The sequence below is a fragment of the Podarcis liolepis genome (assembly GCF_965112155.1).
Source record: "Podarcis liolepis genome assembly, chromosome: 12".
NCBI classification, from domain to species: domain Eukaryota; kingdom Metazoa; phylum Chordata; class Lepidosauria; order Squamata; family Lacertidae; genus Podarcis; species Podarcis liolepis.
The window spans coordinates 34,102,283-34,174,371 of NC_139563.1; the positions used below are offsets into that span (position 1 = coordinate 34,102,283).

At 43.0% G+C, this 72,089-nt stretch overlaps 1 protein-coding gene across 1 annotated transcript; it reads right to left on the reverse strand.

Annotated features, from left to right (window-relative positions):
- Positions 1-30,626: 30,626 nt before the first annotated feature.
- Positions 30,627-60,094, reverse strand: MACC1 (MET transcriptional regulator MACC1). Its single transcript, XM_083467996.1, has 5 exons — positions 59,927-60,094; positions 49,606-49,713; positions 47,228-49,278; positions 40,823-41,011; positions 30,627-34,108 (listed from the first exon to the last, which is right to left on the reverse strand). The coding sequence occupies exons 2-5, from the start codon at positions 49,703-49,705 to the stop codon at positions 33,896-33,898; spliced, it is 2,553 nt and encodes an 850-aa protein (XP_083324122.1). The 5' UTR covers positions 49,706-49,713; positions 59,927-60,094; the 3' UTR covers positions 30,627-33,895.
- Between the last annotated feature and the right edge of the window lie 11,995 nt (positions 60,095-72,089).

Genomic DNA, 72,089 nt, shown 5'->3' on the forward strand with positions numbered 1-72,089 from the left:
ATGCTTAGAAGGCATAGGACAAATGAAAAAGCAGAAGTATAAACAAGCCCTAGATCCACAAGGGCCAACACTGATGCTGAAATCCAGCATCGCCTGAGCTCTGCGAGTGCAGCTTTCTCCCAATTGAAGTGCAGAGAACCGGGACATTTGCAGGGAAACCAAAAAGCTTGTTTACAAAGCTATGGTACTACCAACCTTACTGTATGCTTGTGAAACAAGGACTACTTATAAACGCCATCTCCAACTCCTCAAAAGATTCCATCAACGGTGTCTCTGAAAAAAATTACACATCACTTGGGAAGACAGGCAAATTAATGCCAGTGTACTGGAAGAAGCAAAGTTCACCAGTGTCAAAGTGATGATTCTTCAACATCAACTTCATTGGACTGGTCATGTTGTGCGGATGCCTGATTACCGTCTTCCAAAGCAATTACTCTATTCCGAACTTAAAAATAGAAAGCGTAATGCTGGTAGTCAACAAAAGAGGTTTAAAGACTCTCTCAAGGCAAATGTAAAAACATGTAGTATAAACACCGACAACTGGGAAACACTGGCCTGCGAGCACTCCAGTTGGAGAACAGCCTTTACCAAAGGTGTTGTGGGCTTTGAAGAAGCATGAACTCAGGATGAAAGGGAGAAACGTGCTAAGAGGAAGGCATGCTTGGCAAACCCTCACCATGATCAACTCCCCCCCGGAAACCTATCTCCCCACTGTGGAAGGATGTGTGGATCCAGAATTGGCCTCCACAGTCACTTACATACCCACTGTTAAAACTGTGTTTATGGAAGACAATCCAGCTACGAGTAATCGCCAAAGAGAAAGAGATATCTCATCAGCAGAAGGAAGGAAAGGAAGGAAACCTTCTGTTTGCAGAGGCCTCTACTGGTTCCAAGCCAATAATATATAATAATAATAACAATACCTAAGATTAAGTTTTGCACAAAAGCATACAGCCAAAGCCTCCTCAGCCAAAAGCATCTATTCCAAAACATTCTGTTCCAATTGTCTCAGCTGTCCTGACAGAGCAAGGTTGAGGTGTACTCAACACAGAGATGGTGGATAAATTCCTGTTTAAAGCAACCCACTTGTTTTGCACTTCCCAAAACAATAGGGCAAACCAAAACCCAGGAATCCTTTGAAATTCAGCTCTCTGACCAAATATTTAAGATGTTAGGGGGAACTGTACATTAAAAAATGCATATATTGGTGAGATTAACATGCTAAATACCTAAAATGGGAAGAAAATGCTTGCAAAATGCGTACATTGGGCAGAATTGCACACAAAAACGCTGCTGACAAAATATTGCGAGGACTTTTAAAAGAAATTGCTCACTAATCTGGCAGATTTTTTTAAAAAATGAGAAGCCAAAATGGACAGATTCATCTACCCTTAAGCATCCCAAACCTGTTGGATTGGAAACTGAGCATGCAAAAGGAACAGTTCCCAGCATTAGGTATCTGTATTCAGCACTCTGGATCAAACTTGTAGAACCCAGCACTGGATTAGGAACCAGACAGGCAGGAATGGTCAGATGAGACAGCATCAGTTGCCTGCTAGACTGGAAATTAATTCAGCAACTTCTCCTTCTCCCCCATTAGGAAAAAAACAGGAAGCTGGGCTTTGATTCAGGCTTTCCATCAGGTGCTTGGCGTGGTCAAAATTGAAAGTGCCAAGTGCATTTAGGCAGACTAGTGCTGACCACTGACTCATACAGCTGTAGCTTCTGTTATCTTTTTTTTTTTTCCTGGCTCCATACAAATCCCAGGTCTTTTCATGAGCTGCTCAATGCTACTGTTTATCTCCTCTGGATTCCCCCCCCCCCCCTTAAACAAAGGATTACATGTTCGCACTTCAAAATAACACTATTACTTCTATGGACTGCAGGGCTTTAGTCCAGCTTGCAGAAAGTTTTTGGCGATCCGGCAGTAACAAGGACACTGCTTCCACTCAAGCCTAACTGCTTTGGAGTTGTACGGCTTGCATGTCAGAGTTGGAAAACCCTGACAAATACCTTGCTGCAGAGAGTGGCTCTGCAGGTAAGTTGTTCCGGCTTCCTGCACATTAATTTTACAAGCTCCAGCTCATTCCATAAACAGTCCAGCTGTCTCCCTTTCATTGTCCTGACAATCTCAAGGGCGAAATAAGCATATGGAAATGAGAAAGAGGGTCTGTGACCTTTAGGTTGTGGCAAATGAGCCATAAAATGTAGGCACTGGAAAATGCCCATTTCCTAAGCACAATTTGGCACCGCATTCCTATCCCAGACAATTCTAAACCCATTAATCTTAATTCAGAGGAGAGTTAGGGATGTTGAACCCTTCTTGATTTCTTCAGGACAGAAGTATGCATGTGGCTGAGGTAATCCAGAACAAGAACATAGAAACCTGTCTGTGCATCCTTTCTGATGCATGTCACTTCTCCCACCACCCAAACTGCACGACTCATTCATGCAAATGGTTTAGATTATATTTTCGGCAGGAATCTTATAGTTCTGTGTACATGGAGATTCCCTTACTGTTGCTTTCATCGTTAATTTTATTGCATGGATGCTTTTCTGCATAGTTTATTCTTACTGGTTTTAAATGGATTTAATTGGATTTTGAAAGCATATTCTATCAATTACCTTGTGAATATGCTGAAATGTATTTTTAAAAACTAATAATAATAATAATAAAATAATAATGGGCACCCATTCACATAATCTAAGATCCTCATGGGAGGCCTTGATCCAAAATGCATCTCCCATAGAGATTTGAGGTTAAACTAGACATTATGCATAATGTGTAGTGTGGAATTAGATACCATGCTTTCTTTGCATTAATTGCAGAAATAGGGGAGATTTATTCATGGCCTCCCCAACTACAAACCATAGATTTCCCCCTGTACAGCTATGGGACTTGGCTTAAAAGTTCCTACTGGGACATAGCTTCACTCCCTCCATCAAGTATAACATGTAGTTTGAAGCTCGATCTAAAGGTGTTTGGAGCAGAACTTTCTCAGTTATGACACAACCACTGTACCTTTGGAACTCTCTCACTCCCTCAAGGGAGACCTTCTGGACTCTGTTCTTTTTTCTGTGTTCGGAGAAAGCAGATCTTCTTTTGACAAGCATCACAATGTCCCTCTTGTTATTTCTTTTATAAGCACCCAAGATAGTGCCCAGATATACACTGAGATTTTTGCCCAGCACTCGTCCTCCTTGTGTAAGTCCCACCCCTTCAGCTTTCTCCTACTTCCTCTCTGTTCCTTTGCCATCTCTGTGCAAAGTTCTCTGCTCCTTCCCCTGTACCTGTGGTCTTTCTGCCTATCCTTAGATTCTCAATCCTGCAGCCCTCTGAACCAACTACTTTCTCTGGTGTTCCCAACAGCTACCTTGTATGTAGCCACAGTACAAGCCACAGCATTGCCTTGGTTCACCATCCTTCTGCCATTTCACTTTTGGCCAGTCCATGTTGGCATGCAGTCCATGTTGACATACAAAGGAGCTGCAAGCGGAACACTGAAGTGGCTCAGGAGAGCCAGTGTGGTGTAGTGGTTCAGAGCGGTGGACTCGTAATCTGGTGAACCGGGTTCGCATCTCCGCTCCTCCACATGCAGCTGCTGGGTGACCTTGGGCTAGTCACACTTCTCTGAAGTCTCTCAGTCTCACTCACCTCACAGAGTGTTTGTTGTGGGGGAGGAAGGGAAAGGAGAATGTTAGCTGCTTTGAAACTCCTTCGGGTGGTGATAAAGCGGGATATCAAATCCAAACTCCTCTTCTTCTTCTTCTTCTTCTTCTTCTTCTTCTTCTTCTTCTTCTTCTTCTTCAGGACCACAATGCCTCAAGGACTGCCTCTCCCCACATGAACCTATCTGGGCCTTTTCTGCAGTGGCTCCACATTTGTGGAATGCTCTCCCCAGGGAGGTGTAGCTGGTGCCTTCATAATACACCTTTAGGCACCAGGCAAAACATTCCTCTTCACCCAGGCCTTTGGGTGACTGGCATCCAAAATGCCCTTTTAATTATTATTGGGGGGGGGGGCTATTGCTTTGTTGTTATTATCATTTCTATTTCTATTTTATTTTATTCTTCTTTTTGCTATGTATTTTGTGGTTTTTATATTGTAATTTTATGTTGTGAAAGACAGTATACAATTTTTAAATGATGATGATGATGATGTGATGTGATCAGTTGACAACTGATTTCACTTCCATCTTGTACTCACAATAGTCATTCAAAGAAGAAAGTGGAACATAATTTGCTCAAGTAAATTTAGAATTATTAATCAAAATTTTGTAGTGGTGGGAATAAAATTCCAGGTGTGTTCCAGGCTACATACACACCTGGAATTTTATTTAAAGCATATTCTGTCCCTCAAATAATTCTGGACGCTGTAGTTTACCCTTTGTTTAACAAACTACAGTGCCCAGAATTCTGTGAGGGAAAGAATGTGCTTCAAATGTGCTTTAAAGCTATACTGTGTACGTTGCCATAGCATGGCCTGAGCCCCAGCATACTGACTCAGGCATGTTAATCTGTTGATGGCTTAAAGTTTGTGGTCAGCTTCCTCAGTAAAATCTGGCAATTGATCATATGGCTTTGGCACACTAGATTCCACGTGCATAGGGCTGTTCCTAGATCAGGGGTTCTCAACCTGTGGGTCCCCAGATGTTGTTGGACTACAACTCCCATCATCCCTTGCTAGCTAGGGGTGATGGGAGTTGTAGTTCAACAACACATCTGGGGACCCACAGGTTGAGAAAGGCTGCCTTAGATGTTTTGTTCTCCATATGGACATCAAAGCCAAGGAAGACTGGTGCACTCTCAACACCCACAATGTTATGGCCCTCATCAGGGAAGATGTATCATCTGATTCATCCATCAGCACTTGGAAGTTTTCTTCAGAAAAATCCTCATGAACATGTACGTTTTAGATCAGAAGAAATCAACCCACAAGCGTTCAAAGTCCACATGCACATCTGAGAATTGCGCTGACACTCTGTGCACAGGTAAAGGTGGTTCCTTTGCTTTCCACCAACCCCTTTCCCCTCTAGTCTTTGCTGCAGAACTGCGTACGGAGACAACGTGATCAGGAAGGAGGACAGCAATTCTATTTCGGCTCTCTCAAGTGACAGAAAAAGCAACATTCCTATACAGTACAGAGAGATCGTTATATATTTTCTGGGGAAAGCTCAAGGCAAAATAGGGCACAGGTTTCGTTAAAATTAATATGGCATCCATTTTCAGCATATCAGTAGGAGGGTGTTTCTGAAGCAAGGCAAAAATTCCATCGGACCGTTTTCTTTGTAACAGCACGACCTGAAGTTTGGATGGAACCTTGAAATCGAAATGATATTCCACAACTGGGCAACTGTTTCCATTTTAATTTGTATTCCACACAACACACAAGGCTGCTGCTGCTCAGTGATTGTCTCAGTGAAGCTTCTCTCTCTCTTTTTTTAAAAGTCTCATTTCTTTATCAATATATTTGAGATGCCTCATAGATCAGAGAAGGAAATAGGTGACGTGCACCTGATTACACCTTTCTTCTCTAATGCTATCACATTTAAGAAACACGTTAAAAAATAATAATTTTAAATGCCTCTGATGAATCGGGTAGCAGAATGGGGAGTGCAATGGATGAGGAGAGAGAGTTTAACATCCCTCCAACCCATCATGGTCCTGATGGAAATCCCCTCAAGAGCTGCTATTTGTATTGAAAGGAGAGCTCCCATTGGACAGAATCATCACCTGCCTTACAATGCAGCCTGCGCACCAGATTTCAAGAATGTGAATCAAGGCAACCCCATCTGAAGCTGTCAACATGGGAAGGATGCAGGTGTTTGCTTCACCAGTAAGTTCCCTGCAGGGAATGATTTGGGACAGTAGAACCCAGCTGCTGAGCATAGGATTCACAACCAGCTGCCATTTGCACATTTATTGTGAGTGTGACTCAAAGGCAATTTCAATATCATATCTAGGGTGGGGAGAAACCCACTTAAGGCTTGCTGAAAGAATTAATTTTCTCAGGTTGATTTGCTCCCTTGTGCATCAGCATTTCTAATCCCTTTGCAAGATTCTCAGAGACAACCAGCAAGTCTCCTAACCTCTGTGGGGGGAGAGCAATGCTCTTGTTTTCCTCTTCCCTTCGAATGAATGCAAATAAACTCAATCTGCATGTCATTAGCCTCCCCAGACTGCCAGAATTCTCTCCGCCAGCCTTCTGCCATTAGCATGGCTCTTGACAGAACCCAGAACTACTTTATGGCAACTGCGACTGAATTAAACCTTGTTCCTTTCCAGCTGAAGCAACAGAATACATTGAACACCTGGCTGCATTCATCCTGTTCTGTTCTCCCAAGTTACTTTGAGGGTTGAAGCTCCAAAATGGTCTATGTTTGCCCTGGAATTGATTGATTAGAGCCTATGGTTGGACAGGCAAATTGAGATATGCAGTGTCAAACACAGAGATTGTACACTCCAGCTTTCCCTGTCTGCAATGGACAGTCCCAGGTACCTGGCAAGTCATAGCCCCCATTTTCCCTTTTGTATGTGCCATTTTCATATCTTGTTGGCATGAGTAGCTAGAATTGCTCCCCCAGCTTGATTTCAGCTCCCTTCACTGGTATCTATCATCAGCCATTGGTGGGGAAACTGTGGAGTTGTCGTTGGCTCATGGTTAGGGATGATGGGAGTTGTAGTCCAACAACATCAGGAAAACCACAGGTTTCCCCACCCTCTAAGAGATACGTCTCTGTGCTGGGGATCACATGCATCCTTATTTTAGCGCAGTTGCCTGAGAATGCATCAAAGGCCAGTGCATCGGATCCTTATCCTTCTTTAACTATCAGCCAAATAGCAAATGTTGCTGAATGGGTCACCTGGGGTCTATATCCCTAAAGAATGATGGTCGAGAAATATGCCACATAAATAGAAATGAAGAAAAATCAGTAGGGATGTGTTGGGGTTTATTGGTGTAGCTAAAGTGGCATAAGAGTGTTTTAAATGTATGACTCCGATGTGGCCATCGTCTTGCCGGACCTGCAAAGGCAGGGCTTGAAAATGCAAAATCAATTTGAGTTGGGAGTTTTAGGACATTGGGGTGCTGGCAGGGGTGCCATCTCACCCTCCAGATTGTGGGCACCTGCCGCCATAACGTGGGTGTGCAATGTCACATGCACACACCTGAATGTAGTGTGTGTGACGTCAAACACACTGTGTGCAGGCGTGTGTATGTGATGCCGCATGCACGTGTTGTGGCGACTGAGAGCAGCTCCTCTTCCTCTCTGCAGCCAGCAAGGCATCATTTCCCACAGGGAAGGGCTCAGACTCAGTATCCAAGCCACACCCCCCCCCCCCCCAGAAAAGAGTGACTTGCTAGCTGGCTGCAGCGGACGGAGCTGAACTGCTTCTCTCTTGGAGGCAGCACCACAAGGCTAGCTGGCTGCCTCTCTCCAGCTTTGCTCACTGACTTTGTGGGTATCCGGCCCCCACAATTATATTACTATAGGTGCCCAAGCACTCATGGCCCCCTGGAGTTGTAGGTGCTGCTGCTGTTTTGAGACTAGCCTACTGTGGGGTTCCTTTTGCACCCTGCTACAGTTGTACTTATTTGTAAATAAAGTGTATTGTACTATCTACTCAGATGCTTACTGTTTTCTATTAGATTCAGTGCTTTTTTTTCCTGGGGGGATGCAGGGGTACACATACCCCTAAACATTTTGTGAATCTAAGTACTTTTGTCCATTTACTGTATTTATTTTCTCTGATTTGAACTATAAAATGGTGGTTTTCTGGAGTCAAAATGAGAGTATCCCTAAACATTTTTAAGAAAAAAAGCACTGATTAGATTCTAATGGATTATTGAATGTTGCTTTATTTGATAATTGGTTGTTTATTTTAAAGGTATTGTGACTTTTTATATTGGATCAGATTGTTGCTATCAATGTTTGATGTTTTATTATGTTCTTATATGTGTTGCAAGCTGCCCAGAGTGTCTGGGGCTCAGCTAGATGGGTGGGGTATAAATAAAGAAATAAATAAAAATTATTTATTACACCTGTAAATAAGCAAACTCTATAACTGTGTAGTGGGTCAACAATGCTCCCTCTCACCCATAAAGACGTTGACCCTGAAAGTTTGCCCTAAACGTACCACTGCTCAGGGGAAAGCATAAAATGTTGTCTTGTTCAATGCCCCAGAACAATTATCATCAGGAGCTGGAATGGTGGTGGGAGGGGGACCGTTCTATGGCTTTACCCAAATGATATTTTTATGGTCTTTCTTCCTGCTTCATTTCAGAATCTATTTTTGACCTGGTGCGGTAGCAATGTTTATTTATAGCTGCAATTTACTTACTGTGCTTCTCTTTCTGACTTCCTGGGGCTTTGTGAGCCATCAAAAATGCATTGTCTGTCTGCTCTGTTCAACGATACCTCTCTTAAACGAGCAGTTACACAGCACAAAGGGTACGGGAGACAGGCAGGGCACATATGCTGCATTGTTGTTAGCATGTATTCTGAAAGTAGCATCATGTAAAGCCAAGAGCAAGGTTAACCTTTGTTTATAAAAGCATCAGAAAATTGAAAGGGAAAGAAAAGAGAGAAATGTTATGTGTCAGGGTGCTGTCAGCTGCTCCCGGCTAGTTGCCCAGGAAATTATAAAGATGAGGAAAATTTTCTTCCCATCCTTTTTTATTTCAAACTTTACAGAGAGAAGCTATAGAACCCAGTCTCTTGGATAATGGTGTGGTCCTGAGTGAATCTTCAACCCCCTTCTCTCCCACTTCCTCATTCATCACTTCTACGGGTGCTGCTACATGCCCTCTGTCTTCAAGCTCTTTGCTCTCCCACTTTTAAGGCTCGCCGGGTTCTGGGAGATGGAGAGTCTGGAACACTTTCTAGTAACAATGTGTCAGCCAGCTGCTGCTCTGGCTCTGCCTGCTCTTCCTCTCCCATCATTTCCCAACTTTCCCTCTCATCTGCCTCTGAGCCGTGACCTCCCGCAAACCCCTGTCATAAATCTATACTGTCTTCCTCTTCCTCCTCCCTGGAAGGGTCAGGATGGGAAGGTGGTCTCCACCCCTCCTCAGCCCCTGATATGATGAGGCAGTGGGAAGAATCAGATCGTTCTGAATTCTAAAGAAGGTTTGAAGGTTGCATTCCCTCCCTCCCCGCCCCAGTTCCTAGCTGTTGCATTTTTTATCTTATTAACATCCTCCATTCAGTCAACGTCAGGGTCATATTGTGCAAAGCAGAAATGGTAACTCTCAGAGGCAATGGAATTCAAAGGTTATTCTATGGGTGAGTTACTTCTACATTAATAATACAAAACCTTAGAAGGACTGATTTGCAAGTGTAGGCTACCCAGGAATTTATATATATATTCTCTCTTGCTCTCACTCTCTCTGCCAGATATAAATGTCTGGTTTTAACCAAACTATACCACAGATCTGAGAACTACAGAGATGGATTCTGGATGGAAGGCTGCTCCTGCCTATAAAAGGGTCTTAAGAGTTAGGGAGAAATATGACCTATGACATGTACATATATACCTAGGTTAGGTTAGGCTGGATACTGGGTTGCCTCTTTATATAGCCTTCCTGATTTTGGCCTGAGGATCCCACTGTGTCAACCCTTACCCCTTAGTCCTGCTTCTAGTTCAATATGTTAGTCTCCCCTCTGAGGGCTGCCCAAGCAGGCCCATATCCTCAGAACTTATAAGAAACCTCTGTGTGATAGGTGTGCCCAGGGCCATCTTGGAAGATCATTCCCAAGGTAGCAGACATTTGGATGCAATTTGTCACCCTTCAATTAAGCGGGCTATCTTTAGCCTGCCTTGTGATTGGGACGGTCTTGGCTCACATACCCATCCTTTTATTTTTTGTGAACTTCAAACATAGCCCTGACTCTGCAGATCTGTATTAAGTAATAACGTTTGGCTAGACCTGATGGCTGCAGTCCAGCATACAACTCCATGCACATAGGTTGCTTAAATCAACAGGATGGAGTACTGTGTTCAAGTTTGCTCTTTGTACCTTCAAAGCGTGGATCATTTTGTTGCCAGGAGCTTGTCTTGACCTGTTCCTTCCCCACCTCTCAGTCAGGTTACAATGGAAGAATTTCCTATATAAGTGCACAGCCAAATCTGCACTCATACATCCTAGGAGCCTCACCCATGGGTCTTCTGTCTACTACCCAAAATACACAAATTAGGCAGTCCTAGGCACCAAGAGTGGTTGGTGAGCAGGAAACGCACTGTGCACCTGGCCTCCCATCAGCAGCAGCAGCAGCAGCATTTTATTTGTGTGCAGCTGGAACACTTCCAATTTCCTTGCCTGTATATAGGATAAGAACATAAGAAAGACCTGCAGGATCCAGCCAAAGGCCCACTAAGTCCAGAATCCTGTTCTCACAGTGGGCAACCAGATGCCTGCAGGAAGCCCATGAGCAGAACATGAGTGCAACTGAGTGCAATCACAAGCTCCAACTTTTGGATTGGGAGTGGGACGGAGCCCTGTGGAAAAAACAACCTTGAACCACACACTCTTCAGAAACTCTTGTTATTATTTAAGGCAACTGGAGTAGTGTGGGAAGTGTGGAACTAGATAACCATTGACTGGGCCACAGCTATGCACTTCTGGAGGCGAAGCTGAAGCCTGGCATTGCCTCAGGCAATCTTCTATCTGAAAGAAAGGCAGGCAGATACGGCAAGGTGCCCTCGGAGATTCAGAAGACAAAATACTACTCTGTGAGCTGAAATCTTTTCTATTTTCTTCAAAAAAGAAAAGAAAATGCTTGATACTCTTCAGAGCTGTAACTCGCCTCCTTCCTGGGGTTTGGTTTGATTTACTGAGAAAATAACAGTGCACAAACAAAAATGCTATCAGATCTTCTCCCAGGCTTGGCTCATTATAACTCAAGCGGAGCATACTCAGACCACACTATTTTTCTCAAAAGATCCAATATCACTTTCTCTGTGGCTGTATAAAGGAACTGTATAAGGGACAACTCTTATTATGTTCTGATCAGTGTTCTGGGGGGACGCCGGGGTACACATATCCCTAAACATTTTGTGAATCTAAGCTTGGCTTCATTGAGGGGCAGTATTTCAATATGAGTAGGAAAATGAGAGTACCCCTAAACATATATTTTTTTAATAGAAAAAAAGCACTGGTTCCGATCCTTTACATTCTTTTCCTTTGCATGCCAGAGAACACTCTGCAAAATAGCCCTCCAACACCCCCATACTGTGGATCAGAGCACGCCAGGCACTCCTGTCTTTCACTGCCTCCCACAGTTTGGTCAAACTCATGCTGGTAGCTTCAAGAACACTATCCAACCATCTCATCCGCTGTCGTCCCCTTCTCCTTGTGCCCTCCATCTTTCCCAGCATCAGGGTCTTTTCCAGGGAGTCTTCTCTTCTCATGAGGTGGCCAAAGTATTGGAGCCTCAGCTTCAGGATCTGTCCTTCCAGTGAGCACTCAGGGCTGATTTCCTTCAGAATGGAGAGGTTTGATCTTCTTGCAGTCCATGGGACTCTCAACAGTCTCCTCCAGCACCATAATTCAAAAGCATCAATACTTCGGCAATCAGCCTTCTTTATGGTCCAGCTCTCACTTCCATGCATCACTACTGGGAAAACCATAGCTTTAACTATATGGACCTTTGTTGGCAAGGTGATGTCTCTGCTTTTTAAGATGTTGTCTAGGTTTGTCATTGCTTTTCTCCCAAGAAGCAGGCGTCTTTTACTTTCGTATCTGCTGTCACCATCTGCAGTGATCATGGAGGTCAAGAAATTAAAATCTCTCGCTGCCTCCATTTCTTCCCCTTCTATTTGCCAGGAGGTAAATATTTTAATATGAAATTAGGGTGCATGCTTTGTTTCCCCCCCTAACCCAGTTTAGTAGTAGATACTGGCTTCAGTTCCATAAAGCAATGAAATGAACAACCCTGCTTTTTGGATAAAGTTACTAGCCCGATAGATAAAAGGAATGCTCTGGATGAAGTATAACTTCATTTCTGCAAGGCTGATATGATATTCTCATTGATAAAAATGTTAGAAAATGTTACTGTTATCAGACAATGCCACTGTTGATAGATTTGTAGCTGATTGCAAAATTCAGAGAAGAGTGAATTTCGAAGAATTGTGGTGCTCCAGTTTCAGGAACTGTGAATGAACTAAGCTCTTCTTTACAGGTGAACTGAACCAGATTCCTCCCCCACCTCAAATTCCCTCTAGGGCTCTGAACCTCTTTCTTGCGGCTGATGCTGTGCCTTTAAATGCCTCGCATGTAGAAATTATGAAACAAATTAAACTCTTCCTGACCTGGCAGTGCAGTAGTGGGAAAGAAGCTTTAACCTATTCTGTTTCTGTGCATTGGGGCCTGCAAAACTGTCAGCATCTAAAATTCCTCAGCAGAACGTTGCAGGGAGAGGGGAGTCTAAAATCAATATTGTTATCCTATAGGTGAATTGTGCTTGAAAATCTCGTCAACTGGCTTAAACCAAAGTGAGAAATGATTACTTGAGCTGTCGCATTCCTCTGTTCTGTACCTGCAAAGATAAGCAATGTGAATAACAAAATAAAAAAAACTAATGGAAGGTGGGGGGGAGTTCAAATGTAAAGCTTTCTGCTGAGTCAGCTCGGATGGCCACAGCAAATTTTATATTTAGATATGTTCAGCACTTTTTCTGCAACTCATTCTATTTTCCTGGCTCATCTAAATCATCACTGGGTCAGTCTTGTTGCTGCCAACTGCCAGCTAGCGATGAATGTCCCTTGAAAATAATTTGGTAGGCTTGGCATAGAAGGCCTGATAGATGCTTAATTTCTCTGCGTGCATCAGGTTTGTGTTTGTGAACAAATTGATTTCTTTATTACAACAACACACGTTTATATCTTTCATAAGCCCTCCACCCTCAGTGGTGAACTGCACAGAGCTTTCTAAAATGAGAAAGATGATTGGAATCAAGAAAAAAATAAAAATAAAAAATCGCCAGACTTGGCAGAACCTAAAATTGTGGTATAGATTGCTGAGCCTTTCTGAATAAGGCATAATCTGAAATAAATGATGAGCAAGGATGTGCCTTGTTCTCTAGAAGGGGAGAACTGAGAAGCCAGGCTTGTTACATTTTTGCATTTTCATTAGAATAATGTAAATTGGGGCATAATGCTTTGATTTCCAAAAGCACACTGGGCAGAGATAGGATGTGGTGGAAGTGCTACTCTGCTAGTGGAGAAGGAGACCTTCTAGCAAGGTGGCACATTCACCACTGGAGCCCCAGACCCACCCCATGCAACATGAGAGAGTAGCACAACTGTGGTAGAAATCTCCAGTGCTATTGCTGTCTGGCCAGTGGTGGACTGCCAGCAGGGTGGGCTGAAATAGTCTGTTCCAGAGATGTGTTGTGTGTGCGTGTTGAGAAGGAGTGTTTTGGGGGAGGTGGGAATCCATGGGCTCCTAAGTCCCTTCCACTCCCTGACATGTCCCCAAACAGGTCCCAAAATTATACAGTGGTGCCTCGCAAGACGAAATTAATTCGTTCCACGAGTTTTTTCGTCTAGTGAATTTTTCGTCTTGCGAAGCACGGTGTCGGAAAAGTTTTGGAAAAGCTTCAAAAATCACCAAAAACCTCAAAAAAGGCTACCACACCACGTTCTATGAGTTGCTCCTCGAAGTCAAGTCGCAACTGTATTAACGGTGTTAAGAAAAAGGAAACAAACTTGCAAAAAACGCAAGACGTTTTCGTCTTGTGAAGCAAGCCCATAGGGAAATTCGTCTTGCGAAGCAGCTCAAAAACCGCAAAACCCTTTCGTCTAGCGAGTTTTTCGTCTTGCGAGGCATTCATCTTGCGGGGCACCACTGTACCAGTCTTGGCATTGCAGTAACCTATTCTCTCCAACTGTGGTCCATTGGAAGCAGAAGCAGGATGGGGAAGAGAAGGAAAAGGCTGGAGGAAAAAAATTCCATCTGGCTGACTAGATGCTGTGCTTGTTCTGCCATGGAATGCCCCTCAACCCCACTTCCTACTGGATTGCTCGGCCCACTTTCATAGCACATATCTAGCTAGCGGTCATTAATATTTGTCACTTTAATTTGGTACTTCTTCATTATCATGTATAATCCTGTGATCTAATGAAGGAACGGTCAACTCAGTCGTCCCATTTGCTTAGTACAAAACGTACATTTAACCTTAAGCGCAATCAACAAGAAATTTGATGGCATGGGATTGTTGCTGCTACAGAAAATGCTGGTGGGGCATCTGGGTGTTGCATTTCTGATTCCTTTTTTGGATACCTCCTGGTGCCCCCCCCCCATGCTCAGTGCCTATCAGGACAGTACTTCAGAGTAGCTATTCAGGGCCTGTTGAGCAACCAGAGCCCCCTCCCTAGTGGCGGAGCTAGCTGCTTGGGCACCCGAACCGGCACCCATGCTGTGCATCCAGGGGCGGGGCGATCTGCCCATGGGGGCGATTGACGTGGTGGCATGATCCACCTGGGGGGGGGGCCGATCGCAGCACGGCGGCAATCCACCCAGAGGAGATTTTGTCACACACACACCCTGGGATGACACCCGGGGTGGGCTGCCCCCACCGCACCTGCTTCCTATGCCCCTGCCCCTTCCTTCAAAAGAAAAATCCAGCAGGGCTGCCTTGTCGCATTTCAAAGTAAGTGTGGTGATACACATTACAATCTAAAAAGTCCACTGTATGACTGTTAAGGCAGGAGTCGAAAATTACTCAACTGCCCTGTTACAATTTATGCTTGTATATAATATTATTCGGGTATCTGTAAATTTTATTTAGTTTCCCTTTTGTTTGCATAACGTTAGGGATAACATTTTTAAAGGACAGCGCTATGTCTTGCCAGACTTTTGTTTATGTTTTTAATATAATTTTATTGGGATTTGTGGACCTTTTGTGGATTGCTTTTAGCAACATAAAAAGAGCCCTGCTGGATCAGGCCAATGTGCCCATCTATCTGGTCCAGCCTCCTGTTCTTACAGTGGACACAGGTGGCACTGTGGTCTAAACCACTGAGCTTGTTGGGCTTGCTGATCAGAAGGTCACCAGTTCGAATGCCCACAATGGGGTGAGCTCTCGTTGCTCTGTCCCAGCTCCTACCAACCTAGCAGTTTGAAAGCATGCCAGTGCAAGTAGATAAATAGGTACTGCTGCGGCGGGAAGGTAAATGGCATTTCCATGTGCTCTGGTTTCTGTCACAGTGTTCCGTTGCACCAGAAGTGGTTTAGTCATGCTGGCCACATGACCCGGAAAGCTGTCTATGGACAAACACCAGTTCCTCGGCCTGAAAGCGAGATGCGTGCCGAAACCCCATAGTCGCCTTTGACTGGACTTAACCGTCCAGGGGTGCTTTACCTTTTTTAAAAAAAAAACCCTCTTACCAGGTGGCTAGGGAAAGTTTTCAAGCAGGACCTGAAAGAACAACCCTCCCCATTTGTGATTCCCATCCTGAAACATACTACTTCTGACAATGGAGATAGTTTTATTCCCAGAAAGCGCACTTGTGCACTAACATAAAAATAACTTAAATAACTAACAAGTTGCTGCCCTTTCATGACTGCCAAAATCAGCTGCCTGGGGGGCAGCCACCTCACTCTACCTAATGATAGGGCCGGCACTGTCCTTATCAGTCTCTGGTGCAGGCCAGCTCTCAAAACTGTGTGAAGGGTGTATGGAAATAAGTGCTGCATTCTTTGTTTATTCCACACACAAACACACACATAGTTTTCCTCACACGTCTCCTCTGTGGGACAAAGCTGCTACTTTAATGACTTGGTACAAATACATATAAAACCAAAAGGGGGAAACTTAACAAAGACCGTAATGAGTACAATTTAACAGCTTCATAATAAAAGCAGAAAATGTTAGCTTCAACAAAGAACTGTAGGAGCAAATTAGTTCATTAGTTGGGAAATGCTTCCAAGTACTGTGTGACTCATCGTCTCAATCTGTTTCAGATACGTGAGCGTGTGTGTGTGGTCACATACAAGCAGCTAATCTATGCAGTGTGATTCGTGCTATCTGACTGTATCAAAATGATACCATGAGGAACATACAAATGGCGGGGGCTCTTTCCTCGTTTCCTTGCTTCCAGAGAAAACACAGACTCTTTGAGCTGTGCATGACCTCAAAATTAGACTCTTGTTGTAATAGGCACTACATGGACTGCTGCAGGTAGACAGTTTGGAAATGACAACAGACTCAGGATAGCATGTTGACATGTCTTCAGGCCCATTTTTATAGTTCTCCGAAGTCCTAAGAAGTGTGGGGTTTGGCTATCTCAAGGGCAAGAGGAATTTACCTTCCCTTCTTTCTTGCACATTCACAAAGGTAGCTATTGAGTTGCCAGTGAACAAAGGGCATGTCAGGGCAAGATCTGACCAAACTGGTTCCTAGAGGTCCTATATGCTCCTTAATTGTGGATCTCTTTTAGACAGAAGCAGCATAGTGGGGGGATTCTTGAAAGATCATGGAGACTCATAACATTTCAGCTTGTTTGTTTATTTATTTCACCCCCTCCTTTCATTCACAGGTTAGCTTGAGAGATAATAACTGGCCGAGGATCACACAGGAAGCTTCCTAGTTGCAGGAGGATTTAAACACAGCTCTCCCCACACCTAGTCCAAAACTCTAACCATCCTGCCACACTTACTTTCTACAGTCCATGGAGTCAAGGGAGGTTACATGGTCCAATTCCTTTGGGCTTACTAGAGTTGAATCACATTTTCTGAATAATGTGGTGTAGTTGAGCAAGCAAAGCACACTTCCACTACCAGAGGAATCCTACCCATGCTTATTCAGAAATAAGGCCTACTGGATAGGTAAGTATAGAACTGCAGCCTAAATTGCACAGGAACCTAGGAAGCTGCCTTAGATCAAGTCAGACCATTGCTCCATCTAGCTCACCATTTTCTGTATTGACTGGAAGCAACTTCACAGGGTTTCTTCTCCTACCTGGAGATGTCAGGGATTGAACCTGAGACCCTCTGCATGCAAAGCAGACCCTCTACCACCGAGCTGCTGCTCTAGAGCCACTAGTCCTGAGCTCCGCCCAACACTGGGGGAGCTTGTCGTGTACGTGTGACATCACACATGCAGTGCACACATGTGTGATGTCACACGCATCGGGAGGAGGCTGTGTGGCCCAGTGAGGCCTGCCACCACTGCAGGGAGGCTTGACAAGGCCCAGTCCCTCAAGATTGGGGGGCTCAGCCCTGTCTCCACATACTTTGGGGTGGAGGACTGACGTGTCCTCAGCCCCATCGAGTGGGCCCCTATGCCTATAGCAGTGTCTCCATACAGCACACAACAAAAATAGGCATATTTTATAATCTAGTACATAGCGCAAATAAAGAATACTGACCCAAGAGCCTAAAGATGTAGCCTCAGTACTAAATGACTGCTCATAGTCTGTGCCAAGCAGCTTTAGGGTGGTAGTAAACTTAATTATACACAATATGGTGATAAAAATTGTCTCACACAACCAACGTAAATATTCTAGTGAGTAAATATTTATCAGCCACGCTACATGTGCAACTGCTAAACCTATTAAAAAGTGCCATTTATTTTACAAACTAAACTCTTGACGGCCCTAACTCCATCTGGTAGCATTTTTTGAATATTATAGAGGGGGATGTTTGGAGCCTATCTGCTTTCCCATTTGCCCATGTCCCTAGGTGCTTAATTCCAGGGGCTGAGGGCCACAGAGTTGGGGGGCAAGATCTGGAAGAGTACAAGCAGAGTACTGTTGTTCACACCGCAAAGCAGGGATGGGGAACCGCAAAGCCCAGGGGCCAAATCTGGCCCTGCAAAGCTCTCCATATAGCTTCCAGGACCCTCTTCATACCACGCCCCTTCACAGAGCCACAACCTCTCTCACAAGCTCTGCTTCACATGTTCCTTGAGTGTTTGAGCCTGGCTGGAATGTGTTTCTCAATTCTGACATTGCCTTTTGCTTCCCTGAATGGAGGATAGAGAAGGGTATGCAAGTGTGTGAAGAAACCAGTCCACTGCAGAAATGGAAACATAAAATTTGCATGTATTGTCCTACCCACCTTTGTCTCTTGCTCTGCCCATCACCACCATGTGGCCCCCAAAAGGGAATGTGGCATTTAGACTAAAAATATATATATCAAAAAGTAGATACAGCCATCGCTTTTCTCTTACTCTTTCTGACACCCACTTAGTGGGCTGCTGGGAAAGAGACAGTTCTCTCTTCCCAAAGGTCTGCACTTATCATGTGTAGAAGGCTTTTGAAATGAGGCTAAGGGACATGTGAGAGTAGGCTAGGAACCTCAAGCTGCCCACTCCTGGAAAAGATGGATATTGGGCTGGTCCTCAAACACTTCTTACACTCAGATACTGCAAAGGATAGGGAACAAATGAAAACTAATTTAATTGACTATGATACTTGGCAGTGTTGGATTACCAAATAGGCAGAGGAGGCACCAACCTATGGGCCCTATGCCTTTTCTTCTTCTTCTTCTTTGGTGATCACTCATAGCCGAGAAAGATTGTCTTCCATGAACATGGTCTTAACAGTGAGTCCATGACTGTGGAGGCCAATTCTGGATCCATACGTCCTTTCACAGTGGGGAAAGAGGTTTCTGGGTGGGAGTTGATCATCATGAGGGTTTGCCAAATGTGCCTTCCTCTTAGCTCGTTTCTCCTTTTTGCCCTGGGTTCATTCTTCTTCAAAGTCCATTACACCTTTGGTAAAGGCTATTCTCCAATTGGAGCGCTCCCAGGCCAGTGGTTCCCAGTTACCAGTAGTTATGTTATGCCTTTTAGGGGCCCTGTGACAACGGATCAAAATAATATTGATTTGGTCTTGAAAGAAAAGTACAGTCAAGCTTTCTTAGTTCACATGAGCACACACACAAGCCCCACTCCCCCAAGAGTTCAACTGTCTACAAGCCTCCACAGGGTTTAATCTGGCCCTGATACTTTGTCAAGATGAGAAGGCAAGTAGTATATTCTGAAACCAGGGCTGGATTTAGGTTTGATGAGGCCCTAAGCTACTGAAGGTAATGGGGCCCTTTATATGTCCAGCTGTCCTTTGTCAACAACAAATTGTCGTAGTTTTTCATGTTGCATATATGCTATATGGTAATTTATGGACCTAATAGGTATCTAAAGCCATTTCTACATGTTGCCATGCAACCAGTCCATGCAGAATGTAGGCACCCTATATATAGAAAAGAGAAAATCAGTGATATTTTAGGGAGCAGGCTAGCAGGCAGAGCCCATTACTTACATCATAGGAGCCTACACAACACAAAAACTGTTGCTGTATGTAGGTTTTATTTTATTTGCTTTTTATCTTATATTTTGGAAATGTACATCCAGGTTTTCTTTTCTTTAATTTTTTTTGGGCCCCCCCCCCAAGAGAGTGGGGCCCTAAGCTATAGCTTGATTATCTTATACGTAAATCCGGCACTGTCTGAAACAGACACCTGTTGTGGAAAAAATACTATTCCGTATAGTAAGCACTATGGATTTTGCACAGCTGTGCAACAAAGCCTTCAGTATACAACACTTTATTATCAGTTTGGATCCTGAATCTGCTCTAGAGTTTAGTATATTCATACACTCCTTATTGCTGGGATTTCATGGGAGTCTCACTATCAAATCACTGCCTTTTCAGATCCTCTGTTTGTTCATTTTATACTCGCTGCCATAACCTATGCTTTGATCTTCCAGTGAAATTATACTGCTGGGTATTATTAGATACCTTGATGAAGCTAAGCATTGCACTGATGAGAAAGATGCTTACTCGCTATTCAGGAAAAGGAATCAAGCGGGAATCAGAAGGGGCCACCTGGGACTAGAGAATAATTAAATTGCTAATTGATGTGATGAGCAGTAATAACGTTTGCTCAAACGGCACCCAGACACGTTTTTAAAAAAACAGCACAATGCATTACAAACCATGTCTCAGTTCTCTCTCTCCCAAACACAAAAGATTTTTTTTCTTTTTTAAAGGAAGCAGACAAAATGAAATTAACATGCAGTGTATCAAGTATTTTAAAATTAGAAACGTCATTTGATGCAATATTTAATTCCTGTACAGCTCTATGTTCAGATTAATTTGTGTCTCGTTCGCATATCAGTGACAGGCTGAATGAAGAAGTTATTCTCCTTTAAAGATATCTGCTTCCACCTTACCTTTCAGAGATAGCAGCGTCACCACAGGAACTGGGATGGCATTTCCCACAACTGCTTGTTCTACAGGTGTGAATCTGAGACAAGACAGGGAACTATCCAGCAACCATCTAGCAAGTCTATGGCTGAGGTGACATGATTTCAGCCATAACCCCTGAGTTAAAATCCAGAATACACCTACCTTTTGAGTAGGGAGAGGTTCAAAGTGTACAGGGTTTACATTGGTTTTGTTTCCTTTCAAGGGGGGGGGGCACTGGAGGCTTCTTGAAGTTTCATAATATTTCTATTTAGCTTCAAATATACAGGTTCTTTTATTACTTTTATGGGCTTTTGCGATCAAAATTATTCAACCCCCATTGCAAATCGGGCTTACTATCAAAATTCACAGACTTTCAGCCATTTGCAATGAGCAAATCAAACAAAAGCAATTGAAATACCTCAACGCAACGGATGCTTCAAGCAGTTTCCTCACATTCAGCTGAAATTGGTTCTGCGTGTGCTCTCCAAATACTTGAAACAACCCACCAACTCTTACAGAGCACTGCTGGTGACTTACCACTCTACCATTTTAGTTTATTCTCCTCTCCTTGCTGTTTTTTCCCTTTGGCATTTCTTCTTTCAGTCGATTTCGAAGTTGGCTTTGTGCCTTCTGTTCTCTCCTCAGGACTCACTCAACACCTCATAAACTACATTTACAAAGTGATGGAGACACCATCTGGTGAGCTGCCAACTTAGCAGAGACGAGAAACAAAATGGATGAAGCATTGGAGTAGCACTCGGAGCAGTTTCCCACACGACTGTTTTAAACAAGAAGAAGAAGTGAAAGAAGTGTACTCCTTAACTAGTTAAAAAAATATGCTTGAGGGTTTTGTATCTGCAATATCTGTCAGTATTACATTATGATGGGAGGTGTTGCGATAACCTGTTGAGGGAACCAGGTTGTGGAAGGCTGATATATAGTATAGTTTTAATTGCATTTTGCTTTTAGATGCGATTGTATCTCTAACTTTAATAGTGAAATGTTTTAGGAATCTCATATCTAAGTTAAGCAGTTGTATGCATGTCTCCCCAGAAGTAAATTCCATTATGTTCAATGGGATTCACTCCCAAATAAGTGGTATTGTGGTAACAATTGTCACAAAAACAGAAAAACAGCAACAAGCCCAGGAAATGGCCTTGGGCAAAATTTGTTTCTGCCAGTAGAGTTGTTTTTAGACTTCATCAACAGAGACTGCTTTGGCACTCTAAACCCTAATACTAGACCAACAAAGGAAAAGAAATAAAAATGAGCTTTTTTGGAAGAATGGGTCTCTGGCATCTCAACGTGTCTTGATCTGTTTCAGGGGAAAATGTCACAGCCCCTCCCTTTTACAAACCAGGTTTATGGGTATAACAGTCCCACAAGACTGGGGAAGTTAGTATTTTTGTATTAGGGTCAAGTTATAAAAAGTATTGCAGAAGGCTTCCCTTTTAAAGTTGAAGCAGATTTAGGCATTGCAGTCTAGATGCCAATTTCACAGGTGAAACAACCAGTTATAGCAGGAGTCGGCAACCTTTTGGGGCCAGTGCGCACTTAGCATGAACAAGAAAATGTTCGGTTTCCCAGAGCAAAGACTGCAGTCACTACACTCCAGTCCTGTTGCTCCTGAGCTACCCAGGGCTAAGCCATGGTTTAGCTTAGAGCCATTTCAAAACCCAGGTTCATGGTTTGTCTCGCTCTATACAAACCCTAAACTGTAACCAAGGCATGCGCTTGGTTTATCATTCATAGTTTGCCTGATGCAAGACAAACCATGATGCCAGGATTCGGGCATAATGCTAAGCCATACCACAACCTAACGTCTGGTAGGGTGGTGACAGAAGAACCTGTGGAGGCGTACAGCAGCCATAATCTTTTTTATGGGAACCCACCACATTTGCTCGTTTAAATTCACCCATAGTTTGGCTTAGCATTACAAGCAAACTGGGCTACTATGAGATATACTGCTTGCTTCGTGCAGAGACTACATGCCGTCATTCAACATGGCCAGCTGGGTTTAAACATGCAGAAGCTTGCCATGTGTCGCGAACCCAGTTATTTTCTCCATGCTGATGACAACAGTTTGCACACACACACCATATCTCAAAGACAGGTGTCAGAAAAGATACAAGTAGCCAGTATATCCTAAATTTCTAGTAGCTAAGGCCTATTATTTAGGATCCCTTCCTCCTACTGTATATAAACCTTTCTGAAAACTTATTTCATGACGGAGATCTTCTTCTGTGTCCCTTGCCATATCTGGTGTGGTGGATGGGCCTTCTCAGTGATGCTCAGACTATGAAACAGCTACATAGGGAGGGGCATCAGGCCCCTTCACTACCTCCTTTTATTCCAGCATGCTTTCATTCATCTAGCTGCTCTCTGCTTATTGTTGCATTTGCTTACAAAATGGTTTAAGGTAGCTTCCAGTTGGTTGGTTGTATGGGGCTCCTTCTGCATAGGGGAGTGAAGCCATAAATTTGCTGAAGAAGGTATGGAAGTGGACATCCCATAGTTAGACTGGAGTCAACTTATTAGTAGCCCCGAAGTTGAAATTCAGAAAATTTGTCGGTGAATCAGGTGGTCAAGATGTCAAAGTGCACCACATTCCTTTGGGCAAGGACAGCCTAGATTGCTCAGGCTACCCAGGCTACTCCAGAAAACATCACTCTACTCCACAGATAGTATCCAGAATCATATAGCTCAAGATGTCATGGTGCCAAGATACGTTTCAGGTCGAAGTGTGCACTCACTGGAATTGGCCGCAACTCTGACATTGTATGCTGAGATCTTTCCACTGCGGTGTGGAACAGTTTGAAAGGACAAGGCTTTCCATTATCAACTTTGGTCGATATTGGAAGCGACAGAAAGAGCATGTGCTTGCCCAAGGAAATGGCACAGATGACTCCCGTCCTACATGCTCATCACAAAACAGCAAGAGTTGAGATATATGATCTTTGCTGTGTCAGATGTGCCTGTTGAGCAGTCAATAACTTAACAGTAATTTCCACCACATGCCATCAATGAGTCAGTAAGACAGATGACAAATCAGGAAACGGGAGCATCCATGGAACAGAAATGCATATGCCAAGTGCCATCTTCATAGTCCTATGATTTATAATGTTCTCTGTGTCACCAAGTAACATAATACAAATAAAGGGAAAGCCGAAGAACACTAGAAAAACTACCATGAGATAATTGTGGCTTCAAGGTTGCTGTTATTATGTCATAACAACAATAGCAACGGGCAATATAATATCCGCAATTGCTTATCGTTAAAACTCACCGAGGCCACTGAATATTCAGATATCTCCAGATCCATGAGCCAAATGTCTGGGAGCCACTGCGGGGCTAGAGCTCCCAACTGGGGGGAAATCAGCAGAGCCCCATCCATCAACCAGAGAAGGAATAGCTATGGGGAACCTGCTTTGCTGCTGCTCCTCCCTTCATCCCACACCAGAAAATTTTGTGGAAATCTGCCAGTTGTCCTAGAGCTGTAGAACTGAAGGAAAGCACACTTGACATATCTGTTAGCAAGTGGCCTAAGGAACCCTGTGTTCTGTGTGTGTATGGGTGCGTGCAACTTAGGGGTGGGTGAATCTATCATTTTTGGTTTCTCTCTGAATATAAGATTGGAAAAATGAGAAACAAACAAGCAGGAGAAAAATCATGAACATAAAACTCCTTACTCTCCCCAAATACAATTAAGTTCAGTGCCACCTAATGACTAAACTATAAAATGACACACATAATGATGCCGCTACTGCCAACTTTACCTGGTTCCTTGTTTCAATGGTTAAGGTGGGCTTCTAACTGCTTCACATGTATTGAACAGTGTCTCAAAGTCTGAGCATATGATTTAGTTCACGAACACTGAGAAACAATTGAAAAACCTTCTCTCTCTCTCTCTCTCTCTCTCTCTCTCTCTCTCTCTCCAGATATGTCCATTGTTTTAACAGAAGATTGTTCAGGGAATATTCCTTAGGGCCCTTTATTCTGGCTGGCTGGTGCTATGAAGCACAACCTATTCTCTGTTTTATGACTGAGGCAAGTCTAGTGAGAAGCTTCTGGCACTTTGCGGAAAATGTCAGCAGTCATTCTGAAAAGCTGCCATGTGCAGTAATCCTGACAGTATATTATTTACATAATGCTTCACTGTCATCAATATTAAATCAATTACTTGAAAGCTGAGAAACAACACTCTATCATACTGGTAATCTCACTTTCCTCCTTTGTGTAGACATTAAGCACACTTGGATTCCAGAAGTACTGAACATTCAGGAAAGGTGGTAAATCAAAATACTCACAAATGTATATCCAGTCACTGTGAAAAGTTCCTAATGCCATTAAAACATTGTTTTGAGAACTGTCCTGACCTTCCCTCACACGTACTAGCTTTAATATCTGCAGAGAGGGGCGATTCAAGCCATCATTCACTTGCATTCTGAAATGGACTGTAACACGTTCCCTCAAAATGTGTAGACTGAATATTAGCTGTGAATCAGAGAGATGGAAGCATCAGCCTTTTTCTGCTCTATGTCACATTTTCCGTTGTAAGCTGCATTATCTGTGGATTTGGTCTGGGGATTTTTACATGAAAAAAACCTTACCGTTATATTGTATGCATATTGTCCCTAATATATGTGTTTTGGGGAACTTTCTCCTAAAATATGCATTTTGCAATGCTTCCTCTCTAAATTATGCATGCCTGTGTGCCCTTCTAGACATTCCCTCCTAAATTATGCATTTTTATGTGTGTTTTCCTTATAAAATATTGTTTTTTGCATGCATTTGTACCAAAATAGCATCACTAAATGTGGCAAAGTGAGCAATCAGATTGATAACTGCATTCTTACACATGCATAAGTCTGGGAAGCACATATTAGGCCGTCTGGCTAGAAAATGCAGTTAAACTGTCTCATTTTAGATCTGGCTTCTGAACCCTCCTGTATATTTTGGCAGCTGTATGTGTTGTTGCTTCTTATTATCAAGAGCAGTGGGATGGAGCTCCAGCAATAGCCTCCTGGCTGAGGAGGTGCTGGTATTTACCAGAGGGGAGCACTGGATGCTGATTCTGCCTCCGGCCAGTAGCGCTGTGTTGGATCTGCCATTGTGTCAGCACAGCCACATCTTTCTTACTGCCTTGCCATTGCCACCTCCTGGCCAACAACAATAACTCTGCCAGCAAGGGACTGTTCTTGCAACTCCACACCACCAGGCACAGGCGCCAAGTTGCCTCCAACATTGGGGGGCCCATCGAGCATGTGTGATATCACACACATACACACACACACACACACACGTAGTACCCGTGCACTCGGCTCCTCAAAGGGTCGTGCAGGAGTGCTGGACCTTCGGCAATTCTGCCATGACCCTGCTGACAAGCCCAGCGCACCTTCCTTAATTGTATCTGCAGGGAGCACTGAATCATGTGACACCCCCACATGAGTCAATTCCAGAAGTGCAGGGTCCTTTCATGATGGTCACAGCCACAGTCCCTCCAAGGTCATGCAACCTTCTAAGATTATTGAGCAATCTTATGATACAATAATGATAAGATCAGTGCAGATCTCGGTGTTGCCTCTCAGCTAGATCTCCTATTTTCCAAGCATTTGGGAAAGTGATTTGGCATGTCCTAAAATATTCTTGGGGTGACTTAAGTTGTGTTTTCCGCGAAGTTCCATTGCACATAAGATAACTTGCATGCCGTTCTCATGAAACTGAAGCTCCGTATGTTCTCAGTGTTCCTAAATGCTTAGATTTGGAGTACACATTGGCTAAAATGCTTCCCTCTCATGCTGATTGGGCGACTCTAGGATGCTGGAGACAAAGACCCTCCTGCAGAAATAGTAATGGGTCTTTGACCCCCACCACCTACAACTGTGGACCATTCTACCAAGGCACTCCCACTCCCCACATTCTAAATTAGCCTGCCACTGCTAACTAGACCTGGAAGAAAACCTGCAAATTACCACCATGAAGTCCGTTCCACTACAGGATCTCTCATTTTCTCCTTAGTATTAAAACTTACTCATCATCTTCCTTGAATATTAAATAACATCCAGGGAAGAGATACAGAGTGTAGCGATGGAAACTGGAGTAATGAACGAACTCCACTGTGAACACCACTCCCTCAGCAGTGAGCGAGACACTGGTTAATGGCTCTTCTCGTTATTGAAAACAGTCTTATAATAATAACGCTGGCACCTTGAGAGGAAGAGTGCCTGGCACAGAGGGAAATGGGGAATGATTTGCAAAGGCAAATCATCTTGGCGATGCATGAAAGCTGAACAGCAATGCCTCAGAGAATAGTATTTGAACACAAGGTTGGTGAAGTTTTTTCTGCTCTTCGCGCCCACTGGTGTATTGTGCCAAATTGCAGAGTTGGCACTCGGCTGCTGACTTGAAACAATATATATTTTGCAGCCTAGCCTGTGTCAAAGCTGTCTGCGTTCCAAAGCTGTCTAACCACGCAAAAATTGAGTTAGCAAAACCAACAAGCCATATATAATGGGGCAATGAATACCTGCTGGCTTCTGTAATCAAGTCCCCTGTCCCAGGCTGCAAGGCGTCAGATTGGGCTGATATTTATGAAAGACAGAATAATTATGCTTCTTTCAATGGAAGCATGAAAACAAAAAAGATGTGGTATTTTAAATTACATAGAAACATCTATCTGGTAAAGCATATGCCCTAACTCCTTTTTTAACTGTAACCCAGGCACTCTCATTTCCAGATGTTGAGACACTTAAGGCCATTAACAACTGCTCCAGATTTCACCTGATATAGCATAGTGATAAAAAAAATTCCAGCTTAGTTCTGGCCTCTCACTTATTTGGCAAGTACAGAGTTCTCCTAGGCAAAATAGCTTGCTCGCATAGCACTGAATGAGGAATTCCTGTACAAGTCACCATCAGTGAGTTATGGTTCTCTATTTCTGGAAATGTTGACTGTGATGGTCCCACGTTTGTGATCGGTGCTCTCCTTATAGAAGAAACAGGCAGCAGTTTCACACAAAAAAACCTGGCATTGCAACATCATGCTCACTTTTCTCCCCCAACTCAATTCAGTCCACTCTTTATTACGATCAAAGACCAGACGACAGGAATAATGATAATAAGACGTGTCACTACTTCAGCACCAAAGGGGTAGAAGCAATGCAGAAGATCTTTCTCACTGGATTCTGGAGATCATGATGGAATAGAGGTCAATAACTATATGGGCAAGTTGTGGGAATGTTGAGGAAAGTAGGAGAGGATACATTGATTAAATATTACCTCTCCTCGCTCACGCTAGTGAGCTTGTAGCAGAGCACATTCCCATGTACATTGCTGGAAGCAAGTTGATGGATTTGTTAGAATCATTTAAACTGAGCAATCCAGTCTGGCTTATCTAGATTGGATAGTTCCTGTAAATTTCCCTTTATTTTCCTCTTAAAAATAATAACAACATGACAGTCTTCTTTAAAAGTAATGGTAAAGTTTACTTACATTCAGTTCACAGTAGTATCCTGATGGCAGGCTTTATCTTGTGGTTACAGTTACATTTGTAGAGAAAAGAAGTCTGAGCTAGGCATCAGACTTTTTACCTTGTGGCCTCCATCCTCAGTAAGGATGAGCCATGGACCCCTGGCTAAGAGCCAGAAGAGAGGAAAAGAGGCAAAGAGAGGCAAAGAGAAAGATGGCTGCATGACTAGCCCTTTTATAGGGTCTGCTAGGGTCACGCCCATCTACCTGGTCACATACAGGAGAGGATGCTCTAGAGCAGGTATGACAGGAAGTCCTCCCTGTCTGGAGCAACATTCCCTTGTCTGTCCACTCTAGGAAACAGGAAATGTTGTATTTGACTGCTTCGGTGGTGATACATCCCACACAAGTTGTATTGTCAATGATTTAAATAAGACAAAAACAACAGGGGTAGGAAGCCAACGTGGACCTCCAAAGCTCTGTCTGGTCCTCAAGACTCTCCCTAGGCCACACCCCAGTGTAGTAAAGCTAACATTGTTATTCATTTCTCCACCCACGTTTGCCTCTGACCCCACCCATGACTAGCATGTGGCCCCTAGAGTGTCCAAAAGGCAATGTGCCCTTCGGGTTGAATTTTGTCCCCCACTCCTGAGATACAAAGTGCCATTTCAGAGTCACGGGCCTTTTACATCTGCAATGTAAAGGCAAGTGGCAAGTTCTAAGACCAGGGGTCAGCAAACTTTATCAGCAGGGGCCAGTCCACTGTCCCTCAGACCTTGTAGGGGGCCGGACTATATTGGGGGGGGTGAACGAATTCCTATGCCCCACAAATAACCCAGAGATGTATTTTAAATAAAAGCACACATTCTACTCATGTAAAAACACCAGGCAGGACCCACAAATAACCCAGAGACACATTTTAAATAAAAGGGCACATTCTACTCATGTAAAAACACGTTGATTCCCAGACCGTCCATGGGCCGGATGGAGAAGGCGATTGGGCAGCGTCCGGCCCCCGAGCCTTAGGTTGCCTACCCCTGATCTAAGACTAAACCCATAATAGAATGGCTTTGGTCAGTTTTGGTTGCAATTCTGCCAAAATCTAATTTTTTAGAAGACAGCTAGAATTACTCTAACAAATGAAAATAAATATGCCTTTTGTAGATGGACTAAGGTTAGAATGGCAGAAATGCAGTGAACTCACTTTCCAACTGTTTCTTTTTTAGCAAAAGTAAATCAAGCCACACTGATACTTAAAAATTGTGCTTTAGTCAGCCCAGAGCATTTATATTGATTGCTTCATGCTGCCCCTACAGTCACATATTATTTGGAGGCTCACGTGGACTGGCAAAAATGTTCAAAATGAGGACCAAGGTTCTGTAGCAAAGCATGAATTCTCCGTATATGGAGCTCTGAACAAACCTTCCCTCCTGTGTCAAGAAGAGATTAGCAAATTCAGGGGGAGATAATCCTTTGGTGGTGAGAGCAGCCTGGTTCTGTGACACTGGAGTTTTCCAGAGGGAGAGAAATTCACCAAACTGTCAGTCAACTGGAGCAGCATGAGGCTTTGTTCCAGAAACCACAATTCCGCAGACTCGGGGATCAGGTAGCTGTTTCACGGTGCAGACGCCAACTGACAGGTCTCGTAGACATGACCAAATATTCGTGGGTTATTGTGAAGACAACGGCTGGCCTACATTTCTTTTTTTCTTTTTGTATTCCACTGAAAAGTAAGCCCATGTCAGCCATGGAACAGCGTCTCAGTACAAAAAGAGTGAATTTCTCAACAAGGGAGGGAGGGGGAAACATATCAAGAAGCCAGCTAAAGTGAGCCCCCATATTAGCTGGCCCAGTACAGAAATGCTGTCTATGTCATCACACACAAGATGCATATTTCTGCTTGCTGGGAGAGTTATTACAAGCTCAGGGTGGGGGGAGGCAGAGAAAGAACATGTATGCCACTTATCTCAGCGCTTGTTCACATTAAAAATGCATCCTTTTAAAGGAGAAGCTAAACTACAAGTTATTTCAAGAGTTATTTGCTTGTTACGAACCCAGGAGCTTCAAGGAAGCCTTAATTAGATCTTGAGACTAAACACATCGATTTCAGTGGTACTTGCTTCCATTTGATGTTCAGGATGAAAAATGGCGTATTTATAGCTTCGCTGCCTCATTTAGATTCACATAAGTGAGCCAAAGCACAGGCTGTCAGGGAACACACACGCTGAAAATTCTGAAATATCTAAAGCCTTGTTGCATATTTGTAGTCAGTGGTATTCAAAACCTCCCAATGCCATCAACCACAGCTATTTCTTAAAATGCCCTGACCTATATTCCTCGCTTGCTAGCTTTAAGATCTTGCAGCATTCTAATCCCTCACCTGCATTCTCAAATAGATAGCAGTTACCTCTAATTAGACCTAGAGGGAAATCTGATTTACCAGTCACAGGCACCCTTTCCCTTCATTTTTGGCACCATCCTAATTTAGGTTGTCACGAGACACTGGGAGGTTGAGAAAGAAACTCAACGCTATTTCTAAATCCATGGGGAGCTCATTTCACTACCCAGGCCTCTGCAGATACAATCCCTCTTCCCTTTTTACAAGGAAGCATGGAATTGGAAGAGACCTCAAAGATCCAACCCACTAGTATAGAATTGGTTAAGTGGCCCGCCAGCCACTATTTAAAATACACATACACAACTTTGAAAATCTAAATCCTCTCTGCTTAGAATAATGCTATTTATCTAATACAGGTTGGATGTTTTCCCTCTTGCTATTACATTTTCTTGCTATTGGTTTTTGTTTTGTTTTGTGTTTTGTATTCTCCTTTTGTACTTTTCCGCTGTGAATCACCCTGGTTCATCTTCGGATGAAGGTCGGTATACAAATTTAATAAATAAAAACAATAATACAATGGCAGGTCCAGTGGTGGAGATTTTGCACTTGTGACAGATGTGGCATGTCCCAAATCAGAATTAAAACAGTCAGTTTAATCAAAATACACAAAACTTATATATATTTTTTAATAAAGTATTAAACCAATATATCAGAAAATAACATTACAACATCAGTTCCAAAAACTGCACTTTGAAAATAAACAGAATACGAGCTGCCTTCGTAGAGGATTGGCTCAGCCCCTCGTTTCCTTGCTTAAGGTGCCCTTGTAGTCAAAAACCTGAAGCTATATCTGGAATCCCTTCCATAAAATCAAAATGTTGGCAATTTTCCTCATCTGTTATACAAAGACCATTAGAATTCTTCACATCAGGCCTTTGTATTTTTGGCCAAGCAAAATAAAATTTAGCAATGCTCATATAAAAAAGCAGGAAGACCAAATGAAACCCAGTCCCTTTAAGAATGATGGTAACTCCCCAACCCCTATCCAAAGGAAGGCGACAGTCTTGTGCAATCCTACCTCTGGGAACAGCAGGACTCAATTCTGAGTACACATACATGGAAATGCATAGTAAATGCAGACAGGAGGTGAGAATACCCTTCATCCTATTTTACTTCATTAGGTACCAAACTCCTCCTCCTGTTCTTCAACATGTTTGCTGAAGTAGGTTCTGGAACAGTAACCTCTGTTAAGATTTTGTCAAGCCATAGTCTTTTCTTCGGGCATTGACAGGACTATTTCCAATATCATATAAGAAAGTATCACTTGCGGCCACTTCACAGAGTACCATGTTCCTATGTCGGCTGCTTATGCCTGCATCCTAAATGGAGGTGGAACCCTCCACAAAGGAATCTGTTAATGTGTGAGGGAGTCCAATCACAATGCCCCAATACAAAGCTACATCTGTTTAACTGTCAAGGAATCCAGCTCCCTAGATTCAGGGAACTTCACGAACACAAGACACTGGATTTCAGTAACTGAGCATATAATCATGTCCTATAACCTTACCATAGAGTAACAGTCTTAGTGATTGAATTGTTGACTTTTATGGGCAAGCTTCAACCAGCAATCTTGGTCCCACAAACCATGGCTCACCAGTATGAGAATGAGCCATTAACCTGTACACTCCCTCCCTATCCTTCTCTTCATGCTTGGCTGATCTAAACCATAGTTTCCAGATACATCTGCACCAGGAAACTGTGATTTGATAACCATGACAAGCAGAGATTAAATCAGCAATTCCGAGACCAGATGTAATAGGAAACTGTGGTTCAAAGAAGCCGTGATCTTAAGCTACAAAGCCAGGGCCATGAGGGGAGCGGAGGTTCAAAGAGCAACCACACAGGCACAGGCTTTTCATTGGCTGATAAACCACGGTGTAATGGTCTGAGATTGCTATGTCTGAACAGGGCCTATGCAGAGAGCCCCCCACTAAATAAAATGAACTCTTAATTTTTCTCTCTTTGCAGTTTTGGGTGTGACATATTAGAACTATTAGGTGTGATTAACTGCCACATTTCTTGCAACATTAATTCACACTACTAAGATTTTTGCTGAGATCGTGGTAAGATTGTCAAGGCACAAATGGCCCTGAGGTTTAGAGCCTATTTGTTTTTCTCAAGTCTCTTTTTATAGACATCCACAGGTAGTGAGAAACTAATGACTGCCTGTGGCCTTCTTATCCACACATGTTCTCAATGCATACCCCCCCCAAAAAAATACTCTTACTACAGTGAAATAAAAAGTGGAACAGGTTTTTTTTATGAAAGAACACACAAACCAATAATAATGGCAAATACATTTGGTCCATAATGCCCTGCTGTGTACCTCTTGAATTAAAAAAACAAAAAAACAGAAGAGGTAGTGGCTAACAGGGCAGTCAGAGATTCAACAGCTGCCATTGGCCCTTGTAAGCTAGGACTGCCCAACTTAAGAGCCCACACAAATAAAACACAGCAGGTTAAAAAAATGTGAATAAATTGTATCTGTACATTAAACTTTTGACACATGCAATGGTGCAACAATAATATCTATCTTTGGACGTACCTGGGTGGATGCAGACAACTTTTTTTTTTAATCCTTAAAAACAGTTTCATTTGTCATCATGATGTAAAGGGTATCAAGCAGAGCCTGATAGTCAGAAGTGGATGTTGGAACCACCATGTTATGGATACAAGTTCGGAAACTATGACAGCAGCAGAGCAGATTGCTTTGTGGTTCCTATGCCAGTGGGAAGTTTCCATAACAATCATTACATTTCATTTGCCCTGAGGAGTGGAGAAATGAGCAAAGAACTGACCCTACGAATATGTCACCACTGTCACAGAATGTCTATTCTGGATCTGCTTTAGAGCCAAATAAGAAGGCAAGGTCACAGCAAGATGGAGGTGGGGTTCCCATTACCTGGGGATGAGAGATAAGGCTGGTGCACTGGGGGAAATGAATACCACAAGACATCCACAAAGGGGACAGACCACTTTTTCATGAAGAAACATGGGTCAATAATACAGATACCTGGCAGAGAGACCTTCAGACAGTCCTTTTCCACTAGAATCCAAACACCCAATGAATACAGTAGTATCTCTGGTTGCGGATGGGGTCCGTTCCAGAGCTCTGGTTGGATCCCGAGGTTTCCATAACCAGAGGAACTGCTTCTGCACATGTGTGCGAGTGGCGGCAGACTGCTTCTGCGCATGCACACGGTGCGGTAGAGCGCTTCTGCGCATGTGCGTGTGGCAAAACACTTCCGGGTTTGCCACTTTCGCAACTCAAAGTTTACATTACTCAAGGGTAACGTAAGCCGAGGTGCAACTGTAGTAAAGTAATCGAGGATATATTTACCTTCTACATGTGATGAAACAGCTTTCCCAATTACCTCAGAGCAACCATGTATTCACAGGAGTGCACAAAGTTTCCCTAACTGGTTCTCTCAGGAATGACAATAGCAGGCATATGAAGCAATTTCTAGGTAAAACGCTCTGAATAAGTAATGTAACTATGCTGCCCAGCTCAAATTCCTCCTGTGCTAAACTTCCCCCCAAAATGTGTAGCCCACTGCAAGGCTGTTCAGCTTCCGACTGCTGTACACGACTACCTTTCGAGACATGTCGTTGTAGGGACACGGGTATGAAGGAAAGCAAGGGGAAACTGGTCCTGCCTGCTTGAAAAATAAATGACTTGATCTTTTCATTTAAAAAAGCTTAAGCCCATAAAAGCCAGAAGCAATAGGCATAATTTTCACAGGCAGAGGAGCTAAACGGTTCTTGATGCAAATGCTCTCATTTAACTGCTTTGTGTTTCAGGAAGATAATTTCCACGGCGCCTTTCTAAATTAGATGACTTCTAGTCTTCATCCATCTTAGAGAAAGCACTTGCCTGGAGAACCTCCATGCAGTTGACTAGAATCAGAGCTCCGGTTAATTCTCGCCACTGTTTGGTCACAGGATTCTTCATTTTGTCCAGTGCAGACTGCAGGTCTTGCAACATATCTCTGTAACTGTCTCCATAGTGAGCTCCCCAGGTGTACAGGAAATCATACGCCGGTTTCCACATCATCTGAAGTTGAAAACATACCAGGGATCAATTATTATCATTTACATCTTGTTGCCTGGCACTTAAAAATATATCATGGAGGCGCCCAACATACCTCCCTGGGGAGGGCATTCCACAAAAAGCAAAGTGGCTTACTATATTTTGAAATACAGATTCATGGTAAAATACATAACCCTTTAAAATCCATAGGCAGGAACAATAACATTAAAGTCACCAGCTTTAAACAGTAATAACTTAGCCATACCCCAGTTAACTATTCTCATTCATACCCCATACTTATTATCATACAGTGGTACCTCTGGTTAAATACTTAATTCGTTCCGGAGGTCCGTTCTTAACCTGAAACTGTTCTTAACCTGAAGGACCACTTTAGCTAATGGAGCCTCCTGCTGCTGCCATGCTACCGGAGCACAATTTCTGTTCTCATCCTGAAGCAAAGTTCTTAACCTGAAGCACTATTTCTGTGTTAGCGGAGTCTGTAACCTGAAGCATATGTAATCTGAAGCGTATGTAACCTGAGGTACCACTCTAAACATATAGTCAACTCTAAACAAACATGTCCTCATATCATTAAGTAGGTAACTTTTTTTAAAAAAGTATCTCCACCCCACCCCACCCAGCATGTTAAAAGGAATTAATGGATTCATTTTTACCAGTCATTAAATCCCTAATGAAATCATCAGCCCCAAGACAATTCTTTCTTCCTCTTTTTATAAGGACCGTTTGGGTCTGAGGGGCATTCAGAAAGCAGCTGAATATCTGGAGATAACATTTATGGTTAGTTGGATTTCTGTTCTAAGTTGAGATCCCCTCCAAAAGATTCTGCTGATGAACCTAGTCCCCACATCCCATTCGCCACTCTCTCGTTATCATTTTGCTTTTACACATCACAAAATTAGTTTCTTCCTCTCTCTGGTAGCCTTTTGCCTCAGATTAGGAGCTTTATGGCTAGGAGGCTGTTTTATCCTTGCTTCTGTCTTGAAAAACTTTTTGTGTGAACGTCATATATTATGAAGTTATTAAATTTGTGGCCTGTTTGTTTGTTTTTTAGGCTCCTCTTTTATAATTTAAGCTGCTTGCCATTATATTCTAAGTCGATTAATGTAAAGGCAGTGTTATAAATTCAGATATATAAGCTAGGCACCAAATGGCTCCTTAAACCAAGGTTACAATCACCAAAGCAGAATTCCTAGTTGCCATTTGGAGGCTGGACAGCTCGAAAGTTGTATTTTGCAATACAACTTTCTGGTTCCTGAAATTTGTTCAGATCATGCAGATGAAATATCATGGATAGAATTCTACAGGCTTTGCTGTTGGTGTGTGAAAACAGTCAAGACCCAAGGATCCCCAGGCATGCGCCTCCAGGTGGTGGAGAAATCAGGCGCCCAGGCATCTTCACTTGGTTGCAAGTTGCTGGTAGCCAGGTGCAGAATATGTCTGGCACCAGACAAATTTTGAATGCTGTGTAAAGCATTTACTGTATTTTTCGCTCTATAAGATGCACCAGACCACAAGACACACCTAGTTTTGGGAGGAGGAAAACAAGGAAAAAAATATTCTGAATCTCAGAAGCCAGAACAGCAAGAGGGATCGCTGCGCAGTGAAAGCAGCATTCCCTCTTGCTGTTCTGGCTTCTGGGATAGATGTGCAGCCTGCATTTGCTCCATAAGACGCACACACATTTCCCCTTACTTTTTTGGGGGAGGGAGTGAGTCTTATAGAGCAAAAAATATGGTATATTTGATCTGGTGTGGTTTTTTTGTGGGTCTCGTTAACTGTTCTGCTTTTTTTAAAAAAATTGTAAGCTGTCTTGAACATTTTAATGGAAAAAGAGGGATAAAAATGCTTTAAATTAAATTGTACTCAATAATGAAATTAATGAAATGGAATCGATCATGAAATCCCCCTGAGTTGGACCTGGATCGCTGAGCAGCTAATTTTCTAAACTCCAAATATGGTCATTGATCAATGAATCTTAACATTTTACTCGAGCAGCTCAAATTCTAGTGCAGTTTCCCAAAGTAGGTCATCACTCCTTGTGGAAAATTTAAAAGAAGCTGAACTGGGAAGGAGAGCGATAATAAGGTCCCAAGTTCACCCACAAGTATCTCTAGATAAGATCTCATCAAGGAAGAACTTGGGAGGCAGTGACATTACTGGGCTAAAAAGATCAACATTCTGACTCATGCAAAGGAGTACTTTAAACTTCTCAACATGTATCTCACGTAAAGTACAGGAACCAGTTGAGGGGGCTTGCAACTACTTTTTAGCAACACTAAAAACATAGGACATCACAAGTTCCGGCAACCCAGAAATTATCTTTGATAATAGGGAAGAACAATTTTAGGAATTAGCAGTTATTCATAATGAGCACTGGGTCACGGCAGCCTTGCACAGACAAAACTTTTAGGAATTCCTAGTGGAAATTAATTTTATTCCCGTTTTGTAGGTGTCTACTGGAAGATGCAACAGCAAAGTAAAAAACAAAACAAAATCAGCACAGAAGATAGCAAAAAGGCAAACAGAAAGCTGTATTATTCTTGGAGGGGGTCATTTATGTTTAAAAATTTCAAACATAAACACTGGCAAATCAGAACAGCAGAAAACAATGGATAATTATGGAAGTCATTTTTTAAAATGATGCTCCATCAGAAACTTCTATTTTAAAAACATACCACCTTAAAGTAAATCTGAAAACCACAGATGGAGAGTAAGTTTAGCACTGACAGTAAAGAAGCCAGAACGCCAGTCTTACTGTCAAGCTCTCAAAATGCAGATAGATACTGTGAAAATAACCTTGAACCTGCAGCTTTGGGATCAAATGTTCTCAATTAAGCTCGATTTGCAAATTAAAGAGAGACAAAGGGGACTTCCTAGATGTCAGTTCTGCAAACTCAGCCTGGCCCGTGAAAGTCAAGAATTTGAGACAGGGTGGAGTGCAATTCATTCTTACCACTGTTTTACTTAACAGCAATTAGGAGATGCAGAATGGCAAGAAGTCGTGTAATAGGAGTGTCCGCTCATATAGATTGACTGAATAAGCAAGTGCTATTTTTAAAGTCTCAGAATGCTTGTGAGCTAGTGATCACAGCTAGCGATGTTTGGAAAACCTGAATGAAGAACCTGAATTTGTATTTTTCTGCTTACTACATGAACGATGCTCAAGATCAGATTTGCTTGCATGAGAAACCTGTCCAAAAGAAACTCCTGCTGTCCCAGTGCTGCCTGCTAAGCTTATGGGGCTTACCAAGGCAGAAGGGAAATTTGCCCAGCTATGCCTCAAACCTGGCCAATGTTATGTACTGCTGTGCAGCACAGCAGTAACCAGCACTGTGCCCTCAGGTGGACTACAGGTCCCATCAGCACTAACTATGATACCTGCTAGCTGGGGATGATGGGAGATGGAGTCCAACAGCAACAGTTTGGCTACTCCAGGTGTAACCAGCAAGCAGGAACCGTAAAGACATTGGAGTGTTGGAAGGCATGGTTGTGGTAAACTTCCTCAATAAAGATAGGGAACGTGACAGAGTTTGGGGTGCTTTAAAACAACCTGTTGAGGTCTGAGATTCTCTGTATGTGGTAGCAACTGCTAATATCCAGGAGCAAGGACGCTTAATAATGTGAAAGGAAAACCTGTGACCACTTCTCCCTCACCCAGAGGATCAAAGTAAGGATGAGCCATGCTGGAAACAAAACTGGAATTTAATTTAAACACACATGATGAGGGTTTAAGCTTGATGGTTAAGCTGATAAGCCAAAAACCTTTTACAGAAGTAATTAAGAACTTTATTTAAAATTGGACTTTAAACCGGTTTCTAATTAAGCTGATTCCTCCCAGAATGGCTTTTTGTTCTCCTACCTAAACCAAGAAAACACTTTCAGGCCCATTTTAGAATTTTATCCTTGCCCTCAGGGAAATAATTGGGGCTGCCGTGCCTAGCAAACCGCTCCAATGCCCAGCTAATCTCTAGCCATGACCAAGCTAAGCTCAACTGGACCATTTAACTGTCCACTCCTTCCTGATTGGTGGACACTCCACCCAGCCCTGATTGGCTGCAGAAGAAGCCCGAGCTAGGTGGAATCATCATCTGCTGTGAAGCAGATTTATGTTGTGAACTGCCCTGAGTTCTACAGATGAAGGGGGGTGAGTATACAAATTTAATTCATTCATTAATAGTAATATAAAAATGAATTATCTAGGAACAAATGAATAGTGTTGCTAGATCAGGCCAACATTCTATCTAGTCCAGCATCTCATTCTCACAGTGGCTATGCCTCTGGGAAGCCTTCAAGGAGGACCCAAGAGAAACAGCACTCTGTTCACTTGTGATTCCCTGCAACTGCTATTCAGGGCTATAAGGCCTCCATCAGTGAAGTTAGAAGACAGTATTCATGGAGGATGAGACTCTTTTAAAGCACTGTGTGCTGGATTATCATACTATGTATGTTTTGAAATCAATGCACATTAAACTATTATTGTAATAATATGCATTTTATTTTATTTTTTTTGCAGCACTGCGAGCCGCTTTGGCCACATTTATGTGGGAAAGCAGCCTACAGGTGAAACTAATACAAAAATTAAAAAATGTCAGAGTGAGTATCTCGTCTGCAAAGTGGGATCTGCCACACAAGGCTGCTGTAAGAACTGAATAAGGAAAGAAGTGCTATTACAGAACCTGACCCTCCTTTGGGAAAGACCAAGCTATAAATAAACACAGGAAAAATGAAAACACTGCGCACAGAGTTATCAAATTCCTGCACGCTGCATGCTGACAGACAAAGAGGCAGCTATTTGGTTGTTGTGAATATTTCATTTAACTTCTAACTTGACAGCTTAATATCACTGTGGCAGCTGATATGAGATTTCTAAGGCTGCTTGTGATGAATGATTCCAAATAAAAACATAACCATAAGAAAAAGAGAGAGGAGGATACGACCACTGCAAAATCAAGTACCTTTTTGACAAACAGTACTTTATGCAAGATTTCACCTAGATTATCTTTGCTTATAGGATTTATTATTTTGTCTTATTTATGTGCAAGTCCAAGTCGCATATCAGAGAACTACATGAAAAATCTGGTAACTGAAGGAACAAGCCAAAGTGGACAACAATCAAAATTAAATGCAAGCCAAAAGAAATAGATTCAAAAAACACGGTGAATAATATTCTGACCTCTTTTCTATTATGGGAACTAGTGGGTTGTAGTAGGTATGCTGAGCAACATACAGACAAAAATTTGAAAGCCAAAGTATACTGAAATGCTCAAAGTTTTGCATTGCTTCCTGTTTGGATTATTCACTGCATTATACAGTGGTGCCTCGGGTTAAGAACTTAATTCGTTTGGAGGTTCATTCTTAACCTGAAACTGTTCTTAACTTGAGGCACCACTTAAGCTAATGGGGCCTCCTGCTGCCGCCACGCCGCCGCCGTTCTTAACCCAAGGTACTATTTCTGGGTTAGCGGAGTCTGTAACCTGAAGCACTTGTAACCCGAGGTACCGCTGTACATTCATGTGACTTGTTAGTTTAGCTGTCATTGTCCTCCAACAATATCTACACATTTTCATCCCAACATTTGATTGGGATACCAAGCCAAAATCATCTGCTGATAAAGGCCAATGTTAATGGAAATTTTTATATAGCTTCATTGACAGATGCAGAAGAATCCAAAACACGTTTACTCAGAACTCAGCAGAGCTCAGTGTACCTTATCTAAAAAAAATATAATCCTAAATAATATATCCTAAATAAAATATGCACAGGACTGCAGGCTTAGGTACTTTGCATTGCAGAATGAATCTTTATACACTTACACCCTCAGGATGTCTCCATTTAAATTTTCTAGAGCAGCCATTTAAATGTTTAATTCAATATTTGGTCTCCATCAACTTGATGAGCCTCGTCTCTTTGGGTGGGCTTTAAGAAATGGCTTTGAGCAATTTTTGTGTCATGCTATTATAACACAGACAAGAATTATTAGAGTTGAAAGTTTGGACACATAACAGTAAGACAGAGAGAGAGAGAGAGAATGATGTTTAGGACTGGAGAGAGACAGTTTCAAGAGTGTATATACCAATTCTGTTTTCACCATGTTTGATGGGTATTATATCATTTAAGAAATAATAATAGTAATAATAATTTATTATTTATACCCCCCCTCCAGATGGGTTCCCCCAACATATTATAACATTATAATAAAATATTACAATATTAATATTAAAAATATGATAAAACATCAAACATTAGAAACTTCCCTGAGCAGGGCTGCCTTTAGATGTCTTCTAAAGGTTGTATGGTTACTTATCTCCTTGACATCTGATGGGAGGGCGTTCCACAGGGCGGGTGCCACTACCAAGAAGGCCCTCTACCTGGTTCCCTGTAACTTCACTTCTCGCAGTCAGGGAACCACTAGAAGGTCCTCGGAGCTGAACCTCAGTATCCGAGGTGAACAAAGGGGTTGGAGACGCTCCTTCGATTATACTGGGCCGAAGCCATTTAGGGCTTTAAAGGTCAGCACCAACACTTTGAATTGTGCTCAGAAAACCTATGCAACCTGTTTGACTAGAAGCAATGGTGGCACAAAAGGAATTTGTGCACATACATCCCATGGCAAGCAATGCCATTTTATACGTCACTTATAAAAACAATGGTCTGTCTTCAGCCTAAAAAGCTTTGGTGGCAAAAGAGCACAGTGAAAGAAAGTGAGAGAAGTTTCACCTCGGGAGGGACATCTCCATTCGTGCCCCGGTGGGGAGTTTCATAAGCTTCGATTTGTTGCTTTGTGAGTCGTGCTAATTTTTCTGCCAGCTCTCTCCAGCCTTTCCCAAGCTTCACAGCAGACGTAAAAATGACTGTGTCTTGCGTGATGCGTGCAAGTAGTCCTTGGCAATCCAGCTTCAGCAGGGCCTGCAACCACAAGTTCAATGATTATGTTCTCAAGCAACCATGAATAACAATTAAGTACAGCCAGCTTGTGCAACTGTTTGAAGCAATACGGAAATGAGCACTTAAACTTATGCTAAATATTCCACTAGTGTTCCAGAAGTGGCTTTTTTACATGTGGAGAAAGATCACATAAAATGTGGAAATGATTAGGTAAGGGATCATCATGAAAACTGAATGAAATGCTACTTGAATGCAGTCTTAAGTCCATTGATTTCAACGGATCCTCCTTTACAGTATGTTTTACTTAGTCACATACATATAGTTATTTAAATATTTATAAGCCACACTCCTGTAGAAATTATAACAAGGCAAGGAGTGAGATTAAAAACAAAATACGCCCAAATAGCCAAAGCGAAAAGAACATATCATAAAAAATTAGTTGGTTTAAAAAAAAAAAGATTCTGAAGACCTGATTGAACAGTTTTTAAAAGATGTTTGAAAGAAAGCAGGGGTGACTCCTGTCGAACAAAGATCATGGGGCAAGGAGTTCCACAGAGCAGGGTCTGCCCACACAGAAGTCTTGGTCCCTGGTAAAGGGCTGTTAAATCTAAGGGGCGGGGGCACAAAATGTGCCCCATCTGAAGGCTTCAGTGATCAAAGCAGAGTACAGTGGTACCTCAGGTTAAGTACTTAATTCATTCCGGAGGTCCGTACTTAACCTGAAACTGTTCTCAACCTGAAGCACCACTTTAGCTAATGGGGCCTCCTGCTGCTGCCATGCCTCCGGAGCACGATTTCTGTTCTCATCCTGAAGCAAAGTTCTTAACCTGAGGTACTATTTCTGGGTTAGCGGAGTCTGTAACCTGAAGCGTATGTAACCTGAAGCGTATGTAACCCAAGGTACCACTGTATAAGAAATCTGGTGGTCTTCAAGGTACTTTTGGCTCCAAGTTGAGTAGGGCTTTGTGAATCTTGCATCTGACAGCAAAACAATAGATACACTGGAATAATTGTTACCAATTTTACTAACCCCTGGTGAATCTGTATCAATTCTCTTTCCCTAGAAAAATTAGTCTAGGAGCCAGATTTAAAAGGAAATCTGAACTAATTACGGTTGTTTTTTCCAGATTTATCTCTATACTGCCAAAAATGGCATACTGTTCCCAGAAAGAAGAGTATGGTTTTATATAAATGTCAGTCTTAGGATCACATAATCAATAATAGAGTTTACTCATTATTCCTGATTACAGATATTGAGGACAGTCCTGCCTATAGTCATTAGCCAGGGAAAAGACCAGCTGAAATTACTGAAAGTTCTCTCCTGAGCAATTACTTTAAAACTAGGCTGCAGGAGGATAAAATCTGCTTAGGAAAAGAAATGTATATGGGTATTGTGGCCCATTTGTATAATCATTTTTCACAGAAGAAAAGCCAGGAACTGATGACTTCTTGCTCTCAGCCCTTTTTACTTGAGCGTCCTTTTAAAATGCTCAGGTTTATGTAAATGCAGTCGCTTTGCTCTGCTGGCCCAAAACTGAACAAAACAAATGGCATTCCGTCTGAGACAAGAAAATATCTCTTCTGTTTTGCCCTTAAAATGTTGTTTTATTTACAATATTTATATACAGTTGTACCTTGGAAGTCAAATGGAATCCGTTCCGGAAGTCTGTTTGACTTCCAAAATGTTGGAAAGGCCCGTCGGATGTTTGGCTTCCAAAAATAGTTCGCAAACCGGAACACTCACTTCCAGGTTTGCAGCGTTCATGAGCCAAAATATTCAAGAACTAAGTTGTTTGAAAACCAAGGTATGACTGTACTATCATTTTTTAAAAAAATCACAGCAGCTTACAACTAACCAATTATGCAAGGTTTAAGTAGGAATCTCTAGCTCTCCAGAGGTTGTAACTCCCATTTCCTCAGTTGGTTAGAGCAGGGTGCTGATAACACCAAGGTTGCAGGTTCGATCCCAGAATGGGACAGCTGCATATCCCACACCAAGATGGAAACTTGATCCGCTAATGTGGTTATTTCAGGAAGAAACACAGAAACACTGGATTCATAGAAGATCTTTGGAAGAAATAGAGGCTGCTCCATTTTAACATTGCTTTCCTCACAAGAAGGCCACCCAAAAAGTGTGTCTGCATAGGTTGAATGTGGGCACTGCACAGACCGACCATAACAGATCATATGCTGGCCTGATCCTACGCAGCATCTCCACACCATCTCCATCCTATGTACAGTGGTACCTCGGGCTAAGTACTTAATTCCTTCCGGAGGTCCGTTCTTAACCTGAAACTGTTCTTAACCTGAAGCACCACTTTAGCTAATGGGGTCTCCTGCTGCCGCCGCTCTGCAGGAACTATTTCTGTTCTCATCCTGAAGCAAAGTTCTTAACCTGAGGTACTATTTCTGGGTTAGCGGAGTCTGTAACCTGAAGCGTATGTAACCTGAAGTGTATATAATCCGAGGTACCACTGTACAATCATATGCATCAATTATATTCTCAGGCCTTTAAGATGCTGCAGCTCTTTGGCAGAAAGCTGCCATTGTAAAAAAGAAAACAAAAAGGTACTTAAGTTTTACCAAGAACTACACCTGTATAATGAGCCTGAAAATATAGCCTTGGGGAAGAAGCTGGAGGCAAGAGACATAACTTTTACCTGCAAGTCCATGTTTAAAACTGCAGCTGCAGAGAACTAGTGAGAAGTCCTTAAGCGGTAGTATATATATCCTGACAATGACGAAACCCATGACTTCCAGTGCTTGCTATTTTTAAGCTAAAGGGCTTCTGTTATTTTGGTCAACTTGCTAATGAGCAACAGGTCATCACAGAAAAAGGACTAAGATTTGAAAGGCTTATGTCCAAAACCAGCATTTCCCAATGCTAGGTGGCTTACAGGTAAAATAAGAACAGCTAAAAACAAGGGGGTGGGACACACAATAATGAAATACTGGAACCATTGACCATGCTGGAGCTATGCTTCTTTTCTGAACCATGTAAAAATGGTTCAGCATTGACTGACAGTACAGTACTGGGCCCCATTCAAGGTCCTGTTGATAACTTACAGTGCCCTGAATGACTTGGATCCCTGTAGGGGCGCCTGTCCCATTATCCACCAGCCTGTACTTTAAGATCTATTGGGAAGGCCCTCCTTGGGATACCACCACAGGCAGTGATCCAAGGAAAGGGCCTTCTCAGTTGTGGCACCTCATCTGTGGAACTCCCTCCTGCTAAAGTTAGGTTTGGATCCCTATTTGTTGAATTTTAGTCGGGTGTGAAGACTGCAGACCTATGTGTCACAGTGTTTCTGTCTGGCTTGTTGTGGTTTTTTGTTTTCAAGCTTTTTTTTAAGGGTGTGTGTTGACAGTGTTGTGTTGTGTTTTGTTGAAAGGACCTTAGCGTGTGAGAGCTGGGGAGAGTGTATATTTAAATAAGGGCATGTCTCATCCTGTCTCTGCCGGGGCCCAACCCAACATATCTTTTGCCAGCCTAGGGCCTAAGGAAGGGGCATTCTGGGGGGCGGGACCAGAGCTGGGTCCTAAGCCTATTCGCTTGGTCACATGACATGGCAACCCAGTGTAGGTTGTGCTGTGGTCTAAACCACTGAGCCTCTTGGGCTTGCCAATCGGTTCGAATCCCTGCAACGGAGTGAGCTCCCATTGCTCTGTCCCAGCTCCTGCCAACGTAGCAATTCGAAAGCACGCCAGTGCAAGTAGATAAATAGGTACCACTGCAGCGGGAAGGTAAACAGTGTTTCCGTGCGCTCTAGTTTCTGTCATGATGTTCCATTGCACCAGAAGTGGTTTAGTCATGCTGGCCACATGAACCAGAAAGCTGTCTGTGGACAAACGCTGGCTCCCTTGGCCTGAAAGCGAGATGAGCGCCACAACCCCATAGTCACCTTTGACTGGACTTAACCATCCAGGGGTCCTTTACCTTTACCCTTAAGCCAGCAAAAAGGATGGGATAACTCAAATCCCTTTCTAAAGGCTTCCTTTCCCTCTGTCAGGCTCAGCCAGCAGTAGCCCTGCTCTTGAACAGAGTTTTCAATCTGGCTTGCTTTATGCTAGCTTCTTGCATATTATGTATACAAATTTAATAAGCAAACAAATAAACAAAATAGGATTGCTCCCTTAGTCAACAGAGAAAGAATAGTTCCTCTAGCTATTACACTTTTCAAGTAGAAGAAAGTACCATAAAGCCATTGCAACGCTGCCAGACAAACCATTTAAGTACACTTCCTTGCAAACCAAAGTGCTACAGTAACGATTCTTGTTTCTCTACCAATAAATACATTAACTGAATGCAATTATCAGGCTGATACTGAAAATTTAAGGAGAAATCTTCATTATGGAGGAAGATTGCTTGCAGCTACAATTGCGCAATGAGGAAAGTCAGGGGAAACCCAGATACAGTGGTACCTCGGGTTAAGTACTTAATTTGTTCCGGAGGTCCGTACTTAACCTGAAACTGTTCTTAACCTGAAGCACCACTTTAGCTAATGGGGCCTCCCGCTGCCGCCGTGCCGCCAGAGCACGATTTCTGTTCTCATCCTGAAGCAAAGTTCTTAACCCCAAGGTACTATTTCTGGGTTAGTGGAGTCTGTAACCTGAAGCGTATTTAACCTGAAGCGTCTGTAACCCGAGGTACCAGTGTAAGGGGAGACACCTTCAAAACAACTTTCAGGGGGAACAGCACTCTGCATTCAGGCTTCTTGGTGCAGCTGGACTACCGGCTATGCTGGTTGGGGTGAAGAGGAGCTTGAGCCCAACAATGTCCGGAGAGCACCGGGTTGGGAAATGCTGCTCTACATTGAGCGAAGTGCTGAGATGCAGGAAGAACTTCAGTTCCAGCTAGAAAGCATTCACAATGCCAGTGCTGCTGAGAGGTGAGATCACAGGATGAAGGGGTCTGGCTCATTACAAAGGGGCAAGGTGTCTCACCCATCAGCTGATCATCAGGTCGCACAGCTATCCTTAACGGCCCCCAAATAATTCCACCTATGATTCTGAAGGGTTATGGCAGGAATTCTACCATAGGGATAAAGGAAAAGTTGTCTGGCATTTATGTTTTCCAGAGATGGGAGGCGGACTGCACCAGAGGTAGCCAACATCATGTTTACCATTATTGCATTTATATCAAGGAGTTCAAGGTAGCATACATGGCTCCATGTTATTCTCACAACAACCCTGTGAGACAGGCTGAAAGTTGGTGATTGGCCCAAGGTCACCCAGTGAGCTTAATGGCTGAGTGGAGACTTGAACCCCTGTTTCCTAGATCCTATTCCAACTCAGGCATAGGCAAACTCGGGCCTCCAGTTGTTTTGGGACTACAACTCCCATCATCCCTAGCTAACAGGACCAGTGGTCAGGGATGATGGGAACTGTAGTCTCAAAACATCTGGAGGGCCGAGTTTGCCTATGCCTGCCCTAACTTCTACACCACGCTGGGTTCCCCAGTGTACTGGATTCAAACTCTCATCAGCCCCAGCCAGACAACATGGCCAATGGTCAGGGATGACGGGAATTACAGTCAGGGATGACGGGAGAACAACAACTGGAGTACACTCTGTTGGCTCCCACACTTCCAGGCTTTCATAAGGAACTAGGCAGGCTCTTATAAGTTGATAAAAAAACTAAAGAGCCCAGTGATCAACAGTGTGTTTTTGCCCCACAGCTTCTACATAATTTCAACATTAAGTGAACATTTCCACAACCAGCTTTTTTCAGACATCTTGGTCAGGATCCAACAAACCTATAAAGGAGCATGTGAGAGAACTACGTACAGAGCCAAGAACTGCTTTAAACGTTTCCATTGCAGCTGCAGCTCGCACAGCTAACAAAGCCATTTTTCCGACTAAAGTAGCTTTGCTGGATCACCGTCATGTCACCTGCCTACAGGCCTTGAGGTGGAGAAGGATAACCATAATCCCAACAAATTAGCTAAGTCAATTATTGCTCATTTGGGCCTCACATAAACAAAGACCACATCCCCACCATGCATTTAAAGCATGTCATGGCTTCCCCCAAAGAATTCTGGGAACTATCGTTTGTTAAGGGTGGTGAGAGTTGCTAGGAGACCCCCATTTTCCTCACAGAACTACAATTTCCAGAGTGATTTAACTGTCAATCCTCCCTCCCAGGGAACTCTGGGAAATGTGCAGTAGCTCTGTGAGAATAGGGGTCAAATGTTTGGTGTGAATGTGGCCTAACAGGGCACATCCAAGCAGTACTTACAACAGACAGCTCGTACAGGAAACGCCTTGTATTTCTGTTATCGTGGCAGATTTCCTTGAGCTTCTTCACAACGTAGGCTACTTTGTCTGATTCTTTGTCAGCTTGTACATCACTGAAAGCATCCAAAGACATGTTCGAAAATCCAAGGGCATCAGCTAAAGCTTTCCAATCGTTCATTTTCTCTGATACCGTGGATAAGATTGCTGCGTAGATATAAGTCAGCTTTCTAAAAGGCAAAGCGATTTGCTCAAGAAGGCTTTTGGTTGTGATTGTGCTATCATCAATATCCATAGCTTGGTCTTTGGCTATCACTTTGACATTTTTGCAGTGTACGAGGCCAACTTTTCTTCTAAGAATGCCCACGTACCATTCTTTTACTTTAGCCTGTCCGATGGCTTTCACCTTATCTTCGCCAAGAAGCGCTATTGTGTCGCCTTTAAAATATTCTAGCAAATAGTCAATTTTATTTTGACGCAACACTGTCTTCAAAGCTACACCATAGCTGGGAACATGTAAAGCTTTGTCCTGAAAAACTGGATATTTAATTGTTGGCGTCGACAGCAGTGGGGCAGAGTTGACCGCCTTGCGTCTTTCTAATCGGTTTGGCTTGTTGAACACCCCAGTTAATGGCTTTGGAGCTGGCTCAGGGGTTGTGATGTAAAACTGGCACACCACGTTGTTGCTTGGGACTTTCACCTGGACGCGGAAGACAAATAGATGTATTTTCCTTCTGTTGATTATAGAAAATGGGAAGTGTTGGTGAATAACTTCACCGCCCCCTTTCAGTATCCCTTCTTTAATTTCTTTCCTCTGATCCTCTTCCTTCACTTCAAAATCAGGGTCACAAGAGGCCACAAAAATATTGAGATCTTGTGGCTTCTCAAGTGCAAATGTATGCTTTCCCCAGAGCTGGAAAACCACAGGAGGCATGCTCTTTCCACCCTTTTTAATGTCACATACTGTAAGTTTCTCTGGAACATAGTTGTGGCCAAACAGGGCAAATACAACTGTGAAAGAAGGGTGGATATGTTTGGGTCCATAAATCCCAACTGAGAGCTTTCTGTGTATATACTCCCAAGCGCTTGCTGGTGAATTAATTGTATTGGTTTGGGCTACAGCCACAATGTACATCAAGTGACTTAGGTCCGTCAGCTTGACTTGGATAGTATCTTTATAGATGTAACAGTTGTTTATTCTTTCAAACGGACCCTCTTTGGTGAAACCACAGAGACATACAATTTCAGTCATAACCTGACTGAAAGGGTCCTTCTTCACCTCAGCTGCAATTTTCATTTCGAGCAAAATGGCTTCTGTGGTATTGAGGTTACTTAATGTCAGTTCAATCAGTGGGCTCACAGTGGTTGAAAACTCATGGTTGAGCGATGGTGGGGAGTCAAGGATTGCCTGTAAGCCAACTTCTTGGAATTCTCCAAAGGCTACGTGGCCTTCAGGGAAATGAACCGCAATCTCCGAGTCAGGAAGCTGCACTGAGCCGCCTTCATGACTCACTTTGCAAGCTATATGGGTTTCGACAGACTGGGTTTGGGCCCATCCTGGACTCTGGTTTATTGCATTCAAATCCAGGCAAGATCGGGCCAGCTGCCTTTGATTCAACCATGCTGTCTTATAGGCCTCACGATCATTCTGAAGAGGTTCACTGTTTGGAGGCAGGATATGGTTGGACGGTGCCGTGCTAGGGAGTTCAAATGTCTTAGTCCCTACAATATCCAAAAGATCTGAAACACTCCGAGATTTTGCCGATCTCCTGGAAGATTTGCGAAGAAAAAGATAATCAAGATTCAATTCGTCTCCAGATGAAGCAGTAGAGTCTCTGTTATTTAGATCTCTAAAAAATAAATAGGGATCTTCTTTTAAGATAGATATGCGCTTGTCACTTTTTTCTCTGTTGTTTGACTGAGCTACATCGTCTAAAAAAGGATTGGATGCTGACAGTACATTCCAAAAAGGATTGGTCTTAAATGCTCCAGGGACACGTTGCTTAAATTCCTCAGACCAACGAGACTTCAGCTCCAGTTCATTTTCTCTGTCATCTGTTAAAAAGAAGAAAATGAAGTTAAGTACGGCGACTTTATATTTATTGTCTTCTACCTAATATTCTGCATTTGTCAAGATACTTCAGTTTCCCTTACATTAACTAAAAATACCAGCTGCAATATGTTGTTTTTATTTTGATTATATATTTTGTGGTTTTATATTTTGATTTTGTTCTCTGAACCACCCTGAGACCTCCGGGTATAGGGCACTATATAAATTCAATAAATATAATTAAATTAAATTAAATAAACCAAGCATTTATCAAGCAAATGTAGATTTCCGATCAGAACTCTGCTTAAGAAGGTAGGATGCTAGCAACATACCTGTCCAATCATTTCTTGCAGGGCTGCCGTCATCCAAGTCAACCAGACATCCCTCTGACTTACTCCATGAAATCTCCTTTATATGACAGGATGCAGACATCTTTCTTCCTAACAGATTTAAGACAAGTTGCTTTACTAACCAATAAATGTTTTAGAACCACAAGGCATAAATCGTAATCAAAGTCCAGAAAGAAATGGCTTAGGAATTCCTCACATTAACTTCACAATGGGGAGGAATGGATAGTTGCCTGTTTGAGTTTAGGCTCACTTACCTGGGAGGAAGCCCCATTGAATTCAACAGGACTTACACCTGAGCAGACATTGGTTAAGACTGCAAGTCATGTTGTGTGGGCTGTTTATCCCTGCGCAGTCTTTCAAAGTAATTTCTTCTCCATGCACAGAGGGAGGAATTACAATAACAGAAGCAGATTTTGCTCTCCTTCCCTGTGCTAGATTTCCCACTTGCTTAATGTCTGCACAGGGTCTGTGCTTATAAAGTCCCATAGGTACGTGCAGGGGCGTCTTTAGTATATGCACCGCCAGGATGCAAAGACCCACCCAGGGCCCCCAAATTTAGTTAATTTCATGTGCACGGCACCGTTGAGAATGACAACCACCATTGCTGGTGCGGCACATCTTTGGTAAATGACCGCACAAAGTCAAAAGTCCTTTAGTGAAACAGTAGGTATACATTCCGGTAATACCTAGGTATATATGTATTTTGTTTTTCTAGCTTGATCAAAATTATTTATTATTTCATAACAGGAAGATAGTTAAGAGCTTAGGTGGCTTCAGCGGCGGGTGCCTTGCACCCCCCCCCAATTTAGCACCCGGGTGCCCCACACCCCTTGCACCCCTGAGTAAAGACGACCCTGGGTACATGTTCTTGCTGCCACAGAGAAAGAAGAAGGGACCTGATTTGCCAATTCAGTTTTAGCATCCAAAGTAAATATTGCGTGTAGAGCATGGGTAGGTAAACTATGGCCCGGGGGCCGGATCTGGCCCAATGCTTTCTAAATCCGGCCCACAGGTGGTCCAGGAATCAGTGTGTTTTTACATGAGTAGAATGTGTCCTTTTATTTAAAATGCATCTCTGGGTTATTTGTGGTTTTTTAAAAAAATATAGTCTGCCCCCCCCCAAGGTCTGAGGGACAGCGGACCGGCCCCCTGCTGAAAAAGTTTGCTGACCCCTGAGCGAGAGTATAATGGCAGCCCAGTTATATTGATTCTCTCGGATACTGCCTGCTTGCAAAATTTACGGAAACAAACAGAGAATGCTATTCCCCCAAAAGAACTGATTTTTGATTTTTCAATACATCTTTGTCTGGAAATGTAAACACTAGACTAGGCAAATAATTCCAGCCTCTTAAGAGGGATACTCTTATAAAGGGGCACTCAAAGATTCCAAAACACAGATAGCCTTATCATTTAAGTTTTCCAGAACTTAACACAGAATTTCATATCCATGCCAGAAAAGGTGTGTATTTTATAACACAGCCAAGAAGGGTGGCACAAGGGCATTTTGTTTAATCCGAATGCAGGTCAGTAAGCAGGGGGAGAAATGCACTCTTTGTTTTATCTGACAAATTTTGCAACATACACTGTACAATGTAATCTTTCATAGGTTTGTGTTTAAAACATACAATCATAGATGAAACAGAAACTAGTTCCACATACTGGCATTTCAGTATGTTTTTTTATTATTATTATTTCAGGGATTTATATATACTAACTGCCCTGCATAATATGTATACCAGGATAGTTTACAATAAAACACAGCAAAACAACTAGAAATGCACTAAAAGTGCCCAAAAAACACTACCAGTATTTTAGATATATGTAAAAAGTGGTTTAAAAGCCAGGGAGCATTTTAAAAAGGGTATTACAGATTAAACAATATAGGCAGCAGGAATATGCTTTTTGGGTTGCTACAGTTGAGAAGGAACTCTGCCTACCTGTATACAGTAACTGTGATAGATACGTTGCCAACTACAGTATCCCAATATATTGAAACATGTCTTATGACTTGGAAACACCAGCTTCCATTTGAGCTGGGAGTATGCACCAACTACATTATTTACCTCAGGATTTGATTAAGTGCTTTGGAAAACAGATCAATTCACCTCAGATCCATTTGAAGGTTGCCTGATTCAGCTCAGGTTCGAAACTCAGTTTGGCAGAACAAGACATTTATGATCCCCCATTTACTATTATGGAGAAATAAAAAATGGCTACATTTCCCCCCTTTTTGATAGAATTTGATGAAAATAGCTGAAATTGTTTGTTTGTTTGTTTGTTTGTTTGTTATATTGCATAACACCTAAGAAATTCCAGAAGAACAATGCAATGGCTTGTTGCTGTTGTTGCTGGGCCCCTTAAAAATGCAGTTGTTGTCTTTTAGATAATACTGTAATCAATAACTCTCTTCTTTTTTAGCTGAACTGGGCAAAACTTTCATAAATGGCAGCCCCCTCTGAGGGAAGGAACAAAGCCAAATTTCTGAAGGACACTAGCAGTAGTTTCTTCTGCAAGAACAGCCTTTGCCAGTTTGGGATTTATTTATTTATTTTAATCACTTAATACCCCTCTATTGTTTTGTGAAGCAATTTAGATGAAAATTGCATATATTAGAGAGACACCACTAGGTATCATGTATTACAGGTCGATTACCCTCAGGGTCCCTTCCAACTCCACAATTCTATGATTCTAGGTAAGAAACCTGCAATATTTCTGAAGTATATAGATGCAGGGATTTTTTTTTGTGCTAGACATTTTTTAAGTTGACCGGGGTTGAGAATTAAAAGGGATTGGCTTCCTTCCTTGTGGTTTTGTAGGTGATGGCTTTAGTATGAAAATGGCATATGTCATAGAAGTGCCTCTAAGAAAATAACCTGCATAATTTCTGTAAAATAGAAAAAGGAGCAGGCAGTCATTGTGAATGTGGGAGAGGAGAAAAAGAGCTTCAGATCAGAGTTCTGCTCAATTGGCACCCCCAAGTCACAGCAACTCAGGCAGTGTACACATTACTGACTTAAAACACAATCTGGCTTATAACACAACATGGTTTTTCCCAATTTTTTCTGGGCCTTGATTTTCCCTACTCAGCTGTTTACTTCTATAAAATGGCATTTGAAGGAAGTAGTGTTGGGGGCAGGGGGAAATAAAGTCAAGAGCTTAAGGGGGGGTGCCCCCATATTTCTCTGTGCCACAACTGTTTTCTCCTCGTTTCTTTTAGTGTGAGAAAGCAGCCAGTTATTAGCTAGTCTCTTTACAGGAGACTGAGCTACATGCTCTATAAAAGTAATAAATGCCAATTTAAACTGCTTGTGGCAGACCCAAAAAAGAGAGCTTTTTACACTATTTAAGCACTTGAGAACATCCTTAGGGCATTTCTTGGGAGACTAGCTAGCATGACATTTAAAGAGTTTACCTCAGAAAGCTGGGCACACTGCTCAGCTTGTTTTCTGGCTCCTTGGTGAATTTTTAAAATACACAGCAATTTTAAATGCTCTATTTCAGTATCCTGGGTGATATATATATATATATATATATATATATATATATATATATATATCTTTGAATCACCTTTATGTTTTACACAAATGTTTCTAATATTATACTGCTTGACATTCAATAAACATATTGACCTAATAAACAAAACTCCTGAAAGGATTGACAGGGAAAAAATGGGCATCAATAGTTTCAGGAACGCATTACCCAAAGAGAGGATTTAAGCACTGAACTTTTCGGTTTGACGGGTACTACTGGGCTGACAAGCCTGCTAAAAAACACAAGGGAAAGAAAAGTGAAATATATTTCAGCTCTAACGAGTGAAGCCAGACTTTGCCACCACAGCAGCAAAATCCTCCAGTGCATTACAAAATAATCTTTGTTTTCCCCAGCGACAGAAGACAATGCAGCCTGAGGTATTGCTACATATTGTTCTGACTAAGGTGTCCAGACCATGGGAGGCAGATACATGCACCTGTTTTTCAACACTAAATTTATCTGGTGATTGACTTTTCCATTCTTAGCTGTTCTGCTTTAGGAGCCTAGATAGCCGTTAGGCTTGTTCTAATTTCTCCAGGTAGCAAATTCCCTTCGAGTTCCTGTATCAGGATTTCTGATTTTGCCCAAAGCAGAAATGGATGGATGTTGATTGGACAAGAGCAAGCAAGTATTGACCACAAAGTGCATAAAACTACAGGATACCAAGAAACAAAACTCAGTCCGCCCCAATAATTCCTGATGACATGGCAAGAGAAGCCAACATCATTTCAAAAACCACCATAAGATTGAGTACAAGATTGAGTAGAATACTGCAAATGTTGCACTTGGTAGCTAATGATATTATTTTGCGTCTCTGCCAATATGTTCCTAATAAAGACATTGCTTAAGTAAGCATTTACAACTGACAAGTTAGCATTTACACTGACGGATTCAAAGCTGGCACACTAAATGCAGCCTTAAAATATAGGAGCCTTGCAGCAAGGAGAAAGCCCAGCCCTGACGTCCAAAGAGGCTCCTGGTCTAGACATGCTGAGTTGCATGCAGGTGGAGGTGTGCCATGTTAAAACCCTAAAATAGTGCAAATAAAATAAAATTCTACTCCAGTTGCACTCTCTACAATGCTAGCACTGGATTTGCATAAATTTCTTTGTATGTGCTTTTCCCATCCTTGGGTCCCCCATATGTTGTTGGACTACAACTGGGGTCTGAAGGTTGGGAAAGGCTGATAATGCAATTCCACACCTCCAGTTCATCTGTTCTATCATCTCGGGTTTTTTCTTCCTCATTCTGCTGCATGTATTGAGGCCAGCTGACCTCCTCCCTCCTCTCTATTTATTAACAGTTTAGAATAGCTCAGACAAAGGGAGGTGTGTGGAAGTAAGAGCTGGAGAAGAAGAGGATTTAGTCCTTACTCCTCATCTTTGCCTCATCTTCCTTCTTGTGTCCCCAAGTCAGAGATGTGAACCCTGGGCCCTTACAGATGTTGCTAGGACTCCAACACCCATCGTCCCTGACTGTTGGCCATGCTTGCGACGGCTAATCAGAGTTGAGAGTCCAACAACACCTGGAAGGTCACAGGTTCTCCATCCCTGCCTTAAGCAGATTCATAAATGTAGGCCACTTTTTCCATTTGTGGAACTGGGGATGACTGGAGGGGGGGACATATGGCGAGTTCCTCCTCCACCATCTTCTAGGGATGTCAACTATATCAGCTGGCAGGACTCCTTTCAATAAAAAATACGAACATTATGTTCTTTCCTGGGATGGAGATACAATGAAAAGCTATACCTGTTTAAATTTCACCTGCCACAAACAAACATACCACAAAAGATATATGGCAACCCCACTTACTGAATAGTCCCGCCTCACTCTCCACCCATCTTCTTGACTCTCTTCCTCCCCAGTGATGTGGATCTTCTTGAAAAGTTTCTGACTAGAAAATTTCCTAGGCCAAGTGGGCTAATTTGCATTGGATTTTTTTTTTATGCCATAGGGAGGGATCTAACTTGGCATGCTTATTTTACTTGCCTTTAATAAACAAAGCTAACAACTCTGAAACTGCCAAGCTTGCCTAACATTGTATTTGCAATCGGCACCCATTCGTTGTTAATGATGAATTTATGTAATCAAAAAGTACCCGTGGAAAAATACAGCACTGGCAAAAATTTTGCAGAAAATTCTGTCCCATATCACTGTTCTTCCCCCAGCCACTTCAGAAAGTTCAGGTACACAACTCACCGGTTCTTTCATTGCTTTTAAACCTTTATTGCTTTTCATTAGAACAGAAAATCATTGCCTCTTAAATATAAATTGAACAGGAGTGCTACAGCTCAGTAGCTTTAAAGCCAGTCGCTGACAATCCCACAGCCGCCTGCACTCTATCAAGGCTTTTTGTAGAGTAAATTTATTTTCACACAAAAATGGACAGTTGAGCATGATTTGGATCTGCTTTTACAGTCTATTTCCCGTTAATGCTTCATATTTCAGAAATATATAGAATCTTTTGAAAAATTCTGAGGCTGCTGGTTGGTCATCCTGGGTGTTCTGAACTCACAGGAACCTAACAAGCCTTCCACTTTGAGCAAAAGGACACCAACTCATATTTTGTCACAACGGTGAAAACTAAGAGAAACATTCCCTGGCTGAGAACCAATCTTCCTTGCCGATAGCAATGTATATCATAAGTGCAAGTTCAGTACATGCCTGCACAATCAGTCATACAGAAAGAGTAAAACACAGTCTGCCATTAAATATGCTGTGCCGTGCTGAAATTTGGAGGAATATGGTTGTGTAATGAAACTAAGACAGTTTCACTAAAGTCTGAGGTGAGGAAAGACCTGACTGTACATATTAAACAATTTGAAATATGCATGCAGTGGGTGGGTTGCCTTAAGGCAGTGATGGGGACCTTGTGGCTCTCTAAATGTTGAACTCCAGCTCCCATCAGCCCTGATGATTGGCCATGATGGCAGGGGCTGATGGGAGTTGGAGTCTAGCATCTGAGGGGATGAGGCCCAGGATCCCCATCTCTGTCTCAATGTCTTAATGAAAGATAATATACACTATTATTTTGAAAGGCCACTCAGTTACCTAGTCCATGTTCCTTTCAGTAGGCAATATTTTTCTTAAGAAAAGGTACAATAAATACTATTGGTAAATCTCACTTGTTGCCACACGGGGTACGTTCATGACAAACATTCATAATTTCATCACATGCATTAATTTCATCACATAAAAATCAAGGTATGAATTGACAATTATTTTCTTAGGGGTAAGGTCATGACATGACCTTGGAACTGAAGAGAAACTGTCAACAACTTTCTCAGGAGTGAAGAATAACTTCATTAGGTAATTAGAATATCAAGAGGCTTCCCACTAACTCCAAAAACGATGAAGAACTGACACAGAGATTCAAAAAATCCACCTCAGGGTTGTATTATTATTATTGTTGTTGTTGCTTTTCACCCTGCCTTTTTCCTGACAGGAGCACAAGGCAGCTCACAGATAAAAGTAAGAACAGCTAGAAAAATAGGGGAAAACAATAATTTAAAAACAATCAAACATTGGTAGAATTAAGACACACTATACACACACACACACACACACACACAAATCTGTTAAAACCATACAAATACCTATGTGAAAGAGATGAATCACACATCTACTTTACCAAACAAATATTCTTAGAAAATACTCAAACTGCACTAATAGAGGCTGTGCAGGTGTCCGCAGCATATATATACAACCTTCAACACCAATCTTTTTTTTAACATAACACCATGACTAGAAATTATCAGTCTATCCATGCAGAGCTACACACACACACACACACACACACACACACACACACACACAGGTGCAGATCAAGTTTTCTCTGGAGCAAGCACTGTGCCAAGAGGGTTGTGCGACTTAACCCGAAGAAGGTATGTGTCAAAACCAAGACTGAAAAAACACCATTAATAGATCTAAGTTTGATAGGATTATGAGAAAAGTCTAAAAAGCCTGAAATGTAACACAGAAGCCAATTAAAATTGCTATAACTAAAATGCAGAATAAAGCACTTAGGGAAGAAATAACTCAAATGCAAGGCAGACACAGAACAGCTGGGAATTAACCAAAGCCTCTCTGAAAACTCAAGCACTGTAATGGGCAATTTAATGTGGGTGTCTATTGAGTGCAAAGCTCAGGCAGAGAAGCGATTAAAGGAGGGGATGGCTTTTAAATATGAAAGTTTTGCATCTATTAAGGTTTATAAATTAATAATATAATCCCATTTTGACCCGTTAATGTATTTATTACAAGATAATATTTTACAAGTAACTGGCAGAAGGAAAGGGATTACAGGAAGTGTAGAAAGCAGTAAGGTTTCTAAATTGCTAAGCAGAAAAACCTGCAACTATGAGTGGGGATAGGGCCATTTATTTTGGAAGACAAAAACCTGTCAAGAAAGAACTATGCTAGCTTAACTGTATTTTCCCCCCATCTCTTCCCTCACCAGCTTTTCTTACAGTGAATTAATAGCCTCTCCATCATTATAAAGAAGAGAAAGCTATGTTCAATACGAGGACTAACACAGCATCTAATTAGTATTTTGAGCAAACTGCTACAGGATACTGTCGAGTTAGTTTAGCAAATGCAGCGATGTCCATCCAATTTTAAATAGCTATGAGGTAAACTTCAAGGCCAGTCATCACATAGCCTCAGGGTAAACTGTGGTTCGACATAATTTTGTGCACAAGCTCTAATGCAGTTTGTATATCACAGTGGGAAAGGCTGTGTACAGTTATCGTAACCAACTTGCTGCATCTGGTCCAGAGGCTTCCAAATTTAGCTAGATAATCCCAATCTGGCGCATCTGACAGCTGCTGAAGAAGATTGGGAGGCCAGACCCACCAGCAGTTCAAGCCACCAACATTTCGGTGACTGAAACAGTTGCAATGATGGATAACACATAAGACCATACATATCCTACCACTGGCAGGATCCCAGCCAGTGGTAACTCAAAGAAAGCTCCCAAAAAGCAGGACTGAGCCAGCCCAGAATTCTCTGAATGTACTGCCCTCCAACCTTGGCAGAGTAAACAGTAAAACAGCATAAGCAATGGTGACCGCCCAGCTGGAGTCTGGATTGCAAGTTGTGAGCTATCCTTTATATATAGACAATGTTGAATTCCATTATATTCCAGTGGGTTGGTTCCAAAGTGGCCCAATCACAAGTGGAAGGCACTTCAGCTTGGGCAGGGAACAGAAGAGGCTGCCTTATGCCAACTGGTTCATCCAGCTCAGACTATGCAAGCTGACAGCAGCTCTCCAGGGTTTTAAACAAGGGACGTTCCCAGCCGTACCAGATGCCATGAATGTTCTGCGTGCAAAGCAGATAGTCTACCATTGATCTATGGCCATCACCAAGGGGAAGCTCTCAGTTTCTTCTACCTCCCCCAGTGACATCCTTCTATACCCCACACTACTCTCATAGGTTTCCCAAGACATAAATGTGGTTTTTCACAGGACACAAGCGGTGGTTTAAAAAAAAAAAAGAACCATCCCACAAATGGAACTCAACTCACACTGAATTGGATGTAAATAACTGTATCTCCAGTTTCAAGTGATTCATCATTTTAAAGCTTTGGGCCAAAAAGTACAACTGCTACAAACACCTACTGTATCCTCATACTTCAGATTCTGGCTCATCAATCAACCAGTTCAAATTATCTCATTAGTCAAAAGTCTTACATTACATCAGTAAAACCTTTTAGCAACACACACTTTCTGTTCTTTATGCTATAATAGGTCATATATAATGCACTACCATGCCATTTAGATTGAGTAAAAGATATTGCTAGGATTAGGAATAAGATGTATAATTGAATCTTTCCTTCTTTTGTGATGCGAGGCAAAAGAATAGCAGACCTCAGAACTGTCATTTTACCCAGGACTGAGTAGTGTTGACTCCTCATAAAAGGAGTTATCGGGGCATTGTTTCGATCAGCTTTTAAGCTAACCCTTCCACAGAATCGATGTTTAACATGCCAGGGGGCTCTTAACCACATTTGTAGGTTATCACCCAATGTCTTATGCTGGAAGCCAGCAGGGACTACTTCATCTCTGAAATGGCTCCAAAGCTTACATGGGCCAAGAGCCCTGTAATGAGAAACGATTCAAGCCGAGAAGCTAATGGACTAAAAAGCAAAAGTGCCCTGGGAGTGTATGAAACCTTGTAAATTGCTCTAGGTTTAAAAATTAGTTCTCCTATTGATACAAACATCAGTAATGGTTTTATAAAATGGGGAGTGATGCCCACAGGCAGGGGAGCCAACTTGAGTAAAATGTTGGGGTATTCCCCACCTCACATTATTGATCACATGATCGATCACAGCACTGGGTAATCGATCACATGATGCGGTGCATGCACACCATTTGAATGGCAGTGCCCATCAGCTTTGGGGAGAACGGTCCCCTCGTATATTTTATGAGTGGGTGGGTGGGACGAAGGGACTTCGGCACCTAGGAGTCGGCTCCAATGCCCACAGGTGCTTTCTACATGGAAACAGCAGGATAAACTTGCCCCAAACTTAGGGGCGCGATGGCAGCGAAAGCTCCTTCTTAGTTGAGGGTAAAATGCGGCTCGGATGCTGAGGCTGCCGATTTGTAAAAGAAAAGAAAAGAGAAGAGATGGTCGCAGAGCGCGATCAGGAAGCGGATCCACTCCGCATGCAAATCTGTCCATATCCATGTTGCCTCCCGAACCCCATTCCGCCCATCTCCCCCTCACCTGAACTTTGAAACTTTAAGGTGAAACAAAGCCCACGTACCTTTGGTCCTTTCTCCCTTCAAATCCGCAGCAGCTGCTTATCCAAAGGGCATTGCTTTGGAGACAAGCGTGTTCTAAAGCGCTCTTGGGGATCCCATGCTGGCTTGAAATTTAGAAAAAAAGAAAAAGTGAACAGGTTAGGAATTCTAATTAGAAGACACACCTTCTGTTTGTGGGTTGGAGGCCGCAAGGCTTTCTGGAACTCTGAGTTCCGATGCCGCCTCGTAACTCCTACTGGAAGAAAAAATGAACTACATTACCCATAGGTCCATTCGACTCACCTGGGCCTCCACCTGAAACTAGGAAAGCTGGTCCGGCCACTGAAGTTTCACCTGAGGGCGGGAGAGAGAGTAAGAGAGAGGGGGAGTGCAGTCGGGCTCTGGATTTTGTTTTCTTCGGAGTTTGCTCGGCTTGGCCCTGCTGTGGCCGAATGGGAATTAAAGAGTAGAGAGGAAATAACTGAGCTGAGGAATGCTGGGGCAAATTCTTTGCTTTTTAGCGCCTCGATTTCAAAGCTTTAAAAATAGCCTCGAAACCTGAAAGACCGGATTATGGATAGGAAAAACTCTGAGCTGTCGCCAGGCAGATAAGCTGGGGTGGCACGAATGTTTTAGTTGTTGGCTATAGAAGAAATAGGGAAATGCCACTAAAGGAAAACAAAAGAACAGGTCATCCCCTGTGACATCTTAAGAGGTGGTGCAGGAGAGGTTGGAGACATGACTGGTGCTGGTGGTTGCAAAAAATATATATCATTATTTCATTCATTCATTCTAATATTTATATCCCTCTTTTTCTCCAAGGTGCTGCTCATGGTTTTCCACCTTTCTATTTTAACTGCAGAATAACCCTGTGAGGTAGCTTCAGGCTGAAAGACTGTGAGCAGCCCAAGGTCATACAGTATGGCTGAGTGGGGATTTCAACTCTGAACTCCCAGGTCCTAGTCTGACCCCCTTAGCCACAACTTTGCACTACCCCATACTATCCCAGCTTTTGGAGACCAAAAAGCAGGGCATGTCTCTTCTGAGGCCTGCTCCTGGGTAACTCATGTGATTCACGTCTCACTGTCGCCTCGAAAAGGGCCTTTTTCCAGGGCAAGAGTGCAGCATGAGAGTGTGGCATCCAAAATGGCAGGTATGCTACCCGCACAATGCACTTTTCATTAAGGTGCGAGTGCTATGTGTCTCCCAGTCAGTTTTTAGCCTGGCTAGGTTCTCAAGAGAAGACGACAATCCTAATATTGATTGAAGTAGCCTATCTTGATTTTAGACCTTTGTTTTTATTTGCGCTGTGCCTTCTGCGATTACTTGACTTCTGCCCTAGTGCCAAAGTTTATTCTGTGTAGTAAATGCTCCCCCCCCCCATATTTCCTGCTACCCATTCACTCCCCCAGCTGCAATATATTAATGTTTTTAATAGGCTGCATCAGCAGAAGTATAGTGTTCTGATCAAGGGAAGTACAGTGGTACCTTGGTTTATGAACTTAATCCGTTCTGGAAGTCTGTTCTTAAACCAAAATGTTCTTAAACCAAGGCGTGCTTTCCCATAGCATCGGGGGACTCAATTTACAAATGGAACACACTCAACAGGAAGCAAAACATGTTCTGCTTCTAAGGCAAAGTTCACGAACCAAAACACCTACTTCCGGGTTTGCAGTGTTCTTAATCCAAGTTGTTCATAAACTAAGCTGTTCTTAAACCAAGATACCACTGTAATAGTCCTGCTCCATTCTGCCTTGGTCAGACCACACCTGGAGTACTGGGTCCAGTTCTTGGCACCTAGTTTAAGAAGGTTATGGACATGTGCAGAGTAGAGTGACCAAGTTGATCAAGGGTCTGGAAACCAAGCTTTATGAGGAATGGTTGAAGGAGCTGGGTATGTTTGGCCTGGTAAAACAGAAACTGAGAGGAGATATGATAGCCATCTTCAAATATCTGAAAGGCTGTCACATGGAGCTTGTTTCTCCTGCTCCAGAGTCTAGGACCCAATCCAATGAATTCAAGTTACAAGAAAGGAGATTCTGACTAAACATCAGGAAGAATTTTCTGGCCATAAGAGCTGTTGGGCAGTGGAACAGACTCCCACAAGAGGTGGTAGACTCTCCTTGGAGGTTTTTAAGCAGAGGTTGGGTGGATATCTGTCATGGATGCTGTGGTTAAGATTCCTGCATTGCAAGGAGTTGGACTAGATGACCCTTGGGATCCCTTCCAACTCTTAAATTCTATGATTCTATAGAATCCTTGGGCCCATAATAACGTAACTAGTTTTTCTGGAGCTGTTCCTGCCTGGTGCTCTCTAGAGTCCAGGAGTGGACTTCAGCCTACCCAATTGTTACTACCATATCTTGGGGTCTTGTCATTCAGTGGTTCAATTGTATTTAGTGAACAGAAAACAAATGTATAGAACTCTTACCTTCAATTCCCCACCCACACCCTGTTATTTTAATCAGTGCGTATGTATTGAATAGCAGCCCTCAGAAGACCTCAGTTTGCTTTAGCTCCTGGCCTGTGTGCTTAATACTGTACTAAATCATCAGACCAGGCACAATTTGACACAGGGACTCTCTTGGAACTGTAGCACTTTGTGTTGATCAAACTATAGCACTTCCCCAAAAGATCAAATTTTAAAAAGTGACAGAGAAATGCATTGGAAAGTGTGGGATAGCAGCTGCTTTCACACAATGTCATCTATCTAACCTCCCCGTAAATAAATTGGAATGAATGGCAACATCTTCTGATCTCCCTGCAAACAAACCAGGATGAATGCTCAATGTAAAGGGGGTCCGGAAGTGCCCTTTATTGTCACTGCAAAATGTGTTGGATGTCCCATGCCTTCTGAAATTAGAATTCCTGCCCTGTGTTATCTGTACCTTTTATTATGGATTGTCATGTACTACTGTGCTTAAACTTTTGTTTTTTAAAAAAATGAGCACAGGTGTACTTGTGGAAAACGTGGCATTTAAATTGACAGTGTCTATTTCACCTTAGACACAATGCAGCAAGGACTGGCTTTCCAAATGCTGCTCATAAACGTGCTGGCAGTCTAAAGAGATGACAGCTAAAATGGTTTTTCCTAAAGTGCCAAGCTGACTACTGGCAGCTCCAGGCATTGTATATGAACCAACTTATTGTATTACCTCTTAATTAATCTCTGGCATTGATTCATTGTGCTAGGGCTTTTCTATAATGGAAGCTTAAATTAGGATGCACATTTCAATAATTTCAGGCCTCTGATATTTCTGAAAGGAGAGCTATTGTACATACAAAATGTTGGGAAATGGTTTTCCAAATCACCTTTTAAAAAAAATTCTAGTTGATGAGATGTTTCCACAATGACCAATAGCCTTGTCCCTAAGTGTGAGGCATTCACATTTAGATGAGTCCATTATTAGCTGCTTTGAATGTTCGATGTAGTGGTGTTACTAAGAAGTAATTTTGCCTCCAGACAACCAGTTTATTGAGTGCTCATTCTGATTTGTTTGCAAAAAGCTTGCACAGAGGTTATATGCACAGAGGCACTGTTTGTTTAGCAATAATTATGATTTGTTTGTGTGGAGGTTTTATGGCGGCTGTGTGTTTATGAGAATTCAGCCTGACATCATTGTGCAGAATTTGTGGAATTTGTATCTTCTTCTTCTTCTTCTTCTTCTTCTTCTTCTTCTTCTTCTTCTTCTTCTTCTTCTTCTTCTTCTTCTCCTCCTCCTCCTCCTCCTCCTTCTCCTTCTCCTTCTCCTTCTCCTTCTCCTTCTCCTCCTTCTCCTTCTCCTTCTCCTTCTCCTTCTTCTTCCTCTTTGTTAGGATATGTAAACCACTTAGAGATTTCTGCTGAAATATGAAGTGGTATATAAATGAACTAAACAGACGTTATGCAACTTCCCATCAATCGGTTGTTATCCTGCCCTTTCTAGTGCATTTTCCAGTCACTTTCCTTACTGTACAAAGTTCTTTTTTCCCTTTCTTTTTTCCCTTCAAGTGGGTTTTGTTCCACAAGAGCACTTTAATTGTGCACATCTGAATTTCCTGGTGTGCAGTTGAATCCCTCCTGCAAAACAGTGACAGTCTTGAGGGGACCTTTTAATCAGAGTTTCTGTGGACAAAGGAACCCACGTGCCATACAGGGAAAGGAAAACAAGCTGCCTTCTGATTCACGTGGCAAGAATCATTCCACAGTTTCATTGGTTGGACAATCAGGCGAGTTTTGGCTACTGTGTCACTGTTATTGCACAGCTTGTGGTTAGGACTTAATAATTAGAAAGGAGCAGTCACCTTGACTAACAAGGTGAGGCCTGAACTGCAAACAAAACATAGCAGGGGTTTGCCCAGCACGTGAGATGCACAGCAGCGATACACGGTACATATCTGAACATATACCGCTGCCAAACACTGAGTTGTGCTATCAAGTCTGGCCCTGACTGGTAGCAACTAATCGAGGAAACAAGCAGAGCTCTTTCCCAGCCTTGCCACTGGAGAACTTTGAAAGTGCCAGGGACTGATCCTGGCAAGTTATATGGATCCAAAGTCACTTTGATGACACAGAGTGGTATGCAGACCAACTACATTGTGCTGCTTTTAACTTTTAAGGGCTTAACTGGCTTGGGGCTGAGTTACCCAAAGAACTAGGTAAAGGTAAAGGGACCCCTGACCATTAGGTCTAGTCGTGGCCAACTCTGGGGTTGCGGCACTCATCTTGCTTTATTGGCCGAGGGAGCCGGCATACAGCTTCCGGGTCATGTGGCCAGCATGACTAAGCCGCTTCTGGCGAACCAGAGCAGCGCACGGAAACACCGTTTACCTTCCCACTGGAGTGGTACCTATTTATCTACTTGCACTTTGACGTGCTTTCGAACTGCTAGGTTGGCAGGATACCCAAAGGATTACCTTCCCTCATCTTTAATATTAATATTGTCATCATCGTCTTTTATTTATTTATTGCCTCCTAAACCACCATCTCAGGGAGATTTACTCATAAGATATTTTTTTTAAAAAAGCACTTTTTTCTTTAGGTCAAAATTAATATGTTGGCATTCAGCAACCAGTTTGAGGTCTTCTATGCCTATGTACAGAAGATTCTCCCTGGAGAAGATCACCTGGTGCCTACATTATGGAACGTTAGGCACAAACGGAAGCCTTTTTTATTCTCCCAAAATTGTTAACCTTTAATTTGCAGCAGGCATGTAGAATTTTAGAGTTGGAAAGGACCACAGGGGGCATCTAGTCCAACCCCCTACAATGCAGGAATATTTTGCCCAATGTGGGGCTCAAACCCACAACCTCGAGATTAAGAGTCTCATGCTGTACTGACTGAGCTATCCCAGCTCCTCAATAATACAGCTTGGGTGCTTCTTAAATTCTTGAACCAATTTCTTTCCCCTTTGCATTGTTGTTGATGATGATGATTTTATGCTACTTGGGTTTAGGTGTTCAGGTGGTGGTAGTCGAGTTTTTGCACTGATTTGTATTGCACATAAGCGCTTTGTGCTGTTTTTAAATGTTCGGTTTGTATACACTCTTCAGGTTCAAAGGCTCCATGCCTCTGAATAGCAGTCCCTGGGGAACAGCAGTAGGAGAGTGCTTTGGGGCTCGTGTCCTGCTTGTGGCCTTCCTATTGGCTGGCCACTGTGTGCAAAAGGATGCTGAACTAGATAGCTGTTTGTTCCGATCCAGCCACTCTCGTCTTATGCACTAAATGGCATCCATAAGTGCTAACTTGGTCAAACCTAATAAATTCTGTAGTTTCAAGGCAAGTCCACAAGTTGGAGCTGTTGTAGTGAGGAAGCTCTTCTTTGACAATCATTTATGTCTGGCTATGTGTACACATTGCCATTTTAAAGTTCTTTTTCTCCATTCAGATTGAGGATGGTTTTGGGAAGAGCTCATCAAAACACAGTATCTCCTAAGAAACGGCATGATAGATCCCTGTTAGATATGGATCGTGACTGACGTGTGTTCCAATCCAGTGGTGGAAGTAGACTGGATGCAGAGTGAACAGGAGTATATGCGCACAGCCTGAGAATCTGATCTTAAAGTCCTTTAGTTGGGGTAATTCTGACTGATTTCAATGTGACTTACTTTGAAAAGTGTGGATTGGCAGCCTTTCTTCCCTATTAAATAAGGAGCGGTGACTTTGTAATGTAACGTGATTCTCTTGCAAAGGCTCCCGTGAGTGACAGTGAAAAGAATTTAACTTGCAAGGCTGTCATGTAAAATGATTCTTTATATAGTACTCCATTGTGCATTTGGAATCTAATCAAAGTGAAGTGGCACCAGAATTAGTCCAGTGTGCAAAGTTTAAAGTATCTGATCTACATTCTTTGAAAGCAGCTATCGTATTATACATGTGAAACAGTCTATTCATAGCCTAACTATGGCACAGACACGTATATTCGAGCATGCAAACTCAGAGCACACATGCCAACAAGACTAGAAACAAAACGAGGCTATGGAGAAACGGAAGTCTCAGCATCCTCAGGGGAGCTCTGCGGTTTGCAGAAGTACCAAGGGGAGGGGGGACTAAAAACAAAGGAGATAAGCCCCTCAAGCAGTCCATTTAAGATGGAGAGTGCTTCTGGATTATCTGTTTATTGAGCATCCATGCCAATTTCTTTGCAGGGAGATTGGACAATGTTGCTGTTTAATGAGCATCCACTCTGGTTTGTTGGAGGAGGGGGATAGACGACGTAGCATCAAAGAAAGCATCATCCCACACTTTCCACAGCATCTTCCCGTCACTCACAAAAAGTCACGTCTTTGGAGGAAGCAGGCCCATTGTGCAAGAGCCCCAAATTGGCTTTCGGCACATGACATCAATTTGCCAATGTGTCATTGAATCCTACCTGAAAATAGTGATGGTCTGAAAGTGCCCCTGAATATGGTTGGTGGTCATTGGGAGACTGGGGTGTTGCTTATCCACTGTATCAGAAAACCTGTGAGATGTGGGGTGAAATGTCCTGCTTGAACCCCTCTGCACAGGGGGAAAGGGGGAAAGGGGAACAAATGAACAAAGGAGAACAGGTTCCTGTGCTCGGTAATGCAGAACTCTTCAGTGTACCTCAACACATTTCCAAATAAAAAAAGACCCATCTTCAGGAGTTCTAAACAACAGACAACATTAATAGTGGCTCTTAAAAATATAACTTACAAAAAGGAAATTGGAACGTACGGTAAAGGGTTAACATAAAGAAGTCCAAAAATTATTTAACACACATATCCCAAAATCAAGTTATCATAGACACTTTTTACCTAGCTATGGCAAACAAACAAAAATCTTGGAGTATTAAAAGAGAAAGAGAGAGAGAGCGCTTACTAGGGATTCATACCTTAGCCATAAAATCTCCGAAGCCTCAATTGTTCTAAATAATACACCACTATTGATCCTAAATGTGAATGATTGAGCTTCTGACAACTTATACTATACTTTCATATCAAGGAGAAAGCCATGGCTGTATGTCTGATATCCTGAAGAGCAATGCACCTGTTAGGAGGTGAAGATATACTGCAACATTTTGTTGGAGGTCCCACTTGTTGTACCCTTATTACCAACCTCTCAGTAGTTCCCTAACTTGACACACCTTTTTTTAAAGCTAAACTAAATGTACAGAGCTGCTTGATATTAAGATGATGTGATTCAAGAACTGAAGTAACTGCACATCTGTATGTAGATCATGAAGTTAGTGGAGCAGCACTGATTTATATTAGGCAGTGGGCTGGCAACAAGCCCAGAGTGCATATTCAAAACTGTTACAAAATAATTGCTTTATCTGTGTGAAACAGGGTCTTATAAACTATGGAGAGATTCTCACTCCCCTCCCCACACTCCTTCCACCAAGGCTCTGACTCTGTACATATCACCATGTACTCTGGCTCCAGTGTACTGGCCACAATCCGTATCTATCCCGCAGTTCAGGGGTCAGCAAACTTTTTCAGCAGTGGGCCGGTCCACTGTCCCTCAGACCGGACTATATTTTTTTTGGGGGGGGGGGGGGATGAACAAATTCCTCTGCCCCACAAATAACCCAGAGATGCATTTTAAATACAGTGGTACCTCAGTTTAAGAACTTAATTCATTCCGGAGGTCCGTTCTTAACCTGAAACTGTTCTTAACCTGAAGCACCACTTTAGCTAATGGGGCCACTTGCTGCTGCCATGCTACCGGAGCACAATTTCTGTTCTCATCCTGAAGCAAAGTTCTTAACCTGAAGCACTATTTCTGTGTTAGCGGAGTCTGTAACCTGAAGCATATGTAACCTGAAGCATATGTAACCACTGCGCCACTGCTGCACGATTTCTGTTCTCATCCTGAAGCAAAGTTCTTAACCTGAGGTACTATATCTGGGTTAGCGGAGTCTGTAACCTGAAGTGTCTGTAACCCAAGGTACCACTGTAAAAGCACACATTCTACTCATGTAAAAACACCAGGCAGGCCCCACAAATAACCCAGAGATGCATTTTAAATAAAAGGACACATTCTACTCATGTAAAATCACACTACAGTGGTGCCCCGCAAGACGAATGCCTCGCAAGACGGAAAACCCGCAAGACGAAAGGGTTTTCTGTTTTGGAGGCGCTTCGCAAGACGAATTTCCCTATGGGCTTGCTTCGCAAGAAGAAAGCCCATAGGGAAATCTCCGGGGACCTCTTTTAAATGCTGGTGGTGGGGAGCAAAGCCTTTCCCCCCCTCCGGCCTTCAGAAGAGGTCCAGGAAGGCCGGCGGGGGCCGAAAGGCTTTGCTCCCCACCGCCAGCATTTTAAAAGCAGTCCGGGATAGCAGGGAAGCGCTTCCCGCTATCGCGGACGGCTTTTGAAGGCAGGCGGGGGGGGAGCAAAGACTTTCGCCCCCCGCCCGCCTTCAGAAGAGGTCCTGGACCTCTTCTGAAGGCGGACGGGGGGCGAAAGTCTTTGCTCCCCCCTGCCTGCCTTCCCGGGAGAGCGGAGAAAGGCAGCGCGTTTCTCCGCTGTCCCGGACGGCTTTTGAAGGCAGGCGGGGGGGCAAAGACTTTCGCCCCCCGCCCACCTTCCCGGGAGAGCGGAGAAAGGCAGCACGTTTCTCCGCTGTCCTGGACGGCTTTGGAAGGCAGGCGGTGGGGAGCAAAGACTTTCACCCCCCGCCCGCCTTCAGGACCTCTTCTGAAGGCGGGCGGGGGGCAAAAGTCTTTGTCCCCCCTGCCTGCCTTCCCAGGGGCTTTTACATCGCCCCGGACAGCGGAGAAGTCCTCCGCTGTCCTGGGGTTTTTTAAAATGCTGGGGGTGGGAAGAAAAGCCCTTGTCCCCCCCCCCCAGCCTTCAGAAGAGGTCGGGGGACACAGCGGCGTAGCGTGGGTTATCAGCACCCGGGGCAAGGCAAGTAATTTGCGCCCCCTAACCGGGGGCAAGGCAATTAATTTGCGCCCCCTAACCCGGGGCAAGGCAAGTACAGTAATTTACTCTCCCAAGCAGCAGCAGCGAAGGCTTCTCTTTCCCCCGCGCTCTCCTGGAGCTGCCTCTTTTCTTTCCTCTTTTCGCTTTCTCTCCTGATTCCTCCTCCACACCGCAGCGTTTCCTTACTGCTCCCCCCCCCCTTCCTCTCTCTCTCCTCCTCGCTCTGCTTGCCTTGCCCTGCCCTGCCTGAGGGCGCCCTGAGGAGACTCCGCTCTCCTTTTTGACCAGGCGAGGTGGAAAAGTCTCTTCCCGCCCCCTCGCCAGACTCCCTGCTCGGCTCGGCTCACTACCCAGGCGGCCAGTGGAGAGAGAGCCGCAATTACCATAAAGCTCCTCTCCCTCCGCTCCGCCAAGCTGTCAAAGCCCCGGCAGCAGCGGCAACGGCAGCAGCAGGCGCAGCCAGACCCCCGCCAGCCAGCCAGCCCGCCCGCCCGCCCGCCCGGCTTCCTCTCCTTTTTTTTGCCCGCGGCAGAAGGCTTCGCTCTCCCCCTTCTGCAACCTCCTCGCCAAGCCGAGCGAGCGCGGGCTCCCTAACCCGTGGATTTTAGTAGGGGCAGAGAGCTGCTAGTGCGAGCGCGCCCCCCGCCCATGTTGCGCCCGGTGCGGCCGGCACCCCTGGCACCCCCCACGCTACGCCACTGGGGGGACAGACTGTCCCCGGACCTGGTCTGAAGGCGGTTTGCATAGGAACGCATTAATTGATTTTCAATGCATTCCTATGGGAAACCGTGCATCGCAAGACGAAAAACTCGCAAGAAGAAAAAACTTGCGGAACGAATTAATTTCGTCTTGCGAGGCACCACTGTAATTCCCAGACCGTCCGTGGGCCAGATTTAGAAGGCAATTGGGCTGGATCCGGCCCCCAGGCCTTAGTTTGCCTACCCATGCTGTAGTTTCTTGATAAATGCTACTGTTTGATCTTTTCCCCTCAAACCAGCTTCCATCTGATTGGAAAACATAAGCCACATTCAACTTCATAGTTCAGCTGAGGTGTGTACATTTGAGGTAGCTGTTGCACATGTGCAGGTGGTAGCTTCGTGAAGAGGAGTTGGAGGGGACAGTTGTTGGTGCGGGGAAACCAAACAGCTAATCCACATCGCATGCATCCCCACTGGTGTGTACAGCAACATGCAAATGAAACTGGAATTCAGCAGGAAGAATTGATATCTGTGTTTTAAGCTGCTTACCCCTAGCCTCAGCCAAGAAGCTCAGGTCCAGATCCCCTGAATGCTATTGACTTTGGAAATGTTGCTAAGAGAGAAGGCACCTCTTAAAATTTTCTCCCTGAATTAAAACTAGTTGATGTGCACATGTTTATTTTTCGGTGACATTAATCACATCTTCAAAACAAAGGTTGAGAAATAACTAATTGGATCCACTGAATTTTCTGTAAAAGGCATGAATAGTTTTAGGGAATCGTTTCAGGGAATTTAATACCAGACAGAGAAAAATTATCACTGGCATTTTAAAAAATGATTGTCGAAGAAGGAAGTGTAAACCCTGCAGAGGGGTGGGGGGAAGAAGTATGGGAGAGGAAGATGTATTTGTTCTGACAGAAATCCTAGAGGCTAAGTGGAGCTGTGACGTCACTGAGTAGAAATCCATTTTTACACCAGGCTTGCTAGCATTACTTAAGATCCTTCAGGGTCTGACTGAAAATATAATTGTTGGATGTTTGAAATGAAATAAATCAGCCGTTCAATAAAGCAAAAAAAATAAAAAAATAGTCACAGTTCCAAAAAAGAGAGATTTTGTTACTAAAATGCTTGTGTTACACTAGTTCCCTCCCCCATACAAATCTCATGTGTTTTGTTGTGAGAAAGTAAAAAAGAAGAAGAAGAAGAATATTGGCCCCATTGTGCCTCCTAAAAGATTTCTGAATGAGATCCTTTTCTGGAAAGCTGTTTGCAGTTCAGAGACAGAAAGCTCCCTTGATGATGCCAATCTGTCCTTAGTGTTCTGGGTGTGGTGAGGTCAAAAATATGGCAGGAGCAGAACGTGGGAGGCTGGGTCCACCAAATCCACGGAAAATGAACCCTAGGTAAGTGCTGGGATCCCTGGTCAGAGATTGTGGGGGTGCACCACAGTTGCACGACATGACAGAGCCCTTTAATCCACTTTCTACGTGCAAACCTAAAGTTTCGTTATGTGGTTGAATCTGTCCTGCAAAATACTGACAGTCTGGGGACAGTGCCTGTAGATAAAGATAGGGTGACCATTTAACAGTATCAACAGGGAAAAGGATGTTAGTCAAAACACAGAGAGACAAAAAATGGCATTGACTTACTGGTTCAGACTTCCAGGGGCCTCTGTTTGGGCAGAACATGGCAGTACAGACTTCTCTCCACTCACATTTAATACTGGATGGTGGGATCCAGTAACCACATTGACAGTCTTTGCTCTGACAGAAGCCAAGAAGAGTTGTTCCGCATAGGTACTGCTAGTTAGATATGTCAGAACTTTCGCAGGACTAGCCTGCCAAAATCCAGGAAAGGTCTGCTCTTCCCAACTTTCCAGCACACACACACACCCTTCATTAGATGCATGGAAGGTGATTTACATTGTACCAAGGGAGCCTGCAACTGTTCAGCTTCAACTCTCCCTGGAACATAATTGTGCCAGAATTATTTGTACCTTGAGCAATACACCTGCTTCATCTGCCTCAGTTGCACGGGCCTTATGATAGATGTTTAACAGATGGTCAAAGCTGCAATTTAGAGGGAAATCAGTACCTAGCTTTGTGGAATGCACACA

What these genes read in the sequence shown, in the direction of transcription:
- MACC1 (XM_083467996.1), bottom strand. Translation starts at nt 49,705, where the DNA reads ATGTCTGCATCCTGTCATATAAAGGAGATTTCATGGAGTAAGTCAGAG. An exon ending in TCCTGTACGAGCTGTCTGTT is followed by an intron (nt 41,012 to 47,227) that starts GTAAGTACTGCT and finishes TTGTGGTTGCAG; the next exon opens with GCCCTGCTGAAGCTGGATTG. An exon ending in ATGGAGATGTCCCTCCCGAG is followed by an intron (nt 34,109 to 40,822) that starts GTGAAACTTCTC and finishes TTTCAACTTCAG; the next exon opens with ATGATGTGGAAACCGGCGTA.